Source organism: Athene noctua, chromosome 8, assembly GCF_965140245.1.
Source record: "Athene noctua chromosome 8, bAthNoc1.hap1.1, whole genome shotgun sequence".
NCBI lineage: Eukaryota > Metazoa > Chordata > Aves > Strigiformes > Strigidae > Athene > Athene noctua.
This window is the reverse complement of record NC_134044.1, coordinates 142,506-213,332: the sequence shown is the minus strand read 5'-3', so window position 1 is coordinate 213,332 and position 70,827 is coordinate 142,506. Positions and strand designations below refer to the sequence as shown.

The following is a 70,827-nucleotide window of genomic DNA, read 5'->3' as shown; positions in this document are numbered from 1 at the left end:
TTACTCTGAGCTGGGATGACAGTTTGGGATGTTTTCATATTTTACCAAAACTTCCCTTAGAAATGTTTAGAATGATTTCATGTTACTGATTTTGGTAGTGGACTTGAGCTCTCCCAGATTCATGAGGTAGGATTTTCAGCGTGAGCAGTGTAAAAGTATGGTAGTGATGGATAACTGACTTTTTTATATATATATATATATATATATATATATATGTATAAAAGAAGAAAAAACCGAAAAGATCAGGTACAGAAAGCTAGTAGTAAACATCAGGAACAAAGCTGGTGCAGGATGTTTCTTGGATGAAGGCATGATTGCTTGTATTGCAAAATGCAGAGGTTTTGATTTTGAAGTGTGGTCCAGTGTTCAGTGATGGGGGGTCTGGCGGGAGGAAGCAACCTGCTGAGCTCTCTCCTCTCCTTCCCAACCTCCCTTCTCTCTGGAAACTCTCTTCCCAGGCTGTCCTTGCTCCTCCTGGCTCCTGCACTGTCTGCAGCCACCTGGGCTCCTTGTGCACCTTCCACTTCCCTCTGCGGAGACCTGGGAGCGAGTCGGGCCCGGCTCTGAAGGGCAGGAAGGGAGGGGTGGGCGCGGGGAGCAGCGGGGCCAGGGGGAGGGTTGTGGCAAGCCAGACACGAGCTCCACTCGGCTGGCAGAGACAGGCCGGGCAGATAGTGTCCTCCAGGCCTGGAATCTTCTCTGTCTGCCGTCCAGAGACGGGCTCTGCTTGCACAGGCGGTTGTGCCAGCAAGCAGCAGAAAGCAGTAACTGCAGAGTGCAGCAGTAGTGCAGAAGGGTAAAATCAAAAGGAGTGGGAGATGGTTTGGGGCAAGACAGACAGCCTTTGCGCAGTTTGGGAAAGGTAGCTTGGGAAAGACCTTGCTCTTGTTCCTTTTGGTGGCACAAAACTTCTCTGTTCTTAAAGAACCGGGACCTGCCATGTTTGTACAGAACTCTGGTGCAGCAGCACAGGCTGCCGGGGGGGGCCTGTCCCGGGACAGACCCCACAGCGCCGAATTCAGTGAGGGCATTCCCGTGAAATTGCCAGCGGGCAGGAATCGACCTTACGTTATCCCCCTGATGTAATGACGGAATCCATGGGAAGCCATTATACGAATAGACAAGTATTCTTTTTCCTGCGTGTGCATATTTTACATGAGCAATTCACCACCCGTTTCTGAACTTTTGAACATTACTGTCAAGCTTATAGCTACACCTGTGCTCCCTGCTGGGCAGGTGAGGGAAGGGGGCAGAGTCCGGAGGGCAGGCAGAGCTGTCAGAGTTGAATGATGGTCATGCGTTGGCATTTTGGCTTAAATTAGTTATGCCAGATGCCAGAACAGCAGCACTAGAAACACAGTCAGAGCAAAGGTGCATGATGAGAAACAGCACAGCAAGTTTTCTTTTTATCACCATGCTGATGTCCCCTCATTGCTTGGGAGAGATAGCATCTTTAATAATAACCCTGTAAAACAGCCGTAACACTAACACAATTCTCAATAAAACTGTTGTTTTGATTATTTTTTAATAGCACCAGATGGAACTTTCTTGGCAGAAGGAACAAGAACACTTGATGTGCAGGGAGCAGCAGAAAAAGTGGCACAAGAAGGACAGATGGTAGGGGAGACACAAGCACCTGAGGAGGCAGATTTTGTCAAAGAGGAAGAAGTTTGCACCAAAGATGCAGGAGAAGTGGAATGGGTGGAAGATTTGCTGCCCGAGGAAGAAGCAGTGGCTGTGCTGCAGGCAGAAGGCCAGCCCGTGGTGGAGGAATCTGTACCCGAGGAGAATGCCATGGCAGAGGGAGATCCAAAGGACAGGGGACAGGGAAAGAAAGTGAGTTTGGCACAGAGGTGTCACCCAGGGAACAGGGAGTTCTGGTGGAGGGGATGGAGAGCGAGGCAGGACTCGAAGAGCAGGGACCTGGGGAGGAGGAGCTGTCAGGGGCAGGGGAAGAGCTTGGCTGGGAGGAAGGCAGAATGGAGCCCGAGGGGCAGGGGGTGGCTGAGGACATTTCCGAGAGTGATGAGGAGGACTCTGAGGGAGAGGAGTCTGAGGGAGAGGAGAACATGAAGGAGGGAGGTTTTTCAGGGGAGGATGATGTGGCAAGTGCTCTGTCTGCAGGAGAAGAGGACCTGGAAGAGGAGAATGTGAATTGAAAGATGTGCCGAGTGCTCTGTCGGCGGGAGAGGGGGACCTGAAGCAAGGAGCATTTGCAGGGATAGACCTAGTACCGATTGAGCTTTCTGATGAAGAAGAGGACATGGAGGAGAGAGGATTCAGAAGGGAATACATGTTGGGAGGTGTGCCTGAGGGCGAGGAGGACCTGGACGAGGGAGGATTTGCAGGGAAGGATGTTGTGGCGATTCTGGTGTCTGGGGGAGATGACACTGAGGAGGGAGTGTTTGCAGGGAAGAACGTTGTGGCTGGTCCTGTGTCTGAGAGAGAGGAAGACCTGGAGGAGGGCTGGAGGAGAGAGGATCTGAAGGGAAAGAGGTTGTGGCAGGTGCTGTGTCTGAGGGAGAGGACATGGAAGAGGGAGGATTTGTGGGGGAGGAGGATGATGCGGGGTGGCCAGAGCAGAGTCAGGAGGTGGAGGCGAGGCCATGGGTAGAGCAGCGGGGTCAAGGAGCTTGGGAGGGAGGGATCACTGGGGAGTGGGGAGGAGAGGTGGCCTGGGGCGAGGACGGTTGCTGGGGTGAGAACGGGGGTGACAGGGCACAGGGAGGGGTGATGGGAGCAGGGGGTGGCAGAGAGAGCGGGGCAGGGGTGGCAGCTGAGGGAGGGGACTCTAGGGGGGCTGGGGGGGACGGGGAAAGGGCAGCTGATGGAGCTTGCGGGTGAGGGGTCAGCCAGGAGCGGTGTGAGGGAAGGGGCCGAGGACCAGGGCGAGGCAGGGGGAGGGGAGCGGGGCACACTTTAGTAGTCGACTTGGGGTTTCCCAAGTTTAACTACTGAAAATAAACCTGGCAAATTAAACCAAAGAGCTGAGATGTGCATTTTAGTTGCGGCTTAAGTGAAAAGCAATAAGCAAGTGTAACATGTTGTCTCATAAAATTATATTCCTGGATGATATACCTGAAACAATCAAGTTTGCAGAAGATATCTTTATCTCTGCTGTAACGGCTGGTACGTCTTCCTAGAGACGTTCTGCAAACACTGCACGAGAGACAGCACACACATGCCAGCACAGGGCATTTACCTGCAGAAACGTAAAAGAAAATACCCCTCAATGTTTGTATTTACAAAAGCTAATTTTTTTCCATCCATGCCCCAAAATTACTCATACCATGACTCACAGAAAATCTATCTTCAAGGCAAAACATTTTTCCTACAGCAGGCATATTAAGTGTTAACTAATTTGATGGAGGTTTTCAGAATAAGCTTTCATGGTTTTGTAATTAAAAGCACCGGAAGAGAAAGCAAGAGATTCAGGTTCCACATAGATATTTTGTGCCCGGTTCTGTTCTCACAGCATTAGAGTAACAGAGCAAGTTCTGGCCTCACGTGACCTTGGGGAGGCAGCTAACTGACTGTCCCGATCTGATATTGGGGAGGGTTCTTAAACGATCCCAAGAGTGAGATTAAGACACAAACGAGGTCAGAAGCCGTACAACCTTGTGAACTTTATTTTGCATACAACTGGTAATAGCGATAGGACAGAGAGAAAAAGGAAGGGTCAGGATGCCTAAGCAAGAAAACGGTAGAGATGCAGCAAGATTAATTACCACCACCACGAATCCAGCAGCGTACTGTTGGCTCAGGCCTGGTGCAGGTGATGGTGCTCCAAGCTCCAAAAGTAAAGACAAGGCTGTGAGGGAGAGAGAGAGATCCTGAGAGAGGAGTACGCAGTCCTTTTATTGTCCCCGATTTCTCCCAAAAGTCCGCCCATTTCCATGGGGCTCACTGTCTCGTGGCCCTCCGTGCGCGCACGCCCCAGCGTTGACCGTGGTTGTGCCGGCCTGCACGTCTTCTTCCCCCCAGTTTAACTGCGGGCGGAGGCTGTGGTTTTGTCTGGGACAGTTCCTCTTCTCCAGAGCGTACTCCTCCCTGTCCACGGGACACTGAGGCCAGGACGTGGTGGTGGTGCAACAGCAATGCCTGAGACGTACAGTCCAACACAGTCCCTTACGCTGACATACTGTTATTTCCGTCTGTAAAAAGTCCTGCCTAACAACGAACAAACTTTGCAAAGTGATATGAAATTTTAAAATGACAGTATTGAAGGAGAGTAAGAAAGTCTGTCAAATGGAAATAAACCATGAACCACATCTTGATTTACCAGGTTTTTGTTAAAGCAAAGGGAACAAAGTGTGAGTTTCAAAGTGCCAGCAGTTGTTCTGATAACAAATTCAACAGTTCTTTAGAATGTAACATCCATAGTGAAACCAGACAGAGTCATGGAAAGCAGCAGCAATCAGCAGCTTTCAAAATTCACATATAATTTTTCAGCAAATAAATTGAGTGCAGTCATTTGTTTTTCTTCATTCCTATAAAGAGAACTCTGTCGGGCAGACATCGTACAGCACACATCAGCTACATCACCTGAATCCCTTGAAAACCCAAGTGACTGTAAAGTTTAACAACCCTTTGGATAATGGCATGCTGCATAGGAGGAATGTTGTAAACCAAACAATGACTAAGTTTAGATTTAACTTTTTTTAAAAAATTTTAGGACCCCATTTCTCATCTCATAGATAACAGCTCATCTATTGCCTATGGCAGAGCAGCAGGTCTGAGGTAATTGGGGATGTGCCCTTCACCAGAACGCTGCCAGACCAATCACAGAGCAAGCGAGCTCTCCAGCCCTGCCCTGACGCTGGGATCACCCGTCTCAGCCATTCTCCAGGGTGTGACACCGCCGTTTGCAGTCGCCCAACCCTCTCCCGACTGTCCCCCTTGCTGCAGCCATCTTCTGCACGCTGACAGATTTACACCGCGGCGTAAGGCGAAGCTGTTGGTGACAGCTGTCGCCGAGCCCATCCTTCCAGCGTTTCTCCAGGGCTGCAGCGCCGGGGCCAGGCCCAGGCCCGGCCCACACGGGGTCTGCCCAGGCCCCCCCCGACCCCCGGCGCTCCGCAGAGCACAAGCCGAGGGCCCGGCCTCACCGCGCTCATCTCGCCCCGGCCTGCGGAAGCCAACGCTTGTCCGCGGAGCAGGGCACCGACACCTCTGACGGTTGCCCCCCCGATGTCTCCAGTCCACGCTCTTATTAACCGGCAGGGCTGGGTCGGCCGAGGCGCTGCTGATGGCCACAAGGAGCCAGCTGACCAGCACAGATTCCTTCCTGCCTGCGCGGGAAGCACTAACAGCTCATTTAGAGCTGAATCGTTTAGAGGTGTTTTGCTCCAAGCCATGTTATCCCAGTTGTTGAGACAGGAGACAGCAGCAATCAGTCAAAAACGAGCTACGGAAGCATCACAGGAGTTAATGGGACTGGAACCAAGTTCAAGTTAGCTCTGTGCCAGCCCTGTGCCCTGTCTCTGCGCCAGCCCAGCCCGCTGCAGAGGGTTCACTAGAACAAACGGTATCAAGCAGCTCCCCCACACCTGCCCGTTCCCTGTTTCCAACGAACGCCGACCCGGCACACACGCTCCTCTGACCTCCTCACCCAGCGCAGAGCCAAGCAATGACCCAGGAGCAGCACTGCGATGTTTCCAGCAGCGCTGCCCACCTCCCCTCTGCAGGGTGTGCAATGGCCTGATTTAAGGCTGCATCGAATGGAGTCAAGGGACTTCTGGCACGGTTCTCTATCTTGCTTTTGAAAGGATAGAGGGCAGAAGGCTGAGAAGGCTTTCTAGATCTGCGTTGGGAAGAGCAAAGTGTCCCTGCAGGCAAAGTGGACACCGAGCGTCGGGCAGAAGCTTTGCTGCATGCACCCCCCTCTCTGCTCGGTGTCCTCACAGGAGCTGGGGGAGATAGAGCGGTGGAGAGGGAAAGGGGAGAGGTACGTCAGCTCCCCCAACACGGTGACAGCGTGTCTGGGGCAGGAGGGGAGTTTCCGATGAGGCCAAGTCGCTGCCATGCCTCGGCCTGGCAGTAGAGCTGGTGTGGGTTTGGGTTATTCCTCCGCCCCTGGGGATGATACACAGCAAGGGAAATCGGCACGGTGGTGTCTCAAATGCACTCGGCAGGTGTTTGATCAGCCAAAGGCCCACAGAAAGTCAGAGAAGAGCAGTTGTCAACTTCAGGGGGGTTTGCTCAGGCCCTATTTTGTCAGAGCTTCCTCAGGGCTGTTTGTGGGTCAGCAGGGGGACTGTGTGAACTGTGGCTGATGCAAACCAGCCCCAGGCATCTCCTCGGGAAGAGCAAGAGTCCCTTACGACTCCAGGTCACCCCTTGCCACATGCCAACTGTGACATTTCTGGTTTAGGCACGGCCAGCTTTGCCTCCATCCACCCCCGAGAGCACGGCAGAGTCCCTGGGGCGCCCAGAACTACTGGCCAGGCTTTCTGAGGAACGAAGGTAAAATGAGCTGGCTTTGGTTAAAATCAGAACTGACTCCCGCGGGCTGTGGCTTTCTCTATCTAATCGCACTGTGGGGTGGAAAGATTTTCAGGCTCTGCCGAGGACCAGGAGAAGAAGAGGAGCCAGAAGAGAAGAGCGGCCTGGGGAGAGGAGAGCGACGGCTGCCCGGAAAAGAAGAGGAGGAAGAGGGAAGGTTCTTGTGGGGACGGACCAGCACAGAGCCGCCGGCAGGGGCAGAGGTCGGGCAGGCCAGGTGCGTGCCGGGCTCTGCTGCCCATCTTTCCCCCCTCTCCACACTGCTCTCCGTCAGCCCCAGGCGCTGGCGAGGGGCAGCGAGGGGCCCCGGTGCTGCGCGGGCTCTGGCCATAACTCCCTGGCGGGGCCCGGGGGCTCCCGGCCGAGCCCTGCGGGTGGCACAGGGGCCCTGCGCGTCTCTGCGCGCGCTCGGGGCTCGAGGGGCACTGCCCGGGGGACGAGGCGCCAGAGCCGCCCCGCAGGCAGCGCCGGCAGCAGCTCTGTCGGGGCGTCAGCAATCCCTCACACACGGTGTTCCCAGAGAGGCAGCACAGCCCTGCCCCTTCCTGCCGCCAGGGACTCACCAGAGCTTTCTGACTCTGCCCTTGCAGGTGCCGACTCGTGGTCACTGCCCGGACCGCTGTGCCTCCGGGGCCCCGCACTTGCCCTATAAAATAAAAAGATATTTTCTCTCTTGTGACTGAGTCTGCCACGGGATATTCTGAAGCGGGGAGCGGTTGTTCTGATGTGAATCCTCAGGGGGGAGTTTGGGATCGTCCCTTGTCCCAACACCCTTTCCAGGGGGTGTCAGGGCTGAGTCGAGGTGCTTGAGGAGGGAAACCCAAGCCCAGAGTCACGCGGGAGGGTGGAGGCTGGATGGAGCAAGTGACAAGAACAGTGACAAGTTGGTATCACTCAGAATCTAAACGTAGCCGCCCCCAGCCCCTCTGACACCTGAGGATAAACTGAGACGCAAGGGGGTTTATTTTCTGCCAAATTACCCTGTAAGGTGACAGGCGTCAACGCTGGGGACACTCCAGGGATGGAGACGTCACCACAGACACCCTGCGGCCACCCTGGTCCCCTCCCAGTTGTGGGGCATCAAAGTGGGGTGCAGCCCAGGGATGGGGACGTCCCCAAGAGCCAGCTTGGGGTCTCTTGTGTCCCTTCAAAGTCATGGGGTGTCAATGTGGGGGACACCCTGAGGATGGGGGCATCACTAAGAGCCACCTTGGGGTCCCTCAGGGTCTTGGGGCATCAACGTAGGGGACAGCTCATGGACGGGGATGTCCCCAAGAGCCACCTTGGTGTCCCCGTGTGCCCTCCCATGCCCAGGGTGACAATTTGGGGACTTAAGGAGACCCTGAGAGGTGTGTGGGGTGTCCCCATGGCCCCCCCGGGGTGTCCCTGTGTCCCCCATCCTGGACAATGCCGTTGATGTACCAGTGGAGGCCGTTGGTGACTTTCCTTGTCAGCCCGGTGTGGTTCCCTTCCTGGGGGGTGGGGGAGGGGACACGGGTGACCACAGGCTCCCCAAACCTGAGGGGAGTGGTTGCGGGGGGCTTGGGATGCACCTCTCCCTTCCCAGGTGTCCTCGAGAGTTTGAGGGGGATCCCACCAATGCCACACCCTTGTCCCTGCACCCCCACCACCACCGGCAGGGGGTGTGGGGACAGCAGGGACACAGTGTGGGGGGAAACTGGGGGGTGTGGGGGGGTGACAGTGCTGGGACCCCCCAAGCTCCTGCAGGGGACAGTAGGGAAGTGGAGGAGGGGTTTGGGTGTCCCAGTGGGGGAACCGGGGGTGCAGGAAAAGGGGTGACATCACCGGGACCTTCCCCAGAGCCCTGCAGGGGACAGTGGGGGAGTTCCAAGTGGGGAATTGAGGTTCTTGGGGCGGCTAAGGAGGGGTCCTCCCAATTTTGGGGGGTTGCTGGGGAGGTTTTGTTGGTCCCAGAGGGGCTTAGGGGTCCCAAGCGGTTGAGGGGTATCCTAGGGGAACTTGAGGTGTTCCCCACTATTTTGGATGGCCTCAAGGGGTTTTTGGGAATCTACTCGCTGCACCCCGAGTTTGTCAGCAACCTGCTGCTGTTTCCTGGACAAACACTCCTGCAACTAACCTGTGGCGTATTTTCTTAGGTGTATGTCTTTAGTAACCGTTGCCTCTTTGTACCTTTCCTGAGTTTTTCTTATCTTTAATTTCTTGAGCTTTCTGATTCACACAATACGAGACAGAAAACACGGAAGTGAGCTGTCTGCTCTATTGACCAACCCAGTTCATTTCCAGTGACCTGACACAGCTTGTAATATCCAACACACCTAATTAACCACACACCAAGCCAGGTTTCTTTCTGTCCTATGTTTTTTATTGTTTGAAAACCTGTCTTAATAATTTTTACATACAATAATCATGTTACTAAATTGTATTACTAAAAATAAAATAATGATAAGCTCAGCCGGGTTAGAATCCAACAGAAAGTCAGGAGCAGGGGCAGGAAGGACGTGATCTTCCCTCACACTAGGTGGGTGAACTTCTAGGTGCAGACTTGGACCTTAATAGAAAACACAACACACAACAAAATAAATTCTAAGCAGTCACTCTCCCCATTTATTTCCTCCCACTTTCTTTTGCTTTTTGACTCTCCATGTGCTTATTTATGTCAAAGCTGCTTTCAGCTGCTGACACACTACCACTGCAAACTGAAGAACTTGCCAACGTGTGAAAGTTTCTGCTGAGAAGGCAGAACAGCCGCTGCTTTGTTAGTGCAAACACACAGAGGAAGGGAACCTCTATTTCCACGGGCTTCTATCCCATGTGCCACCATGTCACTACTTGTTGGGCAATTTGCACAGGATGCCAAACACGGGTACTGCGATCTGACACACAGGAGCATTTAACCCACACTTCCAGCCCAGAGGTCCTAGCAAAATTTTCACATACCACTGGCTCTAGCCAAGGGTAGTGGCTGCACTGCAGGAAAAATAATTTCTAAAAGCTTCTGAAGTCAGCTTCTAGTGATAGGACTCAACGCCGTTACTCCACGAGAGATGCTGACGGCACTAGTAGGGGAGAGCTCTTCAGACTCCTGCCCAAGGGAATTCTGGGGACGGGAAACATCAGCTACCCCGAGTTTCTCCTTCACAAGTTTCTCTTTCACGATGTTTTAAAGAACCATTTCACATTATCCCGCATATGTTCGTTAGCATCATTCCTCCTCTCAAAGTCCTTCACCCATTTAAGATTTCCTCACAAACAAGTCTGATCTTTTAGTTCCTAAGAAAATCCATCAATGCCCAGGAATCCCTCGGAAAGCCACCGGTGTGCAGTCCAGGTTAACACCTCCCCGTGTACCCACAGGAGATAAACCAAAGAGGAGATGAAGGCAATTTCTCTCCCATCTCTCCTCCCAGGTGCTTTGAGGTAACGCTTACACCCAGAACAGGGAGACGCAGAAAATCCCGGCACTGGACCTCTTCAGGTTCTGGCCTCCTCAGGGCTGTCAGGAGCCGAAGGGTGTCGCTGCAGAGAAGCTTTAGTGAAAGAGACACCTGCTCCTCAGCCACTGCTGCCAAACTGTAACTCTCGGTCAACTGTCATCTCTGCCGTAGCTGAGCTAGTAACCTGCATACGGAACCCTCTCCCTGCTAATCCCTGGAATCACCCCATCCACCTGGAGAGGGGCAGCGGAGATCCCTCTAGCCAGCCTGCTCCTCCGTTACGGACAGGTAAAGCAGTTACCTGGAAATCGAACGCACCTTCGGACTCTTCTTTATATTCCATCCCTTCCTGAACCAGCTGTGAACTCATCAAGCCTGGACTTTTTCTTTTCCCTGTTAAAATAAATTTGACCGTTATCACAATTACAGCTTGACCTTTATTACACAAAGACAAAAGAAACAAAACATAGCCAGAATGAGAAGATGCATACTGCTTGCAGATGCAAAGGTGGACATGCTATTTAAGCAAAACCAGTGTAGAATTCTTCCTACAAGTCTTAGGGAAAGTTTTAGGATGACATTTGCCTTCTTTTAGTTTTGCATGTTTACCGCCTGCACCCAGAACGTCTGTGGGAGAAAACACTCTGTCATTTCTGCTGATGTCAGATGCACTCGAGTGTAACTGCCGTCCGACAGCCCATCGAAACACAGACGTGAAAACCAGCCCAACTTCACTGAGCCAAACCCCCACTCCTCTTTAAGTCTCGTCGTTCTCTGTCAAACTCCTCCCGAGATAAGGGAGGCCAAAGGCACCCTGCTTGTGTCAGAAATGGCAGCGGGACCAGGGGAGCGACGGTGCCCCTGTCTCGGCTCTGGTGAGGCCGCTCCTCGAATACCGTGTTCAGTTTTGGGCCCCTCGCCTCCAGACAGACCCTGAGGGGCTGCAGCGCGTCCAGAGCAGAGCAAGGAAGGTGGTGAAGGGTCTATAGAACAAGTCCTGTGTGGAGCGGCTGAGGGAACTGGGGGCGTTTAGCCTGGAGAGGAGGAGGCTGCGGGGAGGCCTCATCGCCCTCCACAGCTACCCAAAAGGAGGTTGTGGCAAGGTGGGCGTTGGTGTCTTTTCCCAAGTCACAAGCGACAGGAGAAGCAGCGGCCTCCAGTTGCACCGGGGGAGGTTTAGATCAGCTACTGGGGAACATTTCTCCACCGGAAGGGTTGTCAGGCATTGGAACAGGCTGCCCAAGCTACCATCCACGGGTAGATGTGGCGCTGAGGGACATGGTTTAGTGGTGGACTTGGCAGGGTTGGGTTATCGGTTGGACTCGATGGTCTTAATGTTTTTTTCCAAACTCAGTGACTCTACGATTGTCCAAAGGAGGAGCTTGTGCATTGGGATGGCATGTGAATGAGCCATTGGAACTGCTGCTGGTCCTCAAGCTGGTGACGTGTCTGCAGGAGCTGGGGGATATCCTGGAGGAGGGAGAGTGCACCCAGCAGACGGAGCCGCCCAGGTGGGAACTGAGGTTGTGGCGGTACCCCCGGGGGAAGAGGACGTGCTGGGGGGGGTGGAGGATACAAGGAGGTGGAGGCACCGGCACAGAGAGCGGTGTTGGTGCTGGTAGTGCTGGGCCCTGCGTCCTCTGGGTACGTTCACTGCGTGATCATCCTCGATTTGAGCTTCTAAAGAAACAACAATCTGTGCCTACTTATTCCCTTATAAACCAGCTGTTGTGTCCGTTCTGTGTTATGGCCTCCTTTAACAGGTTACAAGCAGCAGTATATTGAATTTCTGTAGCCTACTTACACTTCCCAGTCTGGCCTGCCACTTGCCGAGCGAATTTTGCCGGCTCTCACTGGATGACCTTCAGGCATGGGGAGAGAAAAAAAATCCCTTTCAGTTTACCTGAAGATAATTTTTTAAGAGCAATTTGTAAGTTACGGTTACTTACCAGTTGTGGGTACTGATCGTCCCTGGGGGCCCAGAAGACTTGGTGATGCTCTCTGTCCCAGTCCAGGATCCTGATAGCCCTTGTGAATTGGTGCAAACAGTTGGAAAATAAGCTCTACCCAAACACAAGAATCACTGCATATGGTGAGAGAAAACCTACCTTCTCTTCCCACAAACCACGGACCGACAGCGGGGAAGGTCGAGTACGTTCCATGGCAGCCACCAGCGCAGCAGGAGCCACGGGTGCTGGTGGAGGTGCTGGTGGCTGCTGCTGCTGCCTCTGGATAATCTGTGCATAACCAGTGCCATTTCTGAAGTTGTTCACAGCCTAGAGGCAGAAAAACATTTACAAAGAGGTAACATGAACCTTCAGCAGCTTGATGAACAGAAGTCTCCACAGAGTAAAATTACTGGTGTATTCCCATAGATACTGTCCTTCCTAAAACAAACCAACATACAGATATATTCCGATTAGATCTAAGGGAGAAATTCTTCCCTGTGAGGGGGGTGAGGCCCTGGCACAGGTTGCCCAGAGCAGCTGTGGCTGCCCCCTCCCTGGCAGGGTTCAAGGCCAGGTTGGACGGGGCTTTGGGCAGCCTGGGCTAGTGGACGGTGTCCCTGCCCGGGGCAGGGGCTGGGACTGGATGGGCTTTAAGGTCCCTTCCAAGCCAAACCCTTCTGTGATATATGCACACATCCCACTGCGCACTGGGGCTACGGATTGGTAACTCAGACTATCTGTACGTAAAGCTCTCCAGTGTTAACACTCAATTTGAAACCGAGTCAATCCTGTTAAACACAAGTGTGAGCTGAGTTTGCCAGGTTGTCTCTCAAGAGTTGTCAGCATCTGTAACAGCAGGTAATGTATTTGCAAAGTAAATTTAGCCTTATTCCATTTAGCCTTGTTTAAGGAGATGTAAATTAATATTTTCTTCCCTTTCAGCTAATTGACTGACCAGACTTTTCTTAGAGTTTTTCTAAAAGTCACCGCATTACCTGGCGTAGGAACTTGTTGGCAACTAAAGTATCAGGAGAAACATCTGCCTGATGACACGATGGGCACGTATGTTCCTCAGAGTCCAGCAATGCTGTTCTAACACCTGGGTATAATCAGAATCATCACAACAGGTTTTAGCTAAACTAAGGAAATTTTGGGGGTTCTATTCAGTTCTAAAAGCCTGTAGATGGTTAATGGGTGAATATGGTGCTGAATTGAGAGCACGAAGTTGAGAACTGAGAGCATGCAATGTTCAGCAGTGTAAAAAATTTCGAGGATGCAGGAAATAGCTGCCCAGCTTTGATATTTCACTACTGTAACATTTGAAGATGTAGAGTAGGCCGTGTCTTGATGTTTTGACTAGTCTGTTCTCCACTGTCCAGCAGAGTGAGAAGTCACCAACCTCAAGGTTAATGAATAAGACACATCTCCAAAACCCATGAGTAGGTTCAAGTTCTGATAGTTTTAACCAGCTCTCCCCTGGAGAAGAATGTGGATTAAATGCCTAACGAGCCATTTGCTGCAGCCACAGCAAGTCACCAGCGCTGGCTCTAGAGTTTTGTATGAGAGAAAGGACTGTGCACAAACTAAATGCATTTGATAGCGAATACCGCAATCAGCTGCACCATTACGCACTCTTCTCGTGCTCATCCTTCCGCATGTAAAGAGGGTTTAACTAGATGCATAGAAAGGGAAAAACGCCTTCTGCCTTAGTTTTTTCCTGACTACAAGAAGAGTCCTTTCCTATTTGGGGTATACTTAAGTAGTAAACAGAGCTGGTAAGAAAGGAATGTTACAATCTTTCTGCTTCCAGAAGATCAGGTGTGATGTTTTGAACTGACAAACATGGGAGTAACACTTACACTCATCACAGAAACTGTTTCCACAGCAGGGGATAATAACTGCATCCACCATGATTTCTTTACAAATGAAACATAACAGCTCTCCTGGAACATGATTGTCTAAGGAGGAGGAGAGGGAGGAAGAGGACGGCTCCTCAGGTAGAAAGGGATGCTTCTCCTTCTTTCCTCTGGCATACGCTTCCCTGGAGGGGGGTGGGGAAGGAAAAAGAAAAAAAGTTACAGATGGGTAAAGGAGAACTTTCCCAAGCTTTTCATTTTATCCAGTGAAGACAGTAGGTGGCATTCTCACTCCAAATTAGCCTTCAAAAATGCGGGCATTTAGTTTAAAATACTTTCCTATAGCCAGAGCACTAGAAAAGGGAGGGGAGAACAATTTTCCTTCTGCAGAGCTCTTCCCTTCATTGGATCAACTAAGAAATTAGCTCAGACTAGAGAAATCATTTTCTGACAGCTAGAGACCGGGTGAAATGAATCCCACGTCTCCTTTCACCAGAGGGTGAATGTGAATCGCAGGCTCAGGATAAAGTCAGTCTCCGCCTAATCATGTTTTATAAATGGCGGAAATCTATGTTACAGCTTCTGCAAAAGGAGATGCATGACAGAAAAACAGAGGTGCTCCCAAGTGCATTTTAAAACAGCCACCCTTGTCAGCACACACCAGTGTTTTCTTAGCTTACAGCAACAGGAAAACATCCCTCTGCTTCACACATGGGATTGGGCAAACGGCAGAGGGGGAGGGGATCTCAGTCCAACAGCTGTTTGTTAAATTCTGCAAGAAGCCTTACAAAGACAAAACAGGAGCAGAAGGAGCTTTCAAAAAGAATGATGCCACCGTAAACACGACGGAGATGTTTTGCAGAAATAGGGGTTCTTAGCATACCAAAAGCTTACCCAGCGTTCAGGGGCCTGAACAGCAGGACTGCCCCATTTTAATATTAGAAATCATCACAGATTTTAAGGTGAAGATACAACGACAGTGCTTCTTCCCCCATAATTACAGATGCTGGCCAGCTTGGTGGCGTTGCCACTCAGACATGGACACTTGGCTTCTCTCCTTCACTTTTTGGTCAGACCAGCTAATTCCATACTCACGCATTAATAATTGGGATGGCATATCTTCCAGTCGGTGTCAGCATCGCACCCTTCATATTGGGATCTTCCACCTCCACCATGAAACTCCTGGGAATTCCCGTGCTCTTTCTAAGTCTGCGAACAGACTGAAAATTACTGTCCTGTTAAGAAAAGAAATGCAGACATATCTCAAGACCCACACTTAAAATGGCATTTCAACCACTATTTTAAGCAGCAAAAGCTTTAATCCTCTCCTTTTAGCTAGCCCAAGGGCTGCTCGACTGAAATACTCTTTTTCCCAAATGAATACAGCCAGCATGCTCCAAAGGCCCGAGCAGTGTTCTGAGCTCAGTTGATATTCTTTGGCTTAACTTCAGGGTCCTGAAGGGTGAAATATCCCTCAGCTCACCGTCCCCTCAGAGGAGAGGCACAAACCCCCTCCTCCTCCAAAGGGCAGTTCAGAGGGAGAGCTGAATGCAGGGCTCTGGATCGGCCACTGGGGAAACTGATATTCCCCATCTACACACGAAGGTTGAATTCGGAGCTGATGCCCGTGCGTTCAGTGAGTAACCTTAAATGGCATGAATACTCAACCAGAGACTTGTGTAATTATAACACGCAAATATTCAATAGTTGGGGCCAAGAGAAATGTCATTTTTTCCTACAAAATACTAAAAAATGCAAACTGTCATTAAAAAGAGTTATGACAAAAAAACCCTTGCAGTAACATTGAAGTATATAAAAATATGCATTAAAGTTCACCGAGAAAGATCTATGGACATATGTAATGTCTGTGACCTCAAAGAAAGAAAATTTCCCATTGAAATCTCCAGCTTTCCCTGGAATTTTGAAGGGCTTTGCACCACTGCCATACAACCTCTGTATTTCAGCCCAAGAGAAACAATTCCTCATAGGGGGTCCATGTAATTGCTGTGTAACTGCCAAGGTAAAACTATTAAAAACCAAGTGTCACCAGAAGCCCCCCACAATCTTACCCCATTTGTTGGACAGTTCTTTATATAGTGGCCAGGTTTTCCGCAGCGAAAGCAAACATAGGATGGTGGAGGTGTAGCCAGGGGTTTCTTCACGTAACTAAAAGGGTTTGGGGAGAAAAAGAAAATGGTATGCATGCATCTCTCTTGTTCCAACAACCATCTCTGCAATGTCTCCACAGTCTTCACAGAACAGACAGGACTTTGCCAACACTTACTTGACTGGATCGTACTGACAGCAAGACTGGGTCATCATGGCTTGTATTTTATCTTCTTCGGAAGCGTTGGCTTCAGCCAGACTGCCGGTCTGTTTAACGGGTAATTATGGGACACGCACATTAGAAGCCCATTTAACTCCCCAGACAAAGACTCACCCAACCCTGTAAAAGGCAGCCCGGCAGGAGCGGGGGTTGCACAAAGGCAACTGCTTGTGTGAGCCAGAGCTGTCCCAGAGATGTTCTGGGGAGCCCTTACGCCATCACACGGTGTCTCTGGGCCTGTGAACCTGCTTGGAAGGAGCATTTTTGGGCACTCAAATCCTGAGGCTCTGTTTGTACCTTACAGAAAGACTTGTGTAACCAGCCCAAATGTCTTCCAAGTGGACTGAAGCTATGTGTAGGAAGAATTACATTATCTACTAGTTTTAAACGGATTCTTGAGCTCCAGAGTATTGGAAGGAGAAAATCTCCACTGTACATTCAATTGAGACAGATGTGTGCAAGTATCAGTGTCTATATTTTGCGGAGTTAAAAAGACATACAACTTATGAGTTGGGGAAGTTGCTTTTGCTTGCTGAAATTCAGCTTCAGACACAGAAGCATTGAGAGGAATCAAGATTTTTATAACTCCTCAGCAAGACAAAAGATTCTTTGCAGTAGAAATTTGTCCATCATGCGCTGTAGGCAGCCCAAACTGCATGTCCCCTGCACTTGGCCAGTTTCTCACATTGTAGAGTCAAACTTCACATGAGTTTACAGAACCAAGGACGTGTTTAGGGACAGCACTAACAGAGACCAGTTTCTTCTGGTGACTACTTTCCAAAGTAACCGTTGGGGTTTTTTCCCCAAATGTACACAATTTAATTCTGCAGTGGGAGAGGGAAGAAGAGAGTGGGAAGAGATCTCTCTCTCTTGGAAAGGAACGCCAGCCTTTATTTTCAGAAGAAAGAACTAGCTCCTCTGCATTAGGCCCCGCCTCCTCTATTCTTTAAGACGAGTAATTGAATTGGCTCGCACTTCGCCTTTTCACAAAGTGCAGCCACTAGTGCTTTCCCAGACAAAGTCACACATTGTTGAGAAGAAAACACAAGCAGTTCCATAGCAAACCCTGGCATTACAACACCTTCAGAAGGTCACCTCTGCTAACACACTGCACTCACACATTGGTATATTCCCGCAAACAATGAGGCACATTTACACAATTTACACAGTCTGCGTTCAAACAAATTAGGTTGTGTTGTCCGCTCTCCACAGACTACAAGTTATGAAACTGTGCAGCTTTCCGAGAGTGGATCTATAACTGCAGTGACTAGAAACCAACAGTAGCCACGCAATTGCCCGTGCTACAGAAACGTTTCTATTTTGGCTGGTGCAAGCCCCCCCTGAAATGTCCATGACTTGCAGCCAGTTAAATTCTTCTGCGAAAATTATGTCAGTCTCCAACACAAAATTAACAAGAGGTCTGAGAAACAGTAAACAGCTCCTGAAGTGCTGCTGCTTTGTGTCTTGAAGGTGAGCTATAGCGCAACATTACGTTGAGGGACTCCCCTGCTATCTTCCCAAACTGGGAACTACTCTTTACGGGACACTATGGAAATATATACACATCTTAAAGTTAAAACCAATACTGTAAATGATTAAAAAGTAAGTTTTATTCCCATTATAACAGTTACCCAGTTATACATCACCGTACAAGATTTAAACATATGAAGCAAGTGGGATTTTTTGTTGGGGGTGGGTGGGTGGTGTGTTTAAGCCTTTGACAAGAATAGACACATACCTTAATGAGCTGGGCCAGAGGAATGGCTGCAGAAGAGTCCTCAATCTGTTCACAAAAAATTAAACACATATTCAAGTTGTACAATCAAAACATAGCAGAAGTTAACCTCTACTGCAGTCTGAAAGTCTGCACTATAACCTCCGTGTGTCATGGAAAGAGTCATTTCCAACGGAATGTAATTGTACTGGTTCAAAACAAAGTCCAAAGCTATGACCGCTTCAGAGGGCCTACGTGGTTCATGAGAAGCAGCTAAACTCAGTCTGCTGGGGTTTAGATATTTGCATTTGCAGACAAACTGTGAAACTAAACCATTTCATCGGATAAAGGGGAAAGATCAAATGCACAACTTTGGAATACCACTTTGGGTACCAACAACATTTAAACTCACAGCAATCTGATAGAGACCTTCATGTACTCAGAGGGGGCCAAACAACATCACTTCAGTCATACAGCTTTAGGAACAAATACTCAAGTATTTCAGGACACGGGAAGGATTCTTAGCTGCACAGAACTGTCCTCAAAACCTAGGGGATATGTTGATTTTGGGATTTCTAGGAACCACCAAGTCAAAAGTAAGAAAAAGTACCAAGTGGCACAACAACGGTTTCTCAGTGCGTTTTGACAACATCTTCCAAAACTGTTAGGCAAAGAAAGTACCTATAAACAAAAGCTAAGTGATACAATGCGAAAATGGCAAAAAATACGCTCCAAACAATTTTAATTGCAAGAAACCAAGAGCACACGACAGCCTATACAAACACACCAGCTCTAGACAGAGAGGTGTAGAACACAGCACCAATTGAATTGTGCAAACCTTGAACCTACATGACCTAGAAACTATCCTACATTATCTGTACAACACAAAGTCATCCAGGAAATATTCCAGCATATTCAGTATGAAACACAATGCCTCACTAGGCACAAATACCAATATTCACATTAGAACTGTGCAAATGATGGCATTACTCAGTGTTCACTGTGCTGTGAATCAAACACAGGGTCTCTACAACATACACTATGTCTCACTGCAAAACAGATTAACTTCATGTTTGGGAGATTAATAGGAGGCTACATTGTTTAGAATGACGTGCAATGTGTAGGAAAAAAGTGTGAGATTGTGTTTGTACATACTGCTCTGGATGTTCCACTCGCTGGCTCGGTTGGAGTTCTAGAAGAAGAAATAAAGGGGATGAGAACTTAGAACAAAGCACTTGCACCCAGCCAAAAGCAGTGAAAGCAGATTCTGAAACCTAAACTTCAAGACATTCTGTTCTGATAGTCTGCTGCATGTGGAAATGTATTTGTACGCATAAATCAAATCCCAGATCCCATTTGTAGTTTGTCAGCAATTACTGTAAGACTTACAGCTCTAGAACACAACAGTGCCAGAGGAAGTCCTCAGACAGTTTGTCTCTGCTGTGTAAGTATCAAAACGATGAAGTCTGTGCTACAGCTTTGTGCTCTTAAACAATCAACCATCACATTAGCGACTGTTGCCCTTTCCTCTAGAGCCAGTATGCAAAAAAGCCAGATTGGAGGCATAAGAATACCTGCCATACCCCACCCCGCCTCCCCCAAATGCAAGACACAGTCAAACACTGACAAACAGACTCTTCTGAGATGGGAACATGCGTATCTGTCTTTCCTATAAAAGCACGAGAAAGAAGATCGATGCAAGCCGAGTGCCTCTCTAAACTAATCTCCACAGAAAAGGCTAAGAGACTGCAACCCCTGACAGAGACTGCAGTGCTTTACGGGTACTTACATAACTGGTGTTTTGCTGGTAGTTTTAACTCCTCTAACAGGGACTCTTCTAACAATTACCGAGGAGTTCTTAGGAATGAGAGCATTGGCATCTGTGTATTCTGAAAACAACACCAATACAGAAGAAAACATGAGTCAGTTTGTAAGAATATTAAGATGTAATTACATAGCACTTGAGAGAATCCCTTCACAGACAGGAAAGCAAAATTTTATATCAAGCACCAGCAGCAAAACCTTTTCCACTCTTTTCAAACAGTTTGGATGCCAGCAGCAAAATGGTCTCAGAGGTCCCTAAAGGAGAGTGTGCTCATGCATGAGGTTCTTTCCTGACCTGCCCTAAGTTGCTTTTGCTTCTGCTGGGCTACAAACCCAAGAGATCTGTGGAGAGAAACAAACCACAGCAAAGTCTCACCCGCATAAACCAGATTCGAAAGTCTGACCAGCTTGCCCTGCAACTAAGCAGGCACTTGGCTAAAGCACGAAAACTCTGCCCCGTTGCTTTCCGAGCTGTTCACTAAAAACCATTCCCCCGTGCCGCGAGTGCTGGGGACTGACAGAACACAGAAGGAGCCGCCATCTCTCTGCTCCTCGGAGCTTCATCCATCGACAGCCACACTGACAGCTGCTCAGCGCTGTACCCTCACATGGAAATGGGACTGGCAGGGCTAGAGTTTGGATCACAGAAACCGGAGGGGGTTTTGAGCTTGCTTTCACAGGCAGGGCAGAACGGGCTCCAACTAAAGGGGTCTCTCCTCTCTTAAGCTAGTCATCCAGTTTGAATAAGGCAAAGGGACGTGAATTCTTTCAATTCACTTTTTGCAGAGCAGAGAGACTCAAATCAATTACAAAGACAAGCCTTCTGAAAAGCCTTTTGAAACCAGTGTGTGCCTGAGGGTCTCCATGCTTTGCCATGGCTTACACCGTGTCCCTCTTTTGAAGAGGAGGAGCTACCTGAGACACTCGGACTGAGTAGGCCTCAAATGTGAAGATCTCTCCATGAGTAAGCTTCAAACTTAAAGACGTCTCCATGAGAAGGGTTTATATATTGTACTTACACAAGCTGGATAGGACTAAATGTTTTAAAGCGCCATCAGCAGCCATTCCCTGTCATCTGCCTCCAGTCCTAACTACTAAAAGCCCTCGCCTCTGGAGGCCAAATCAGAACGATGGCCCGAAAGCCAAAGTTGCTGTGAAAGTACTACTAATGACAGAACCCGAAGCTTTTACAGAAGTCATGCCCTGAAACCAACGCCTAGAGCTCTGCTCAGATGGGGAATCTCACCATCACGCAGCCACCTGTCAAGACAGGCCTGCGCCGGGACTTTCTGATGTCGGAGGAGCTCAAACACCACTGAGGCTGACAAGCAACGGGGACGTGATGCCAGCGGCAGCTCTGGAAGCCCAAAGCAGCTGTTTCCACCTGCTGAGCGGAGTCATACAGAGTGCTCTTTCTGGTCCAGATCACAAACCACTGGACTGAGATTTCAGAGGCACAGGATAAGCAACAGTGGCCTCACAAAAAGGCAGGAGTTTGCTAGGCCTGTGCCCCGCTGAGGGTTGTGCTGGGTCTGCAGAAGATTGCAGGTGGCAGCACCTCTCCGCGAGGGAGGCTGTGTGTATGAGGACAGCAACCAGTGCGCTTATTCGCCAGTTCTGCAAGCCTGCAGAGGTCAGCTGGGACATGCACAACAGGTGTATGAGGCAAAAAGGGGAGGGGGTCCTCTTTTTGTATTTTGTGGCAATTCTTTGACCATTAGAAGAGAACCATTGACATCTGCCTTCTGAACACACTGTCCTTGCATGCAGAGATATATATAGAGAGAGATGCATGCTTGTTTTCCATCCACTGGTGAAGTGCACAGGGAGGAGACCTCCAGCCATCTAACAGCAGACTGATAGAAAAATGAATTCCCCTTACAGGTCAATCAGTACACATTTAAATGGATCAGCTGAAAACTGAAGAGTGACAATAACCTGGTGAGGTAAAGGCTTTATTTGCACAGGGCACGTATCACGGCACATATCTGTGGGGGGGACTTGAAGTATCCTCCCACTAGCTTGGTCACCGAGGCAGAGAATTTGTGGAAGAGGGTTTACAAACAGCGGAGTACGCTGCCGAGGTAGTTCTGTGCAGGGACCTGGCACCTGTTGGCTTTGATACATTTGATTTTCCTTCACCTCAACTCATTGAGTTCATTTTGGTGATGAAATTGGTGTCAATGATGAAATCTGGTGAAGTCAAACAATGTCGACTTAAAAGTTAACTTTTTTGTTTTTATATAGGAAAGGACTAAAACCAGAGCATTATTCCTGAAGTCCTTGGAAATTTCTGTTTGCTCTCTTTAACAGCTGCCAGCTTAGCCTAACAGCTCTCAGACAAAACTGGCATCTGCCAGCAGGAACCTGTTCCCCGCAGGCAGCAGCATCCCCTAGCAGAGCCTTGGCAGGTACCAGGAGCTGCGAAGCAGTGTCACTCTGCCTGGCCACGACTCCACATCTGCAGGCTGAGCAGTGACATCACACTCAAGAGGGCTACTTTTGACAGTTCTCCAAGCAGAGCTCCAACAGAAATGTTCAACAAAGCTGGAGCCAACACCATCGTTGATTCCTACTCCCTTCTAGCACAAAGCTTGTTTTACTGCCAGTGATGGCCAGTAAGTGGCTACAGGGGGTCTTTGGCAAGCACTACCCATTGCACATCGAGCAGGAAGTCTTCTACGCCCAGCTCCCTGTCTCACAAACAGATCGGAACGGCTCTGTGAGGTCCCCACAAACGCCACAGCCACCGACGGTGACCGAATCGCACGGTCCCTTCCCAACCCAACAAACTGCTGGCGCCGGTTCCGCGTACGCCGGCGGGTCAGGCCCCGGGCTGACTCACGGCACGTGGGGACAAGCCCCAGAGAGCAGCGTGTGGTCCCGCAGGCCGTGGGCGCCGCCAGCCGGGCAGTGCCCGAGGCCCCGCGCCCGCCGCCCCCACGCACCTTCTCCGGTCTCAGCGTTGGTGACCCGCAGATCACAGTTGGCCGCCTTCAGCTTCTGGCGGCCCATGATCTCGCGCTTCAGGTTGCCGACGGAGATGTGGAGGCCGCTGAAGGTGACCGTGTCGCGGCGCAGCTGGGAGAAGAACTGATAATGGACGCACGGCATGGCTGGTCCTGGCGACGCCTGCTCCCGACAGCGTCTGCCGTGCGCGGCAGGTGGTATCTGCCAGCCCCTGGCCCCCGGCCCTGCAGCGCCTCCGGCCCGGGACCCTCAGCGATGGAGCTGGGCTGCGGTGGCAGCACCCACCCGGCTCCTCCTGGCAGCCCGGGCCAGCAGATGGGCGATGGGAGAGGCCCCGCGGCCCCGGCTCAGCCTCCGCTCCCTCTCTCACGGGCAGCGCTCCCAGGCTCGCTGTGGCAACTCGGGTGCTGCTGCCCCAGCGCTCCACCGAGGGGCTTCCTGGCCACCAGCAGCACAGACTTCGACCTGCCACCACCACTGCCACGGCAACGAGTCGCCACAGACGGCCACGGCACTGCCACGCCCACCCCGCGGCATTATGACCCGGCCCATGGTGACACAAGGCCGGTGTTCTGTCACCGCCCGGGGCTGTGCCTGCCCGGTGTCCCTCCTGCCACCCCCGGGGCTGTCCCTGCCTGGAGTTCTGCCACCCCCATGGCCTGTGGTGTCCCCCCTGTCACTGTCCAGGCCTTCACCACGCAGCATCAGCTCCCTCCCGCCAGCCCCTGGGCCTGTGGGGTCCCTCCCAACAGCCCCGCGCCCGTCAGGGCCCGACCTCCTGTCCCCCCCAGGCTGTCACCACCCGCTGTCCCCTCCTGCCAGCAGCCCCCAGGGCAAGGCAGCCTGGGGCAGAGGCAGCGGGCTTTGCCCTGTGGCCTCGGCTGCCGGAGCTGCCGGGCGGGGACGGGAGGGGACGTCTCAGGGTGCCGAGCCAGGCCCCACGTCCCCTCTGCCGCCGCCCCGCTCCCCGCTGACGGGGCAGCCCCTTGTTCCCCGCCGGGGCCGGGGCCGGTCGGGGCCGGTCGCTCTAAAGGGGCCGCCGCGGCGCCTTTCTCCGGGTCTGTCACCGCCGATGCGAAGCCGGGGCCGGTCCAGCGGCGCGGGCCGGGCCCGGGAGCGGCGGCGGCGCTGCCCGTGGCCGTGGCGCCGGCGGCCCGGGGCGGCCGGAGCCGCGGGGCCGGTGAGTCGGGGCCGGGGGCGCGGCCGAGGCGGGCGGCGGGGCCCGGGCGGCGGCGGCCCCGCGGCGGGAGGGGCCGGGGCGGGCGGCGCGGGGCGGCCCCGCCGCGCTTCGGGCCTTTGTGGCCGGGGGGGGGCGGCCGCGGTGGGAGCTGGCGCGGTACCGGCACGGGCGGCAGCTCCCCCCGGGTCGCCTGAGGAGGGACCCGCCGGCGCCTCCTGACCCGCCGGGACTCTGCTTCTGCCTTGGAGTAAGGAGGAGAGCGGGAGGGAACAGCGAACCCGGCTGCCGAGGCCGGGCTGGGGGGTTCCAGGGGCCTTCGGCACGAAAGGCAGCGGCCCCGGGAGAGGTTTGCCCGCAGCGCGGCAGCGCGGCCTGGAGCGCTGAGAGAGGGGAGGCAGCGGAGTGAGGTGTGACCGCAGGGGCTGGAGGTTTATCGACAGGCTCACTTGGGGGTCCATGTCTCCCTGTGCCTCACTGCTCAGACCTAAACGGCTGAGGTGGAAAACCGGAGTTTAAAAGTTGATATGTCACCATTAGATTGTTGAGTGCTCATTAAACTCTCGCTCCAGTGGCTAGAAGCTGTCCTACAGCTTCTACTAACCTGCCACTTGACAGGATGTTTTCCTCTCTCAGCACTTATCCCCAGACACACCCCAAAGCCCTGTTTCCAGTTCCCCAACACCACTTCTGAAAGTGAGCCTAACACAGAATTGCAAAGCTTTTGACTTGACCGAAGTGAGTGTAATTGTTCTTAAGTAATTTGCTTATTCAAGTAGGCAGTGAACGCTATAAAAATGCGGGATTGACGAACAGCTTAAATGGTTTGTGATCTTTCTGTGCAGTGCTGCCTTATTCTGGTCTTCCGTGATGGCCAGAGCTCTGAAGCAGGGAGTCGTTAAGGTTTGGTACCCACATGCTTTACTGGAAACAGGGCTTAAGTTCCCCTGGTTAGACTCTGTCTTGAAAACCAACCTTTGACATCCGATCCAGTTTCTTCATTCAGTACTTTAAGGTTGGTACCAAACGAGTTTGTTCAAGAGGCTTTGGCATCTTGGGATTTTTTTGTTGGTTTGTTTATAAAAAGCAAGCCTTGCAACTTTTTTTCTTGGGGCTCTGATGAAACGTGTCTGTAATGGTGGGTTTTTTTAAGTTACTTTGAGTCACTTGGTAACTAGGGATGGAGGAGTGTTTCCTCTCTGGCAGAACAATGCTGTGCTGCTGGACATGGGGCCTGTTTCTGCTGAAATTGGGGCATTTATGTTTAGTAACGATTTTGCCAGTCGTTTGACCAGCAATAGGTTTGGGCCTCCTACTGGAGAATCGATTTGAGATTTGGGTTTTCCTGAAAGCTGATTTATGTATTTTTTGTGACCAGGTTGTCTGCATTCTAATTGACTGCTCAACTTTGGTCTCCCTCTTCTGGGATCACACCTGCATAGCCTTCATACTGAATTGTTGATTAATTCCCCTGCCCCTGCAGAAGCAATACTATCAAGAGAAGTTGTGGAAAACTGCTGCGGGCGGAGGAAGCAAGCAGCCGATTCAATGTGAATGATAGAGCAAGCTTCAACTTTATTGAAAGAAGTCACCCCTTATATAAGCACTCTACAATAACCATGCATACTACTCACAAATCTATTGGATACATGTAAAAGGCTACATTATAATATCCCAGCCCCCTGTGGCATTTCAGGTATGTCACAACATCTTCCCTCTTCTGGCCTGCCTCCTTTCCCAAGGTTGTTTTTACCGTCAAGGCCATTGTGTACCTCAGTTTCTCTCTTTGTTAACATAACAGTCTGTTGTTAGCATAACTGTACCCTGGTTATTTCCTCTGTTTACCTCAGGTGGCTGTGACCAGCTCCTGCAGAGACCCATGGCCTTGCTCTCTGCAAGCCGTTCTCCAACAGAAAACCACTTATTGCTTTGCTTAGAACTGCTTCTTGCTGTCTTGGTAACAATAACTTGATGGGGTGGCTTAAGCAGCTTCTGCATGAACAGAAGTTACAAACTGCTGAGTGGAACTCAGCATGAGAACGCATGAGGACGCTGCAACAAAAGCAGATTTTCTTTCAAATGTTCTTAACTCTTTACTCTTCTCCTTGATCCTTGAGGTGGTTAAAAAAAGCTCCGATACCATGGTGGTATTCATCACTTAAAAGCCAAACTAAAGTCAAACATGAAAAGTAATTCTCAAGTGCAATTTTCTCTCACTGTGGAAAAATCTGTATAAACCCTTTTAATCTTTGTACATTTAGAATTCTATTAGCCTTTTGTTCTATTGTTTATTTCAGAAAAAAAAAAAAACAACCAAAAAACCAACCCAAAAAAACAAACCAACACCACAAACACAAAACCCACCCTAATTTGCTTTAAATTTCTCCTCAGTTTCTGTTCCAGGCTGAGGCTGGCCTCTGCCATTGCCTTCCATGAAGAGGCCTTGTGCAGGAGCCCCCAGTGCTGGAACCCCTGAAGCCCAGCAGACAAGGTGCCAGTTTATTACGTTGCTGTTGCTCAGCTTTGAAAGCAGCAGAGTTTGAACAACTCGGGTCACATCCCGATTTGCCAGGACGCGTAGAACCTCCTGTTTGGTCTGCGCTGGCAGCACTAATGACAAATAATGCATTCTGTTTGAGAGCTGGTGAAAAATACAGAAATATTTCTAAGATGCAGACAGCTGATGGATTGTGGCTGTGTGCTTCCAGCTCTGGTAGATTTATATGATGATTTAACCCTTCAGGATGCTTTGCTGTTTACTCCCAAGCTTCACTTGCCTCCTTTTAGCTGCGTCTTGGAGCAGGGGAGCTCTGTGGATTAAGGGGTTGTCTGGGGGCCAGCTTGTGGCCAGTTTCTAGTGATTTACCTAATTCTAGTGAAAATGATGAAAGACTCGGGTAATTATGCTTAGTGTATAGATGCATTTTGTGGCCTTAAGCCACAATAAAAGCCTAGAGCTTTTACTCTCGGAAGTAATTCTTAGTCTGTAGAGCTGAGCTGTATTTTTTGACCTTTCCTTCAGGTCAGCTGTGCACAGTCCGATTACTCCAGGTAGTAGTTTATCCTGGGACACGGCCGTTGGGCCGTGGGACCACCTTAGCTTGCTGTATGTGGCCTGTGTGCTCAGCAAGCAGTAAATAAGAAGCAAGATGTTGGATTTTGCATTTATCAGGTAGCTTTAGCTGTACCGGTGTCCTGTACATCGAATTTCAGTGATTGAGTTTTATTTGCCCTTCTGTTGTTTCTCCTTTCATGAAGAAACCACTGGCCTGCCCTGTCACACACTTGCTTCCTTGGAAATACCTGTCTTAATTATTGACAATTAGCTATTTAGAGTACTTAAACTGAATCTGTTGCTTCCCAGTTCTTTTAGCCCACGGTTGGGATGTGCATCAAGACAGCTTTCTGGCTTACTTCCAGTCTGGCTGCAGCTTTTCATGGGGCAAAGAGGTTGCTGGTAATTGGTCATCAGATTTCCTTTCCCACTTTGAAAAAGTTGCTCTTCGAGGCCCTGTGTGCATTAGCTTCTTCTTCCAGAAAGCAATTTATGAAATGACTTGGGTCTAGTGACAGAAAATCCCACTGGGCAATAAGATTGCTTCAGATCCTGTATTAGTGTTGCCAGATTTATTTTTTTTAATTGCAGGGGAGCAGAGTTTTGAATAATCATGAAGGCATTTGCATAGAACTTATTTTTATCCCAGACAGCAGTGGTCTGTGTAAAACCATGAGGAGCCAGACAATTGTCACTATTAAACATCTGTGTCCACATCAATTTTGTACGGCCTGATTATTGCTGGGTGATTTCTTGGAGCTGTGGCATGATAATTTTATAGTTGGTGAGCTTTACATACGGTGACAAACAGAGCAACGATCCTGTGCTTTAAATTCTTAGGGGGGAGAGGGGCAGGGCTGGGCTGTCTCAGCTGTAGCCAAAAGAGAATCCCTAAAGTGGATGCAGTCTTAAAAAAATAATTAATAAAGCATTCCCCTGAACAGGACAGGTTGTTTTGCAGTGTTGTGTTGCCAAGCAGGTTTGCCTTTCCACAGGCTTCTCCCTTGAACTTCAAGGTCCAGCCGTATATTTCTGTGAAGTTTGGGTTGAAAAGGGTTATCCCCGGGGCTTTGGTTGTGCTGTACAGGCATGGCCCCCTGAATTTCTTTCTTGGTTTCTTACCTGTGCTGAGAGATTAGAAAAATATTTCCCTATTCAAAGCTTTTGCTTTCTGTCTTTTCCTTTTGCTGGGGCCTGGATTCATGTTATTCAGTTTACCTTCTAATTTATGTTTCATGTAATTGTTCACTTTGCCGGTCTTGGTGTTTCTGGTTCTACTAAATAAGCTGTCTGGATAGTCAAGGCAGGGAGATTCGCAACCTTGAGAAAATAATATCAAAAAAGCCCAAACACCTAATCTGAAAAGAATGCTTAGGGCATTCTTTTACTACCAGTGTAGTAAATGACTGCTGTCAGCAAAGTCTGGGCGAGAGTGTGGGCTGTACTCGTGCAGGTGTGTACGTCCAGGTTTTTCCGCTCTCTGCCGCAGCACTACCATTTCCTAGCCATTGTTCTTGTCCTTTCTGCCCCTCCCTGCAGCCATTCTAGACTACTTCCTCTAATCCACTGGCATTAATGGCACAATCTGAGATGAGTAGAAGTGCCACTGGCAATATCTAAAGAAAGCAGACTCTGTTGCATAGACATCTCTTACTTCTGTAAACAGCAAACGATGCCTAAGAACTGGTGTTACAACGGCTGTTGTGATAGAGGTGACATCCCGAAACCCAAGATGGCAGAAAAAAATTAGGAAATACCCCTTCAGTCTTCTTTTGTAATCCTCCACCAGGGAATGTTCCCCACAGGATATTTCTTAGCACTTGAAGCACGCTTTACTGAAAGGGTCCTGGTCGTGAGTTCTGAGTGTAGCTATGTGTTATGGTGCGGTTGGACAGAAATGTGTATTTAGAAAACTAAACGAATTACATTTTATTAAATAAATGAATAACATTGTTCTTTGCCTTCCAGTCTGCAGAAGCACGGACAGTCACAACAGTCTGACCCGGCTGAACACGCTGGAGAACTGCACTTGCAAATCTTGCTGATGTTTAAAACCAAGCCTGAAGATTTCCGTGAGCTCAGCTTTCCTAAACTGACTATGGTTATAAACTAGTTGCTTCTTTTTTGTGTGCGTGGCCTGACGAGTTTAAAGGGACTTTTCCCAACCTCACTGCGAGTGGAGGAACTCCTCTGTTTTTTAACTCGGCGCTGGTCATTCTTGAGATGGTTCACCTGCAGGAGATCGGCCTCTGTAACCTGATGGACGTTACTCGAGGCTCTGTGCGGATTGAGAAGAACAATGAATCATGTGACTTGTCCACGATGGGCTGGTCAAGGATTTTAGATTCTGTAGAAGATAATTACATTGTGGCCAACAAGGATGACAAAGAAGAGTGTGGAGATGTGTGTCCAGGAGCCGTGAGAGGGAAGAGCAACCGTGCACCTACTGTGATAAATGGCATTTTCAGTGAACGCTGCTGGACCCACGATGGCTGTCAGAGAGGTGAGTCTGGGGCGTGGTGCATGTCAGCTGTGGTTTTGCTGTCAGTTTTTAACCTGTCAGACCTATTGGTGGGATAATAGGTGCCTATTAACCTGCTACCTTTAAGCACAGCTTCCTAAAAGCAAGGCTCAAAATTAACATGATTCAGGTGAAGAGAGGGCCTATGGGTTGGGGCTGTTTTATCAGTTTTCACCTATGTGAATAAAGTATGCAAGAATGTCGTCTTTGGTTTCTTTGCCACGTTAGGGACTGCCTAAAGCTCACAAGTGTAACTGACTCTGGGTGTATCTGGTACCTTGTGTCATATTTAAGGTGGTATTAGTATCTCTGCTGAGGTTTTGGTAAGGGATTAAAAGTCCAGACTGACTGAAAGGCTGCTGCAGGCAGCAACAGAACAGGAGAGAAAAGTCTGATGGAAGAAGCCCAACTCTGTACAGGTGCAATTCCATTTTGACCGAAGCATTACTGGTGTAGGAAGGTGTAAGGCCTGTGGGTGAGTGAGCAATGCTTGCACAGAGCAAGAAGCTGGAAGCCAAGTCAGAGCTGAAGGGAAAAGGAGAAGGAGGAGAGAGGACCTGGGTGGGGATTGCCCGCAGCAGGAGTCCCGGGGAGGGTGAAATACCTGGGCTTTGACCTGGGGTTTTGTTCAGGGGAGAAGGTATGGTCAGAAATTTAGCTGCTGCTGCTGCAACCCCTGAACTCCAGTTCTTCAACTGTATTAGCATGCCTCTTTTTAGCTGTGCTTTTGGAGCAGGGGGAGTAGCTCTGTGGATTAAGGGGTTGTCTGGGGGCCAGCTTGTGGCCAATTTCTAGTGAAAAGCAAATTTGTTCAGTTAAGGCCAACTCATGTTACATTTTGGGTCGGAAGGGAGAGAATATGTAGTCTTTTTGGGTCTAGCCTGATGCTGTTATGGCAGCCAAGTGTGTTCCGAAGGTTTTGTACTTTTGCAGCTGACATTTTTATAACATTTTGTACATACATACTTAGTTTTATTGCCGTAAAAATGTAGTTCTTGGTTCAGTGCAATGTGTTCATGCAGAGAGTGTCTTTGCTGAAGAATGCAGACAACAAAGACGCTGGAAATGCCGTGTCCTAGACCTCAGTCTAGATCTGCCAAAGATGATTTTCATATTTTGCATTTTTTTCCACGTTTATTTTTAATGTAATAAGAATGCTATATGTCTCTCAGTCCACTTGTGGAAGGAACAATTCCCTCTGAAACAGGATTTCCTGCCAATTGTCCTTGCATTCTTCTCTGTTTATACCCCATTTGAAGCAGTCTGATGTTTTTGACAATCTAATTGTAAAGGTGGGCTCAGCCTTTTACTTGCATATTGCGTCATCTGGAGGTGGAGTAAGGTAATAGGAAAAAAAAAGTGGAACAGGCAAATAGAAGTGACCAGGAAAATGATCTGCAGTATCGGACAGGCCCTTAGTGAATCCCGAAGGGCTGCATTCCTGGAATATGAAGATGGATATCTGAAATATAGGCTTTGTTCCCTAGAGGATATGATGAAATTCAAGTTCTCCTGTTCCCCCTGAATGAAACCTTTGTAGGAGTCTGTAAACTTCTTGATCTTGGGAGTTGACTACCAGAAAATTTGAGTTATTAAGACTGTGAGCCATTTCGGGTTGGTAGGTGGACTTTTTCTTTAATCTATTATCTTGCTTTATGCGATAAAAGCAGAAGCTGTGTCTCTCAATTAGTGCAATCTAGAATTTGTTGCACAATATTAACCTCATGAAAAGGAAGTGGGAAGTATAGGAAAGCATTTGGGCCACTTGAAGAGGATGCCCATCTATAAGAAGGATGGAAGGATGATCCGGGAAATTACAGGCCTGTCAGCTTGATGTCGGTACCCAGGAAGCTGATGGAGCAGCTCAACCTGAATACCATCACACACCACATGCGGGACACCCAGATGCTCAGGCCCAGTCAGCATGGGTTTAGGAAAGGCAGGTCCTGCCTGACAAACCTGATCTCCTTCTACGAAGGGCGACCTGTTTACTGGATGAGGGAAAGGCTGTGGATGGAGTTTACCTTGACTGTAGAAAGGCCTTTGACACCGTTTCCCACAGCATTCTCCTGGCGAAACCGGCTGCTCGAGGCTTGGATGGGCACACGCTTTGCTGAGTCAAAAACTGGCTGGCTGGCCGGGCCCAAAGAGTGGTGGTGAAGGGAGTTAAATCCAGTTGGCAGCCAGTCACGAGTGGTGTCCCCCAGGGCTGAACACAGTAGCCCTTGGTAAGCTTTCACAGAGCAGTCAGGGCAAGCAGGATTATTAAGCAATATTCAGGAGTCGATATAAGTTGCTATAAGTAAAGAAGTTGCAAAGCAGGTGATCATTTCCTTGTATCACCTCCTTGCTTTATTTCCCTTAGAAGGCTGTTGCAGTGTTGTGGTAAGGCATTAGCTGTCTTTTTCTACCTGCCAATCCACAGACATGTGGCGCTCAGATCAGAGCTAACCCTTGCAGGAGGTTAAAACCTTCGCGGGAACAAAAGCACAAACGCCAATATGGTGGTTGCTATTTGCTCAATTTTATTAACCGTGCAATCGCTTTATATACGCCTTTCTGCACATCGCGAGGTCTTTAGTTCCCTGTTCTTCCCGTACATCGCGAGATCTCTCATGCGCCTCTATTGTTCCCGTACATCGCGAGATCTTCCGAGCACATAATACAAAAAATCGCAGCGAGCCTTTCTGAGGCTGAAGCAGATGAAGAGGAAAAGGCAAACCCAGATCTCACAGCGAGGGAAGACGCTGGAATTGTTGATGAAGATACAACAGCAGTACAGCGTCAGAGTCCTGAAGTTCCTGGGGAGCTCAAATGGGCGGAGTCAGGAGAAAGTCTCCTTGAGGAAGACAAGGAGCGGGATGCAAGCAGCAGGGGAACAATGGGGAGGATCTCAGGCCATCGGAAAGCAGCGTGTTGGAAGTGAGGACAGTGATGAGGAGGGTCCTGAGAGTGACGAGGGGAGCGGGGAGTACAGCCCCTCTGCACGGCTGTGGGATGCAGAATGCATTTCCTTTATTTTAACAGAAGGTTTTGGTTCTGTTTCTATTGCTTTCAGTTCACTGCAGTGCATCTAAGATAGTCTTGTGTGGCATAAACAATTGGAATGCTGCTGCTTGATGCTCTGCTGGGTTACTCTGACCATCTTGTGTGTTGCTTTTGTTTTGGTTTGCGTTCAGAATTAATGTGCTGTTGGTTTGCATTCAGTAATGTGCTGTTCATTGAATAATGCTGAGGCCTTCAAAGACGTTTGCTTCTGGAACCCCTCTCTTGTGTGAAAGAAACTTCAGTTTAGGCACTTTCACCACTAGACTCAGATGAGTGGAGCAAGGACTACTGAAGAAGAACGAACCTTAAAAACCTAGAGGACAGAATCTTATGCTCTATTGATGGAGTGTGTCAAGCTAGTAATCTGGTCCTGAGCTGGCCTAAGACAATAGTGTGGTTCTTTATTAGCACAGTTCCTGTGTGCTTCCATCCAGCACACACGGTTTCATGGCTCTGGGCTTGCACAGAGATCCTCCATCCAGTACAGACAGATAGTCCGAATGGTAAGTAGGTAACAGCGTTTGCTTCTTAGTCCAGTCCTGCATCATCTCTGCTGCCAGGAGACTACCTGAGATTCAGGGATGGTGCAGGTCAAGGAAGGACAGGAAAAATCATTGAATCCTAAAAATTACAGCTAGGAACGACTTCCTAAATTGCATAGAGATTTGTCCCCATCTACCTGGGGGTTATTGAGGTAAATTTTATAGCAAATAAAGAATTGTCAAGAAACCAAGTGTAGAGCAATGAAAGAATTGGTTTTCAGTCCTTTCTTGTGCCTCCAAGGGTCCTTCTCAGGGCGGTGTTGAGAGGAGACCGACAGGCACTGTTCTGGTTTTGTCCCGAGGAGACCCATCTGAGAGGATTTCTCCTAACCGGTGCTGTCATTAGCAGTGCAGAACTAATTTATCGGAGAAAATTGCATATGCAGAAGAAAGCAAAAGGTGCAGAGTGCTCCTCCGGGGTTGTTCGGTTGCAGGATGGGTCTGGGCAGATCACAACGGGTGTTCTGTCAGAAGCGTGGGATTACCTGGGGTGGGCTCCTGCTGTGTGTTTTCTGATCTCGCTGTGCTCTTTGGGACAAGGAGATACTGCCAGTCCCAAGAGAGAGAATTGTTGTCAGCGGTGTTTGTCACCCTGCCCTGGGCTCTGTGTTTCGAAAGATTGTCAGGTCTGTTTTGTCAGATGTATGACCTGACTGTGAAACATCATAATCACTGCATTTACAGAGCAGAAAATACTTCTCCACTTATTTTTAGATAAGCATAGGTCTTCAGCCACTTAAGTTGAGGAACTGAGGAATCATCAGAACTGTAGCTGAGAGCTTAACATAGACATTTTTTTTAAAAAACAAAGTGTTCATAGAACAATAACAATTTTATGTCTATAAAACAATATTGTTGCTCCTGTGGTGAAACCCCCTGAGACTGCCTGACAAAAGCAATCTCACCGCTTGTGAAAATGTGGAAGATTGCTGCTCTGTGGTTCAGTAGATGCCCCTGCATGAATTTTCCGTTGGATTTTTAATGGTTGTCTCCATTTGGTTTTAATCTACCTAAAATAAAATTATTGCTGGTGAAGATTGACGTGGCTCCAATCGGGTCTGCCCTAACATTTCAAATTTTAAACCAAGCTGAGGCAGCTGGATGACTTCTGCTCCCCTTTCGCCTTTTAATGGCTTCTCTTTCTGGCTTCATCTTCTGTAACTTTGTGATAGTTCTTGAAGATTGCAGTCAGTCCAGGCGGAAACAGCAACGGCAGCTGGACGTGGTGATCACGTGAATTCCGAACCTGATGATTCCTGTACAGGTGTGGAAGAAGAGGTTGTAGCAAGCGGGGAGTATGATGCCAGTGAAGGTGAGTTGGCTGTTGAGTAGGGATGAAATCTGATTCATCGGAAGTGTTTTTATAGAAGTGCTTGCCCTTTCCCTTTCCTTTTTACTCTATCAAATCCTGCATGTGCTCTTTTCTGTCCTAACTTGTATAAAATCGGGTGGTGACTAGCTGGCTTCTGTAGTCCTGTGTAGTTAACCTGTATTACAGTAAATAACTGCTTTGTTGACAGTTATAATGGTCCTAGGTAAAGAATGAAGGCCATGAAAAAACTGGCTGCCAGTCAAGAAAACAGCTGTGGGAGGCAGGAGTCTAATGAGTTTCCCTTTGCTTCCAGGTAGCGCGGGGGCTCGTGGGGAGGTGCATTGCCGGGGCAGGCAGGGTGGGACTGGCAGATGAGGAGGGAAGCTGAGCTGCAGCCTCCATCTCCGTGCTGTGCCCCGTTTGTCTCTCATCTCCCGGTGAGCAGTTGGCCTGACTGGCAGTGAGGAACCTTCAGCTTGTCTTGGTTCCCTCCAAGAACGTTTCTGATCCCTGCAGCCCAAGCTGTTCATTGCTGGGAGCCGTACTGGAAGGTCACCTTAAGCTTCCACTCCCCAGCAGCAGCGAGTCTGAAAAGTGAAGAAACCCACAGGTTAAAGCTGACTTCAGTCTGCACTGCTGCTCTTCCATTTCCTTCTGCCATCCTCTAAGGGTCTAACAGCTGGCAGGAACAGGCCCTCTCTATTGTTTTTACACTGCTAGTTATGCCCGGTCTTGTACTTTGTCACATTAATCCAGGGTATTCTAAGGTTTTTTTTCTGGTCAGCTGGGAGCCTTTTGACCTCCTTCCTCTATGTAGCCTAAGAGCAGAGTCTTGTAAGGTGTGTTGTCTTCCGTCTGGAGTGTGTATACAGGAGGCTGGAGGTTCCTCTCGTCTCTGGTCTGTCAGGTCTTGTCTTTTTCCTCAGTAATTCTTCCTCAGATGAAACTGCTTCTGTCTTAGTCTTATCAGCTGACTGCAGACAGCTGTCGATACCGTTTAGTTTCAAAGCCTGGTGGTTTTCATGTGCTGGTCTTCACAAGGATCTGTGTTTCTGATTCAGAGCCCAAGGTAGAGACCATGTAGTTCCTGGGCAGCCCGACTTCCGTGGCAATTGTCCCTCCGGATCTGGGTTGAAACGTGGTTGCTTCGTAGGCAGGTGGTCTTTGGAAAGACCCAAATCTCCTAGTTGTTACCTTCTCAGGTTCCACGGTGCCTCATTTGGAATACTTTAATGCTGAAACAACCTCACGGTTGCCGTTATCATTCTGCCCAAGGCAAGACCTCACTTTACAGAAGGGAATACTTTGCAAGCAGCAGCCAGAGTAAATTAACTGCTCTTTCTGCTAATGAAGCAGGTAAACAGGTAGACTATGCCATGCACCACACAGCGTTTGGTTTCTTTCAGGCAAAGTGAACCAAGCGTCTGTTTTAAAGGGACCAGCAGAATCCATTACACTGGACTCGGCCCAATATAAGCAGCTGGACAGTTTGGACACTGTACTTTTGTGGAGATGGGAATATTTACTCTGAGCTGGGATGACAGTTTGGGATGTTTTCATATTTTACCAAAACTTCCCTTAGAAATGTTTAGAATGATTTCATGTTACTGATTTTGGTAGTGGACTTGAGCTCTCCCAGATTCACGAGGTAGGATTTTCAGCATGAGCAGTGTAAAAGTATGGTAGTGATTGGTAACTGACTCTTTAATATATATATATATATATATATATATGTATAAAAGAAGAAAAAACCGAAAAGATCAGGTACAGAAAGCTAGTAGTAAACATCAGGAACAAAGCTGGTGCAGGATGTTTCTTGGATGAAGGCATGATTGCTTGTATTGCAAAATGCAGAGGTTTTGATTTTGAAGTGTGGTCCAGTGTTCAGTGATGGGGGGTCTGGTGGGAGGAAGCAACCTGCTGAGCTCTCTCCTCTCCTTCCCCAACCTCCCTTCTCTCTGGAAACTCTCTTCCCAGGCTGTCCTTGCTCCTCCTGGCTCCTGCACTGTCTGCAGCCACCTGGGCTCCTTGTGCACCTTCCACTTCCCTCTGCGGAGACCTGGGAGCGAGTCGGGCCCGGCTCTGAAGGGCAGGAAGGGAGGGGTGGGCGCGGGGAGCAGCGGGGCCAGGGGGAGGGTTGTGGCAAGCCAGACACGAGCTCCACTCGGCTGGCAGAGACAGGCCGGGCAGATAGTGTCCTCCAGGCCTGGAATCTTCTCTGTCTGCTGTCCAGAGACGGGCTCTGCTTGCACAGGTGGTTGCGCCAGCAAGCAGCAGAAAGCAGTAACTGCAGAGTGCAGCAGTAGTGCAGAAGGGTAAAATCAAAAGGAGTGGGAGATGGTTTGGGGCAAGACAGACAGCCTTTGCGCAGTTTGGGAAAGGTAGCTTGGGAAAGACCTTGCTCTTGTTCCTTTTGGTGGCACAAAACTTCTCTGTTCTTAAAGAACCGGGACCTGCCATGTTTGTACAGAACTCTGGTGCAGCAGCACAGGCTGCCGGGGGGGGCCTGTCCCGGGACAGACCCCACAGCGCCGAATTCAGTGAGGGCATTCCCGTGAAATTGCCAGCGGGCAGGAATCGACCTTACGTTATCCCCCTGATGTAATGACGGAATCCATGGGAAGCCATTATACGAATAGCCAAGTATTCTTTTTCCTGCGTGTGCATATTTTACATGAGCAATTCACCACCCGTTTCTGAACTTTTGAACATTACTGTCAAGCTTATAGCTACACCTGTGCTCCCTGCTGGGCAGGTGAGGGAAGGGGGCAGAGTCCGGAGGGCAGGCAGAGCTGTCAGAGTTGAATGATGGTCATGCGTTGGCATTTTGGCTTAAATTAGTTATGCCAGATGCCAGAACAGCAGCACTAGAAACACAGTCAGAGCAAAGGTGCATGATGAGAAACAGCACAGCAAGTTTTCTTCTTGTCACCATGCTGATGTCCCCTCATTGCTTGGGAGAGATAGCATCTTTAATAATAACCCTGTAAAACAGCCGTAACACTAACACAATTCTCAATAAAACTGTTGTTTTGATTATTTTTTAATAGCACCAGATGGAACTTTCTTGGCAGAAGGAACAAGAACACTTGATGTGCAGGGAGCAGCAGAAAAAGTGGCACAAGAAGGACAGATGGTAGGGGAGACACAAGCACCTGAGGAGGCAGATTTTGTCAAAGAGGAAGAAGTTTGCACCAAAGATGCAGGAGAAGTGGAATGGGTGGAAGATTTGCTGCCCGAGGAAGAAGCAGTGGCTGTGCTGCAGGCAGAAGGCCAGCCCGTGGTGGAGGAATCTGCACCCGAGGAGAATGCCATGGCAGAGGGAGATCCAAAGGACAGGGGACAGGGAAAGAAAGTGAGTTTGGCACAGAGGTGTCACCCAGGGAACAGGGAGTTCTGGTGGAGGGGATGGAGAGCGAGGCAGGACTCGAAGAGCAGGGACCTGGGGAGGAGGAGCTGTCAGGGGCAGGGGAAGAGCTTGGCTGGGAGGAAGGCAGAATGGAGCCCGAGGGGCAGGGGGTGGCTGAGGACATTTCCGAGAGTGATGAGGAGGACTCTGAGGGAGAGGAGTCTGAGGGAGAGGAGAACATGAAGGAGGGAGGTTTTTCAGGGGAGGATGATGTGGCAAGTGCTCTGTCTGCAGGAGAAGAGGACCTGGAGGAGGAGAATGTGAATTGAAAGATGTGCCGAGTGCTCTGTCAGCGGGAGAGGGGGACCTGAAGCAAGGAGCATTTGCAGGGATAGACCTAGTACCGATTGAGCTTTCTGATGAAGAGGAGGACATGGAGGAGAGAGGATTCAGAAGGGAATACATGTTGGGAGGTGTGCCTGAGGGTGAGGAGGACCTGGACGAGGGAGGATTTGCAGGGAAGGATGTTGTGGCGATTCTGGTGTCTGGGGGAGATGACACTGAGGAGGGAGTGTTTGCAGGGAAGGACGTTGTGGCTGGTCCTGTGTCTGAGAGAGAGGAAGACCTGGAGGAGGGCTGGAGGAGAGAGGATCTGAAGGGAAAGAGGTTGTGGCAGGTGCTGTGTCTGAGGGAGAGGACATGGAAGAGGGAGGATTTGTGGGGGAGGAGGATGATGCGGGGTGGCCAGAGCAGAGTCAGGAGGTGGAGGCGAGGCCATGGGTAGAGCAGCGGGGTCAAGGAGCTTGGGAGGGAGGGATCACTGGGGAGTGGGGAGGAGAGGTGGCCTGGGGCGAGGACGGTTGCTGGGGTGAGAACGGGGGTGACAGGGCACAGGGAGGGGTGATGGGAGCAGGGGGTGGCAGAGAGAGCGGGGCAGGGGTGGCAGCTGAGGGAGGGGACTCTAGGGGGGCTGGGGGGGACGGGGAAGGGGCAGCTGATGGAGCTTGCGGGTGAGGGGTCAGCCAGGAGCGGTGTGAGAGAAGGGGCCGAGGACCAGGGCGAGGCAGGGGGAGGGGAGCGGGGCACACTTTAGTAGTCGACTTGGGGTTTCCCAAGTTTAACTACTGAAAATAAACCTGGCAAATTAAACCAAAGAGCTGAGATGTGCATTTTAGTTGCGGCTTAAGTGAAAAGCAATAAGCAAGTGTAACATGTTGTCTCATAAAATTATATTCCTGGATGATATACCTGAAACAATCAAGTTTGCAGAAGATATCTTTATCTCTGCTGTAACGGCTGGTACGTCTTCCTAGAGACGTTCTGCAAACACTGCACGAGAGACAGCACACACATGCCAGCACAGGGCATTTACCTGCAGAAACGTAAAAGAAAATACCCCTCAATGTTTGTATTTACAAAAGCTAATTTTTTTCCATCCATGCCCAAAAATTACTCATACCATGACTCACAGAAAATCTATCTTCAAGGCAAAACATTTTTCCTACAGCAGGCATATTAAGTGTTAACTAATTTGATGGAGGTTTTCAGAATGAGCTTTCATGGTTTTGTAATTAAAAGCACCAGAAGAGAAAGCAAGAGATTCAGGTTCCACATAGATATTTTGTGCCCGGTTCTGTTCTCACAGCATTAGAGTAACAGAGCAAGTTCTGGCCTCACGTGACCTTGGGGAGGCAGCTAACTGACTGTCCCGATCTGATATTGGGGAGGGTTCTTAAACGATCCCAAGAGTGAGATTAAGACACAAACGAGGTCAGAAGCCGTACAACCTTGTGAACTTTATTTTGCATACAACTGGTAATAGCGATAGGACAGAGAGAAAAAGGAAGGGTCAGGATCCCTAAGCAAGAAAACGGTAGAGATGCAGCAAGATTAATTACCACCACCACGAATCCAGCAGCGTACTGTTGGCTCAGGCCTGGTGCAGGTGATGGTGCTCCAAGCTCCAAAAGTGAAGACAAGGCTGTGAGGGAGAGAGAGAGATCCCGAGAGAGGAGTACGCAGTCCTTTTATTGTCCCCGATTTCTCCCAAAAGTCCGCCCATTTCCATGGGGCTCACTGTCTCGTGGCCCTCCGTGCGCGCACGCCCCAGCGTTGACCGTGGTTGTGCCGGCCTGCACGTCTTCTTCCCCCCGGTTTAACTGCGGGCGGAGGCTGTGGTTTTGTCTGGGACAGTTCCTCTTCTCCAGAGCGTACTCCTCCCTGTCCACGGGACACTGAGGCCAGGACGTGGTGGTGGTGCAACAGCAATGCCTGAGACGTACAGTCCAACACAGTCCCTTACGCTGACATACTGTTATTTCCGTCTGTAAAAAGTCCTGCCTAACAACGAACAAACTTTGCAAAGTGATATGAAATTTTAAAATGACAGTATTGAAGGAGAGTAAGAAAGTCTGTCAAATGGAAATAAACCATGAACCACATCTTGATTTACCAGGTTTTTGTTAAAGCAAAGGGAACAAAGTGTGAGTTTCAAAGTGCCAGCAGTAGTTCTGATAACAAATTCAACAGTTCTTTAGAATGTAACATCCATAGTGAAACCAGACAGAGTCATGGAAAGCAGCAGCAATCAGCAGCTTTCAAAATTCACATATAATTTTTCAGCAAATAAATTGAGTGCAATCATTTGTTTTTCTTCATTCCTATAAAGAGAACTCTGTCGGGCAGACATTGTACAGCACACATCAGCTACATCACCTGAATCCCTTGAAAACCCAAGTGACTGTAAAGGTTAACAACCCTTTGGATAATGGCATGCTGCATAGGAGGAATGTTGTAAACCAAACAATGACTAAGTTTAGATTTAACTTTTTAAAAAAAATTTTAGGACCCAATTTCCAATCTCATAGCAAACAGCTCATCTGTTGCCTATGGCAGAGCAGCAGGTCTGAGGTAATTGGGGATGTGCCCTTCACCAGAACGCTGCCAGACCGATCACAGAGCAAGCGAGCTCTCCAGCCCTGCCCTGACGCTGGGATCACCCGTCTCAGCCATTCTCCAGGGTGTGACACCGCCGTTTGCAGTCGCCCAACCCTCTCCCGACTGTCCCCCTTGCTGCAGCCATCTTCTGCACGCTGACAGATTTACACCGCGGCGTAAGGCGAAGCTGTTGGTGACAGCTGTCGCCGAGCCCATCCTTCCAGCGTTTCTCCAGGGCTGCAGCGCCGGGGCCAGGCCCAGGCCCGGCCCACACGGGGTCTGCCCAGGCCCCCCCGACCCCCGGCGCTCCGCAGAGCACGAGCCGAGGGCCCGGCCTCACCGCGCTCATCTCGCCCCGGCCTGCGGAAGCCAACGCTTGTCCGCGGAGCAGGGCACCGACACCTCTGACGGTTGCCCCCCCGATGTCTCCAGTCCACGCTCTTATTAACCGGCAGGGCTGGGTCGGCCGAGGCGCTGCTGATGGCCACAAGGAGCCAGCTGACCAGCACGGATTCCTTCCTGCCTGCGCGGGAAGCACTAACAGCTCATTTAGAGCTGAATCGTTTAGAGGTGTTTTGCTCCAAGCCATGTTATCCCAGTTGTTGAGACAGGAGACAGCAGCAATCAGTCAAAAACGAGCTACAGAAGCATCACAGGAGTTAATGGGACTGGAACCAAGTTCAAGTTAGCTCTGTGCCAGCCCTGTGCCCTGTCTCTGCGCCAGCCCAGCCCGCTGCAGAGGGTTCACTAGAACAAACGGTATCAAGCAGCTCCCCCACACCTGCCCGTTCCCTGTTTCCAACGAACGCCGACCCGGCACACACGCTCCTCTGACCTCCTCACCCAGCGCAGAGCCAAGCAATGACCCAGGAGCAGCACTGCGATGTTTCCAGCAGCGCTGCCCACCTCCCCTCTGCAGGGTGTGCAATGGCCTGATTTAAGGCTGCATCGAATGGAGTCAAGGGACTTCTGGCACGGTTCTCTATCTTGCTTTTGAAAGGATAGAGGGCAGAAGGCTGAGAAGGCTTTCTAGATCTGCGTTGGGAAGAGCAAGGTGTCCCTGCAGGCAAAGTGGACACCGAGCGTCGGGCAGAAGCTTTGCTGCATGCACCCCCCTCTCTGCTCGGTGTCCTCACAGGAGCTGGGGGAGATAGAGCGGTGGAGAGGGAAAGGGGAGAGGTACGTCAGCTCCCCCAACACGGTGACAGCGTGTCTGGGGCAGGAGGGGAGTTTCCGATGAGGCCAAGTCGCTGCCGTGCCTCGGCCTGGCAGTAGAGCTGGTGTGGGTTTGGGTTATTCCTCCGCCCCTGGGGATGATACACAGCAAGGGAAATCGGCACGGTGGTGTCTCAAATGCACTCGGCAGGTGTTTGATCAGCCAAAGGCCCACAGAAAGACAGAGGGGAGTAGTTGTCAACTTCAGGGGGGTTTGCTCAGGCCCTATTTTGTCAGAGCTTCCTCAGGGCTGTTTGTGGGTCAGCAGGGGGACTGTGTGAACTGTGGCTGATGCAAACCAGCCCCAGGCATCTCCTCGGGAAGAGCAAGAGTCCCTTACGACTCCAGGTCACCCCTTGCCACATGCCAACTGTGACATTTCTGGTTTAGGCACGGCCAGCTTTGCCTCCATCCACCCCCGAGAGCACGGCAGAGTCCCTGGGGCGCCCAGAACTACTGGCCAGGCTTTCCGAGGAACGAAGGTAAAATGAGCTGGCTTTGGTTAAAATCAGAACTGACTCCCGCAGGCTGTGGCTTTCTCTATCTAATTGCACTGTGGGGTGGAAAGATTTTCAGGCTCTGCCCAGGACCAGGAGAAGAAGAGGAGCCAGAAGAGAAGAGCGGCCTGGGGAGAGGAGAGCGACGGCTGCCCAGAAAAGAAGAGGAGGAAGAGGGAAGGTTCTTGTGGGGACGGACCAGCACAGAGCCGCCGGCAGGGGCAGAGGTCGGGCAGGCCAGGTGCGTGCCGGGCTCTGCTGCCCATCTTTCCCCCCTCTCCACACTGCTCTCCGTCAGCCCCAGGCGCTGGCGAGGGGCAGCGAGGGGCCCCGGTGCTGCGCGGGCTCTGGCCATAACTCCCTGGCGGGGCCCGGGGGCTCCCGGCCGAGCCCTGCGGGTGGCACAGGGGCCCTGCGCGTCTCTGCGCGCGCTCGGGGCTCGAGGGGCACTGCCCGGGGGACGAGGCGCCAGAGCCGCCCCGCAGGCAGCGCCAGCAGCAGCTCTGTCGGGGCGTCAGCAATCCCTCACACACGGTGTTCCCAGAGAGGCAGCACAGCCCTGCCCCTTCCTGCCGCCAGGGACTCACCAGAGCTTTCTGACTCTGCCCTTGCAGGTGCCGACTCGTGGTCACTGCCCGGACCGCTGTGCCTCCGGGGCCCCGCACTTGCCCTATAAAATAAAAAGATATTTTCTCTCTTGTGACTGAGTCTGCCACGGGATATTCTGAAGCGGGGAGCGGTTGTTCTGAGGTGAATCCTCAGGGGGGAGTTTGGGATCGTCCCTTGTCCCAACACCCTTTCCAGGGGGTGTCAGGGCTGAGTCGAGGTGCTTGAGGAGGGAAACCCAAGCCCAGAGTCACGCGGGAGGGTGGAGGCTGGATGGAGCAAGTGACAAGAACAGTGACAAGTTGGTATCACTCAGAATCTAAACGTAGCCGCCCCCAGCCCCTCTGACACCTGAGGATAAACTGAGACGCAAGGGGGTTTATTTTCTGCCAAATTACCCTGTAAGGTGACAGGCGTCAACGCTGGGGACACTCCAGGGATGGAGACGTCACCACAGACACCCTGCGGCCACCCTGGTCCCCTCCCAGTTGTGGGGCATCAAAGTGGGGTGCAGCCCAGGGATGGGGACGTCCCCAAGAGCCAGCTTGGGGTCTCTTGTGTCCCTTCAAAGTCATGGGGTGTCAATGTGGGGGACACCCTGAGGATGGGGGCATCACTAAGAGCCACCTTGGGGTCCCTCAGGGTCTTGGGGCATCAACGTAGGGGACAGCTCATGGACGGGGATGTCCCCAAGAGCCACCTTGGTGTCCCCGTGTGCCCTCCCATGCCCAGGGTGACAATTTGGGGACTTAAGGAGACCCTGAGAGGTGTGTGGGGTGTCCCCATGGCCCCCCCGGGGTGTCCCTGTGTCCCCCATCCTGGACAATGCCGTTGATGTACCAGTGGAGGCCGTTGGTGACTTTCCTTGTCAGCCCGGTGTGGTTCCCTTCCTGGGGGGTGGGGGAGGGGACACGGGTGACCACAGGCTCCCCAAACCTGAGGGGAGTGGTTGCGGGGGGCTTGGGATGCACCTCTCCCTTCCCAGGTGTCCTCGAGAGTTTGAGGGGGATCCCACCAATGCCACACCCTTGTCCCTGCACCCCCACCACCACCGGCAGGGGGTGTGGGGACAGCAGGGACACAGTGTGGGGGGAAACTGGGGGGTGTGGGGGGGTGACAGTGCTGGGACCCCCCAAGCTCCTGCAGGGGACAGTAGGGAAGTGGAGGAGGGGTTTGGGTGTCCCAGTGGGGGAACCGGGGGTGCAGGAAAAGGGGTGACATCACCGGGACCTTCCCCAGAGCCCTGCAGGGGACAGTGGGGGAGTTCCAAGTGGGGAATTGAGGTTCTTGGGGGGGCTAAGGAGGGGTCCTCCCAATTTTGGGGGGTTGCTGGGGAGGTTTTGTTGGTCCCAGAGGGGCTTAGGGGTCCCAAGCGGTTGAGGGGTATCCTAGGGGAACTTGAGGTGTTCCCCACTATTTTGGGTGGCCTCAAGGGGTTTTTGGGCATCCCCACGGATTTTGGGGGGGTCTGGGGGGGTTGGTGGTTCCAAAGGGGCAAGACTGCTAGAGAAAAGCAGCTCTTCTCCTCAGCACCAACCCTCTGCCTGACACCCCCCCACACGCCCCTCCCTCCCCAAAAAATCACCTTCATTCACTGTCCCCCCCCAATCCTTCCTTCTTCAAAGCTGTGTGGCAGCGACGTTACGATGACGGGATGAAGAGCCCACTTTGGGTGGTAAAGAGCTCGCTTTGGAGCTGGAGGAGGAGAAAACCCACAGAGCCCTCTCAGGTCTCATTCCAAGGACTGAGAAGCCTTAAACCATGGAGAGGGAATCTACTCGCTGCACCCCGAGTTTGTCAGCAACCTGCTGCTGTTTCCTGGACAAACACTCCTGCAACTAACCTGTGGCGTATTTTCTTAGGTGTATGTCTTTAGTAACCGTTGCCTCTTTGTACCTTTCCTGAGTTTTTCTTATCTTTAATTTCTTGAGCTTTCTGATTCACACAATACGAGACAGAAAACACAGAAGTGAGCTGTCTGCTCTATTGACCAACCCAGTTCATTTCCAGGGACCTGACACAGCTTGTAATATCCAACACACCTAATTAACCACACACCAAGCCAGGTTTCTTTCTGTCCTGTGTTGTTTATTGTTTGAAAACCTGTCTTAATAATTTTTACATACAATAATCATGTTACTAAATTGTATTACTAAAAATAAAATAATGATAAGCTCAGCCGGGTTAGAATCCAACAGAAAGTCAGGAGCAGGGGCAGGAAGGACGTGATCTTCCCTCACACTAGGTGGGTGAACTTCTAGGTGCAGACTTGGACCTTAACAGAAAACACAACACACAACAAAATAAAGTTAATTCTAAGCAGTCACTCTCCCCATTTATTTCCTCCCACTTTCTTTTGCTTTTTGACTCTCCATGTGCTTATTTATGTCAAAGCTTCTTTCAGCTGCTGACACACTACCACTGCAAACTGAAGAACTTGCCAACATGTGAAAGTTTCTGCTGAGAAGGCAGAACAGCCGCTGCTTTGTTAGTGCAAACACACAGAGGAAGGGAACCTCTATTTCCACGGGCTTCTATCCCATGTGCCACCATGTCACTACTTGTTGGGCAATTTGTACAGGATGCCAAACACGGGTACTGCGATCTGACACACAGGAGCATTTAACCCACACTTCCAGCCCAGAGGTCCTAGCAAAATTTTCACATACCTCTGGCTCTAGCCAAGGGTAGTGGCTGCACTGCAGGAAAAATAATTTCTAAAAGCTTCTGAAGTCAGCTTCTAGTGATAGGACTCAACGCCGTTACTCCACGAGAGATGCTGACGGCACTAGTAGGGGAGAGCTCTTCAGAGTCCTGCCCAAGGGAATTCTGGGGACGGGAAACATCAGCTACCCCGAGTTTTTCCTTCACAAGTTTCTCTTTCACGATGTTTTAAAGAACCATTTCACATTATCCCGCATATGTTCGTTAGCATTATTCCTCCTCTCAAAGTCCTTCACCCATTTAAGATTTCCTCACAAACAAGTCTGATCTTTTAGTTCCTCAGAAAATCCATCAATGCCCAGGAATCCCTCGGAAAGCCACCGGTGTGCAGTCCAGGTTAACACCTCCCCGTGTACCCACAGGAGATAAACCAAAGAGGAGATGAAGGCAATTTCTCTCCCATCTCTCCTCCCAGGTGCTTTGAGGTAACGCTTACACCCAGAACAGGGAGACGCAGAAAATCCCGGCACTGGACCTCTTCAGGTTCTGGCCTCCTCAGGGCTGTCAGGAGCCGAAGGGTGTTGCTGCAGAGAAGCTTTAGTGAAAGAGACACCTGCTCCTCAGCCACTGCTGCCAAACTGTAACTCTCGGTCAACTGTCATCTCTGCCGTAGCTGAGCTCGTAACCTGCATACGGAACCCTCTCCCTGCTAATCCCTGGAATCACCCCATCCACCTGGAGAGGGGCAGCGGAGATCCCTCTAGCCAGCCTGCTCCTCCGTTACGGACAGGTAAAGCAGTTACCTGGAAAACGAACGCTCCTTCGGACTCTTCTTTATATTCCATCCCTTCCCGAACCAGCTGTGAACTCATCAAGCCTGGACTTTTTCTTTTCCCTGTTAAAATAAATTTGACCGTTATCACAATTACAGCTTGACCTTTATTACACAAAGACAAAAGAAACAAAACATAGCCAGAATGAGAAGATGCATACTGCTTGCAGATGCAAAGGTGGACATGCTATTTAAGCAAAACCAGTGTAGAATTCTTCCTACAAGTCTTAGGGAAAGTTTTAGGATGACATTTGCCTTCTTTTAGTTTTGCATGTTTACCACCTGCACCCAGAACGTCTGTGGGAGAAAACACTCTGTCATTTCTGCTGATGTCAGATGCACTCGAGTGTAACTGCCGTCCGACAGCCCATCGAAACACAGACGTGAAAACCAGCCCAACTTCACTGAGCCAAACCCCCACTCCTCTTTAAGTCTCGTCGTTCTCTGTCAAACTCCTCCCGAGATAAGGGAGGCCAAAGGCACCCTGCTTGTGTCAGAAATGGCAGCGGGACCAAGGGAGCGACGGTGCCCCTGTCTCGGCTCTGGTGAGGCCGCTCCTCGAATACCGTGTTCAGTTTTGGGCCCCTCGCCTCCAGACAGACCCTGAGGGGCTGGAGCGCGTCCAGAGCAGAGCAAGGAAGGTGGTGAAGGGTCTATAGAACAAGTCCTGTGCGGAGCGGCTGAGGGAACTGGGGACGTTTAGCCTGGAGAGGAGGAGGCTGCGGGGAGGCCTCATCGCCCTCCACAGCTACCCGAAAGGAGGTTGTGGCAAGGTGGGCGTTGGTGTCTTTTCCCAAGTCACAAGCGACAGGAGAAGCAGCGGCCTCCAGTTGCACCGGGGGAGGTTTAGATCAGCTACTGGGGAACATTTCTCCACCGGAAGGGTTGTCAGGCATTGGAACAGGCTGCCCAAGCTACCATCCACGGGTAGATGTGGCGCTGAGGGACATGGTTTAGTGGTGGACTTGGCAGGGTTGGGTTATCGGTTGGACTCGATGGTCTTAATGTTTTTTTCCAAACTCAGTGACTCTACGATTGTCCAAAGGAGGAGCTTGTGCCATTGGGATGGCATGTGAATGAGCCATTGGAACTGCTGCTGGTCCTCAAGCTGGTGACGTGTCTGCAGGAGCTGGGGGATATCCGGGAGGAGGGAGAGTGCACCCAGCAGACGGAGCCGCCCAGGTGGGAACTGAGGTTGTGGCGGTACCCCCGGGGGAAGAGGACGTGCTGGGGGGGGTGGAGGATACAAGGGAGTTGGAGGCACCGGCACAGAGAGCGGTGTTGGTGCTGGTAGTGCTGGGCCCTGCGTCCTCTGGGTACGTTCACTGCGTGATCATCCTCGATTTGAGCTTCTAAAGAAACCCCAGAACACGAGTCACTGTTTGTTACACCCTGCCCTGATCATAAAGAGGAAGGCGAGTGGAGGAGGAGCGTGGTGGCGAGCACTTGATCTCAACTTCAGCATTTTTCTCCTGCTTTTTGTTCATTTGAGACTACGCTCATTTCTGGGTCCTCATACTTGCCTTCCACATCCTCACCCCCAACAAATCCCTCAGTCTCCCCTTCTCATAGTCAGTTTGGCAACTGCAGCTGGAGGCTGCCCGTGCTAAAAGCGACATGTGCCACTCTGACACACCTTGACACACACAATACTCCACACTTCTGATCTCAAAGCACTGCACAGACATTAACTCATCTTCTCTCAAACTTCTTTTAACATCTTCCGCACACGCTTCCTAGGTTGTTGCCTCATGATGATGTCTTTGACCCGTTCCTGGCCCTGAATTGTGATTTTTTGCTTACTGAACTTTTGGTTTTAGACTATCTGTGGGATGGACCCTGGTTTTTGTTTTGACTTATCTTTAAGATTTTATACACACAGTGCACCCTTACAATCTCTCTATAACAAATAGATACCAAAAGGAAGGACCAACGATGCAGCAATAAACCAAAAGAGACTCCTCTCTCTCCAACTGAGAGAAAGCAGCTTGGCTATTTGAGATGACTAAATAGTCAGATAATGGCCTTGCTTTTTCCAATGGTTTGCTCAACCAGTATTAGCTATGTTGTTAAAAAAAGAATTCTGGAGGCGATTTCGATTGGGAAATCAATTTCTTCAGCCCTCTTCAGCCAGTAATCAAGAGGGTGCCTTTCCATCTGATCCTTTCATTATGTTTCATTTTTACATGTGATTATGATTTCCTCAGAGAGACTTCATTCTTCAGAGCCCTCTTTTCAATCATGTACTGGAGTTTTATTTTAAATAATCTTCCTGAAAGCACAGATCCCCTTTGTGAAGGCCAATTCAAATAAAGCCATTTAATAATTAATTACCACATGTATTCTCCACAACAATCTGTGCCTACTTATTCCCTTATAAACCAGCTGTTGTGTCCGTTCTGTGTTATGGCCTCGTTTAACAGGTTACAAGCAGCAGTATATTGAATTTCTGTAGCCTACTTACACTTCCCAGTCTGGCCTGCCACTTGCCGAGCGAATTTTGCCGGCTCTCACTGGATGACCTTCAGGCATGGGGAGAGAAAAAACATCCCTTTCAGTTTACCTGAAGATAATTTTTTAAGAGCAATTTGTAAGTTACGGTTACTTACCAGTTGTGGGTACTGATCGTCCCTGGGGGCCCAGAAGACTTGGTGATGCTCTCTGTCCCAGTCCAGGATCCTGATAGCCCTTGTGAATTGGTGCAAACAGTTGGAAAATAAGCTCTACCCAAACACAAGAATCACTGCATATGGTGAGAGAAAACCTACCTTCTCTTCCCACAAACCACGGACCGACAGCGGGGAAGGTCGAGTACGTTCCATGGCAGCCACCAGCGCAGCAGGAGCCACGGGTGCTGGTGGAGGTGCTGGTGGCTGCTGCTGCTGCCTCTGGATAATCTGTGCATAACCAGTGCCATTTCTGAAGTTGTTCACAGCCTAGAGGCAGAAAAACATTTACAAAGAGGTAACATGAACCTTCAGCAGCTTGATGAACAGAAGTCTCCACAGAGTAAAATTACTGGTGTATTCCCATATATACTGTCCTTCCTAAAACAAACCAACATGCAGATATATTCCGATTAGATCTAAGGGAGAAATTCTTCCCTGTGAGGGGGGTGAGGCCCTGGCACAGGTTGCCCAGAGCAGCTGTGGCTGCCCCCTCCCTGGCAGGGTTCAAGGCCAGGTTGGACGGGGCTTTGGGCAGCCTGGGCTAGTGGACGGTGTCCCTGCCCGGGGCAGGGGGCTGGGACTGGATGGGCTTTAAGGTCCCTTCCAAGCCAAACCCTTCTGTGATATATGCACACATCCCACTGCGCACTGGGGCTACGGATTGGTAACTCAGACTATCTGTACGTAAAGCTCTCCAGTGTTAACACTCAATTTGAAACCGAGTCAATCCTGTTAAACACAAGTGTGAGCTGAGTTTGCCAGGTTGTCTCTCAAGAGTTGTCAGCATCTGTAACAGCAGGTAATGTATTTGCAAAGTAAATTTAGCCTTATTCCATTTAGCCTTGTTTAAGGAGATGTAAATTAATATTTTCTTCCCTTTCAGCTAATTGACTGACCAGACTTTTCTTAGAGTTTTTCTAAAAGTCACCGCATTACCTGGCGTAGGAACTTGTTGGCAACTAAAGTATCAGGAGAAACATCTGCCTGATGACACGATGGGCACGTATGTTCCTCAGAGTCCAGCAATGCTGTTCTAACACCTGGGTATAATCAGAATCATCACAACAGGTTTTAGCTAAACTAAGGAAATTTTGGGGGTTCTATTCAGTTCTAAAAGCCTGTAGATGGTTAATGGGTGAATATGGTGCTGAATTGAGAGCACGAAGTTGAGAACTGAGAGCATGCAATGTTCAGCAGTGTAAAAAATTTCGAGGATGCAGGAAATAGCTGCCCAGCTTTGATATTTCACTACTGTAACATTTGAAGATGTAGAGTAGGCCGTGTCTTGATGTTTTGACTAGTCTGTTCTCCACTGTCCAGCAGAGTGAGAAGTCACCAACCTCAAGGTTAATGAATAAGACACATCTCCAAAACCCATGAGTAGGTTCAAGTTCTGATAGATTTAACCTGCTCTCCCCTGGAGAAGAATGTGGATTAAATGCCTAACGAGCCATTTGCTGCAGACCACAGCAAGTCACCAGCGCTGGCTCTAGAGTTTTGTATGAGAGAAAGGACTGTGCACAAACTAAATGCATTTGATAGCGAATACTGCAATCAGCTGCACCATTACGCACTCTTCTCGTGCTCATCCTTCCGCATGTAAAGAGGGTTTAACTAGATGATGCATAGAAAGGGAAAAACGCCTTCTGCCTTAGTTTTTTCCTGACTACAAGAAGAGTCCTTTCCTATTTGGGGTATACTTAAGTAGTAAACAGAGCTGGTAAGAAAGGAATGTTACAATCTTTCTGCTGCCAGAAGATCAGGTGTGATGTTTTGAACTGACAAACATGGGAGTAACACTTACACTCATCACAGAAACTGATTCCACAGCAGGGGATAATAACTGCATCCACCATGATTTCTTTACAAATGAAACATAACAGCTCTTCTGGAACACGACTGTCTAAGGAGGAGGAGAGGGAGGAAGAGGACGGCTCCTCAGGTAGAAAGGGATGCTTCTCCTTCTTTCCTCTGGCATACGCTTCCCTGGAGGGGGGTGGGGAAGGAAAAAGAAAAAAAGTTACAGATGGGTAAAGGAGAACTTTCCCAAGCTTTTCGTTTTATCCAGTGAAGACAGTAGGTGGCATTCTCACTCCAAATTAGCCTTCAAAAATGCAGGCATTTAGTTTAAAATACTTTCCTATAGCCAGAGCACTAGAAAAGGGAGGGGAGAACAATTTTCCTTCTGCAGAACTCTTCCCTTCATTGGATCAACTAAGAAATTAGCTCAGACTAGAGAAATCATTTTCTGACAGCTAGAGACCGGGTGAAATGAATCCCACGTCTCCTTTCACCAGAGGGTGAATGTGAATCGCAGGCTCAGGATAAAGTCAGTCTCCGCCTAATCATGTTTTATAAATGGCGGAAATCTATGTTACAGCTTCTGCAAAAGGAGATGCATGACAGAAAAACAGAGGTGCTCCCAAGTGCATTTTAAAACAGCCACCCTTGTCAGCACACACCAGTGTTTTCTTAGCTTACAGCAACAGGAAAACATCCCTCTGCTTCACACATGGGATTGGGCAAACGGCAGAGGGGGAGGGGATCTCAGTCCAACAGCTGTTTGTTAAATTCTGCAAGAAGCCTTACAAAGACAAAACAGGAGCAGAAGGAGCTTTCAAAAAGAATGATGCCACCGTAAACACGACGGAGATGTTTTGCAGAAATAGGGGTTCTTAGCATACCAAAAGCTTACCCAGCGTTCAGGGGCCTGAACAGCAGGACTGCCCCATTTTAATATTAGAAATCATCACAGATTTTAAGGTGAAGATACAACGACAGTGCTTCTTCCCCCATAATTACAGATGCTGGCCAGCTTGGTGGCGTTGCCACTCAGACATGGACACTTGGCTTCTCTCCTTCACTTTTTGGTCAGACCAGCTAATTCCATACTCACGCATTAATAATTGGGATGGCATATCTTCCAGTCGGTGTCAGCATCGCACCCTTCATATTGGGATCTTCCACCTCCACCATGAAACTCCTGGGAATTCCCGTGCTCTTTCGAAGTCTGCGAACAGACTGAAAATTACTGTCCTGTTAAGAAAAGAAATGCAGACATATCTCAAGACCCACACTTAAAATGGCATTTCAACCACTATTTTAAGCAGCAAAAGCTTTAATCCTCTCCTTTTAGCTAGCCCAAGGGCTGCTCGACTGAAATACTCTTTTTCCCAAATGAATACAGCCAGCATGCTCCAAAGGCCCGAGCAGTGTTCTGAACTCAGTTGATATTCTTTGGCTTAACTTCAGGGTCCTGAAGGGTGAAATATCCCTCAGCTCACCGTCCCCTCAGAGGAGAGGCACAAACCCCCTCCTCCTCCAAAGGGCAGTTCAGAGGGAGAGCTGAATGCAGGGCTCTGGATCGGCCACTGGGGAAACTGATATTCCCCATCTACACACGAAGGTTGAATTCGGAGCTGATGCCCGTGCGTTCAGTGAGTAACCTTAAATGGCATGAATACTCAACCAGAGACTTGTGTAATTATAACACGCAAATATTCAATAGTTGGGGCCAAGAGAAATGTCATTTTTTCCTACACAATACTAAAAAATGCAAACTGTCATTAAAAAGAGTTAAGACCAAAAAAACCCTTGCAGTAACAATGAAGTATATAAAATATGCATTAAAGTTCACCGAGAAAGATCTATGGACATATGTAATGTCTGTGACCTCAAAGAAAGAAAATTTCCCATTGAAATCTCCAGCTTTCCCTGGAATTTTGAAGGGCTTTGCACCACTGCCATACAACCTCTGTATTTCAGCCCAAGAGAAACAATTCCTCATAGGGGGTCCATGTAATTGCTGTGTAACTGCCAAGGTAAAACTATTAAAACCCAAGTGTCACCAGAAGCCCCCCACAATCTTACCCCATTTGTTGGACAGTTCTTTATATAGTGGCCAGGTTTTCCGCAGCGAAAGCAAACATAGGATGGTGGAGGTGTAGCCAGGGGTTTCTTCACGTAACTAAAAGGGTTTGGGGAGAAAAAGAAAATGGTATGCATGCATCCCTCTTGTTCCAACAACCATCTCTGCAATGTCTCCACAGTCTTCACAGAACAGACAGGACTTTGCCAACACTTACTTGACTGGATCGTACTGACAGCAAGACTGGGTCATCATGGCTTGTATTTTATCTTCTTCGGAAGCGTTGGCTTCAGCCAGACTGCCGGTCTGTTTAACGGGTAATTATGGGACACGCACATTAGAAGCCCATTTAACTCCCCAGACAAAGACTCACCCAACCCTGTAAAAGGCAGCCCGGCAGGAGCTGGGGTTGCACAAAAGCAACTGCTTGTGTGAGCCAGAGCTGTCCCAGAGATGTTCTGGGGAGCCCTTACGCCATCACACGGTGTCTCTGGGCCTGTGAACCTGCTTGGAAGGAGCATTTTTGGGCACTCAAATCCTGAGGCTCTGTTTGTACCTTACAGAAAGACTTGTGTAACCAGCCCAAATGTCTTCCAAGTGGACTGAAGCTATGTGTAGAAAGAATTACATTATCTACTAGTTTTAAACGGATTCTTGAGCTCCAGAGTATTGGAAGGAGAAAATCTCCACTGTACATTCAATTGAGACAGATGTGTGCAAGTATCAGTGTCTATATTTCGCAGCATTAAAAAGACATACAACTTCAGAGTTGGGGAAGTTGCTTTTGCTTGCTGAAATTCAGCTTCAGACACAGAAGCATTGAGAGGAATCAAGATTTTTATAACTCCTCAGCAAGACATAAGATTTTTTCAGTAGAAATTTGCCCATCATACGCTGTAGGCAGCCCAAACTGCATGTCCCCTGCCTACTCTCTTCTTCACGTTAAGTGATTTAACTACGGTCAGCACAGCCTGCAGGCTTTTCCCTGTTTGCTCTGTTCTTCTAACACACAAATTGTCAGAACCCTACGCAGAACTAGATCTTCAAATTATCGAAGCCAGCTGATTTTTTGTAAGTAGCATTTGTTCCAATGTTCTCATTGCACACTAGTCCAGATACCAGCAGGCTCTAAGGGAGGGATGTGAAGGATACGGACCTGCAAGCACCCGTCATTCAGACCAACCCCCCATGGCTCTGATTTTATATGCATTCATTCGCAAAAGCAACCCACTAGTTTCAACAGTTTATTAAATGGTCGTGTCATAGACACAACAGCAACATAATCCTGATCGACATCTATGAAACCCCTGCCATCAACATTTACAGAAATCTGTACAGATACTTGATTAATTGGTTTAACCCCAGACAGTTTACAAGACACGTCCAAACCCCACCAAGCATCACTAGGCACGGACCATAATTCAGATACGGAATTTTGTACAAGGATAATAATTAAGCAGAAAACTTTTCAACATGCTGCCTCCACGCCAAGCCCGTCTGCACTAAGGAGGTTGGAGTATAACACTTTGGAGCTGCTTTACGTTACATTCCTGCCTTTCTCTGAAACATGTACATTTTCTCAAAAGCTTAAACGTGTCCAGCACTTGGCCAGTTTCTCACATTGTAGAGTCAAACTTCACATGAGTTTACAGAACCAAGGACGTGTTTAGGGACAGCACCAACGGAGACCAGTTTCTTCTGGTGACTACTTTCCAAAGTAACCGTTGGGGTTTTTTCCCCAAATGTACACAATTTAATTCTGCAGTGGGAGAGGGAAGAAGAGAGTGGGAAGAGATCTCTCTCTCTTGGAAAGGAACGCCAGCCTTTATTTTCAGAAGAAAGAACTAGCTCCTCTGCATTAGGCCCCGCCTCCTCTATTCTTTAAGACGAGTAATTGAATTGGCTCGCACTTCGCCTTTTCACAAAGTGCAGCCACTAGTGCTTTCCCAGACAAAGTCACACATTGTTGAGAAGAAAACACAAGCAGTTCCATAGCAAACCCTGGCATTACAACAGCTTCAGAAGGTCACCTCTGCTAACACACTGCACTCACACATTGGTATATTCCCGCAAACAATGAGGCACATTTACACAATTTACACAGTCTGCGTTCAAACAAATTAGGTTGTGTTGTCCGCTCTCCACAGACTACAAGTTATGAAACTGTGCAGCTTTCCGAGAGTGGATCTATAACTGCAGTGACTAGAAACCAACAGTAGCCACGCAATTGCCCGTGCTACAGAAACGTTTCTATTTTGGCTGGTGCAAGCCCCCCCTGAAATGTCCATGACTTGCAGTCGGTTAAACTCTTCTTGAAAATTATGTCAGTCTCCAACACAAAATTAACAAGAGGTCTGAGAAACAGTAAACAGCTCCTGAAGTGCTGCTGCTTTGTGTCTTGAAGATGAGCAATAGTGCAACATTACGTTGAGGGACTCCCCTGCTATCTTCCCAAACTGGGAACTACTCTTTACGGGACACTATGGAAATATATACACACATCTTAAAGTTAAAACCAATACTGTAAATGATTAAAAAGTAAGTTTTATTCCCATTATAACAGTTACCCAGTTATACATCACCGTACAAGATTTAAACATATGAAGCAAGTGGGATTTTTTGTTGGGGGTGGGTGGGTGGTGTGTTTAAGCCTTTGACAAGAATACACACATACCTTAATGAGCTGGGCCAGAGGAATGGCTGCAGAAGAGTCCTCAATCTGTTCACAAAAAATTAAACACATATTCAAGTTGTACAATCAAAACATAGCAGAAGTTAACCTCTACTGCAGTCTGAAAGTCTGCACTATAACCTCCGTGTGTCATGGAAAGAGTCATTTCCAACGGAATGTAATTGTACTGGTTCAAAACAAAGTCCAAAGCTATGACCGCTTCAGAGGGCCTACGTGGTTCATGAGAAGCAGCTAAACTCAGTCTGCTGGGGTTTAGATATTTGCATTTGCAGACAAACTGTGAAACTAAACCATTTCATCGGATAAAGGGGAAAGATCAAATGCACAACTTTGGAATACCACTTTGGGTACCAACAACATTTAAACTCACAGCAATCTGATAGAGACCTTCATGTACTCAGAGGGGGCCAAACAACATCACTTCAGTCATACAGCTTTAGGAACAAATACTCAAGTATTTCAGGACACGGGAAGGATTCTTAGCTGCACAGAACTGTCCTCAAAACCTAGGGGATATGTTGATTTTGGGATTTCTAGGAACCACCAAGTCAAAAGTAAGAAAAAGTACCAAGTGGCACAACAACGGTTTCTCAGTGCGTTTTGACAACATCTTCCAAAACTGTTAGGCAAAGAAAGTACCTATAAACAAAAGCTAAGTGATACAATGCGAAAATGGCAAAAAATACGCTCCAAACAATTTTAATTGCAAGAAACCAAGAGCACACGACAGCCTATACAAACACACTAGCTCTAGACAGAGAGGTGTAGAACACAGCACCAATTGAATTGTGCAAACCTTGAACCTACATGACCTAGAAACTATCCTACATTATCTGTACAACACAAAGTCATCCAGGAAATATTCCAGCATATTCAGTATGAAACACAATGCCTCACTAGGCACAAATACCAATATTCACATTAGAACTGTGCAAATGATGGCATTACTCAGTGTTCACTGTGCTGTGAATCAAACACAGGGTCTCTACAACATACACTATGTCTCACTGCAAAACAGATTAACTTCATGTTTGGGAGATTAATAGGAGGCTACATTGTTTAGAATGACGTGCAATGTGTAGGAAAAAAGTGTGAGATTGTGTTTGTACATACTGCTCTGGATGTTCCATTCGCTGGCTCGGTTCGAGTTCTAGAAGAAGAAATAAAGGGGATGAGAACTTAGAACAAAGCACTTGCACCCAGCCAAAAGCAGTGAAAGCAGATTCTGAAACCTAAACTTCAAGACATTCTGTTCTGATAGTGTGCTGCATGTGGAAATGTATTTGTACGCATAAATCAAATCCCAGATCCCATTTCTAGTTTGTCAGCAATTACTGTAAGACTTACAGCTCTAGAACACAACAGTGCCAGAGGAAGTCCTCAGACATTTTGTCTCTGCTGTGTAAGTATCAAAACGATGAAGTCTGTGCTACAGCTTTGTGCTCTTAAACAATCAACCATCACATTAGCGACTGTTGCCCTTTCCTCTAGAGCCAGTATGCAAAAAAGCCAGATTGGAGGCATAAGAATACCTGCCATACCCCACCCCGCCTCCCCCAAATGCAAGACACAGTCAAACACTGACAAACAGACTCTTCTGAGATGGGAACATGCGTATCTGTCTTTCCTATAAAAGCACGAGAAAGAAGATCGATGCAAGCCGAGTGCCTCTCTAAACTAATCTCCACAGAAAAGGCTAAGAGACTGCAACCCCTGACAGAGACTGCAGTGCTTTACGGGTACTTACATAACTGGTGTTTTGCTGGTAGTTTTAACTCCTCTAACAGGGACTCTTCTAACAATTACCGAGGAGTTCTTAGGAATGAGAGCATTGGCATCTGTGTATTCTGAAAACAACACCAATACAGAAGAAAACATGAGTCAGTTTGTAAGAATATTAAGATGTAATTACATAGCACTTGAGAGAATCCCTTCACAGACAGGAAAGCAACATTTTATATCAAACATCAGCAGCAAAACCTTTTCCACTCTTTTCAAACAGTTTGGATGCCAGCAGCAAAATGGTCTCAGAGGTCCCTAAAGGAGAGTGTGCTCATGCATGAGGTTCTTTCCTGACCTGCCCTAAGTTGCTTTTGCTTCTGCTGGGCTACAAACCCAAGAGATCTGTGGAGAGAAACAAACCACAGCAAAGTCTCACCCGCATAAACCAGATTCGAAAGTCTGACCAGCTTGCCCTGCAACTAAGCAGGCACTTGGCTAAAGCACGAAAACTCTGCCCCGTTGCTTTCCGAGCTGTTCACTAAAAACCATTCCCCCGTGCCGCGAGTGCTGGGGACTGACAGAACACAGAAGGAGCCGCCATCTCTCTGCTCCTCGGAGCTTCATCCATCGACAGCCACACTGACAGCTGCTCAGCGCTGTACCCTCACATGGAAATGGGACTGGCAGGGCTAGAGTTTGGATCACAGAAACCGGAGGGGGTTTTGAGCTTGCTTTCACAGGCAGGGCAGAACGGGCTCCAACTAAAGGGGTCTCTCCTCTCTTAAGCTAGTCATCCAGTTTGAATAAGCCAAAGGGACGTGAATTCTTTCAATTCACTTTTTGCAGAGCAGAGAGACTCAAATCAATTACAAAGGCAAGACTTCTGAAAAGCCTTTTGAAACCAGTGTGTGCCTGAGGGTCTCCATGCTTTGCCATGGCTTACACCGTGTCCCTCTTTTGAAGAGGAGGAGCTACCTGAGACACTCGGACTGAGTAGGCCTCAAATGTGAAGATCTCTCCATGAGTAAGCTTCAAACTTAAAGACGTCTCCATGAGAAGGGTTTATATATTGTACTTACACAAGCTGGATAGGACTAAATGTTTTAAAGTGCCATCAGCAGCCATTCCCTGTCATCTGCCTCCAGTCCTAACTACTAAAAGCCCTCACCTCTGGAGGCCAAATCAGAACGATGGCCCGAAAGCCAAAGTTGCTGTGAAAGTACTACTAATGACAGAACCCGAAGCTTTTACAGAAGTCATGCCCTGAAACCAACGCCTAGAGCTCTGCTCAAATGGGGAATCTCACCATCACGCAGCCACCTGTCAAGACAGGCCTGCGCCGGGACTTTCTGATGTCGGAGGAGCTCAAACACCACTGAGGCTGACAAGCAACGGGGATGTGGTGCCAGCGGCAGCTCTGGAAGCCCAAAGCAGCTGTTTCCACCTGCTGAGCGGAGTCATACAGAGTGCTCTTTCTGGTCCAGATCACAAACCACTGGACTGAGATTTCAGAGGCACAGGATAAGCAACAGTGGCCTCACAAAAAGGCAGGAGTTTGCTAGGCCTGTGCCCCGCTGAGGGTTGTGCTGGGTCTGCAGAAGATTGCAGGTGGCAGCACCTCTCCGTGAGGGAGGCTGTGTGTATGAGGACAGCAACCAGTGCGCTTATTCGCCAGTTCTGCAAGCCTGCAGAGGTCAGCTGGGACATGCACAACAGGTGTATGAGGCAAAAAGGGGAGGGGGTCCTCTTTTTGTATTTTGTGGCAATTCTTTGACCATTGGAAGAGAACCATTGACATCTGCCTTCTGAACACACTGTCCTTGCATGCAGAGATATATATAGAGAGAGATGCATGCTTGTTTTCCATCCACTGGTGAAGTGCACAGGGAGGAGACCTCCAGCCATCTAACAGCAGACTGATAGAAAAATGAATTCCCCTTACAGGTCAATCAGTACACATTTAAATGGATCAGCTGAAAACTGAAGAGTGACAATAACCTGGTGAGGTAAAGGCTTTATTTGCACAGGGCACGTATCACGGCACATATCTGTGGGGGGGACTTGAAGTATCCTCCCACTAGCTTGGTCACCGAGGCAGAGAATTTGTGGAAGAGGGTTTACAAACAGCGGAGTACGCTGCCGAGGTAGTTCTGTGCAGGGACCTGGCACCTGTTGGCTTTGATACATTTGATTTTCCTTCACCTCAACTCATTGAGTTCATTTTGGTGATGAAATTGGTGTCAATGATGAAATCTGGTGAAGTCAAACAATGTCGACTTAAAAGTTAACTTTTTTGTTTTTAAATAGGAAAGGACTAAAACCGGAGCATTATTCCTGAAGTCCTTGGAAATTTCTGTTTGCTCTTTAACAGCTGCCAGCTTAGCCTAACAGCTCTCAGACAAAACTGGCATCTGCCAGCAGGAACCTGTTCCCCGCAGGCAGCAGCATCCCCTAGCAGAGCCTTGGCAGGTACCAGGAGCTGCGAAGCAGTGTCACTCTGCCTGGCCACGACTCCACATCTGCAGGCTGAGCAGTGACATCACACTCAAGAGGGCTACTTTTGACAGTTCTCCAAGCAGAGCTCCAACAGAAATGTTCAACAAAGCTGGAGCCAACACCATCGTTGATTCCTACTCCCTTCTAGCACAAAGCTTGTTTTGCTGCCAGTGATGGCCAGTAAGTGGCTACAGGGGGGGCTTCGGCAAGCACTACCCATTGCACATCGAGCAGGAAGTCTTCTACGCCCAGCTCCCTGTCTCACAAACAGATCGGAACGGCTCTGTGAGGTCCCCACACACGCCACAGCCACCGACGGTGGCCGAATCGCACGGTCCCTTCCCAACCCACCAAATTGCTGGCGCCGGTTCCGCGTACGCCAGTGGGACGGGCCCCGGGCTGACTCACGGCATGTGGGGATAAGCCCCAGAGAGCAACGTGTGGTCCTGCAGGCCATGGGCGCCTCCAGCCGGGCAGTGCCCGAGGCCCCGCACCCACCGCCCCCACGCACCTTCTCCGGTCTCGGCGTTGGTGACCCGCAGATCACAGTTGGCCGCCTTCAGCTTCTGGCGGCCCATGATCTCACGCTTGAGGTTGCCGACGGAGATGTGGAGGCCGCTGAAGGTGACTGTGTCGCGGCGCAGCTGGGAGAAGAACTGATAATGGACGCACGGCATGGCTGGTCCTGGCGACGCCTGCTCCCGACAGCGTCTGCCGTGCACGGCAGGTGGTATCTGCCAGTCCCTGGCCCCCGGCCCTGCAAAGCCTCCGGCCCGGGACCCTCAGCGATGGAGCTGGGCTGCGGCGGCAGCGCCCACCCGGCTCCTCCTGGCAGCCCGGGCCAGCAGATGGGCGATGGGAGAGGCCCCGCGGCCCCGGCTCAGCCTCCGCTCCCTCTCTCGCGGGCAGCGCTCCCAGGCTCGCTGTGGCGACTCGGGTGCTGCTGCCCCAGCGCTCCACCGAGGGGCTTCCTGGCCACCAGCAGCACAGACTGTGACCTGCCACCACCACTGCCACGGCAACGAGTCGCCACAGACGGCCACGGCACTGCCACGCCCACCCCGCGGCATTATGACCCGGCCCATGGTGACACAAGGCCCGTGTTCTGTCACCGCCCGGGGCTGTGCCTGCCCGGTGTCCCTCCTGCCACCCCCGGGGCTGTCCCTGCCTGGAGTTCTGCCACCCCCATGGCCTGTGGTGTCCCCCCTGTCACTGTCCAGGCCTTCACCACGCAGCATCAGCTCCCTTCCGCCAGCCCCTGGGCCTGTGGGGTCCCTCCCAACAGCCCCGCGCCCGTCAGGGCCTGACCTCCTGTTCCCCCCAGGCTGTCACCACCCGCTGTCCCCTCCTGCCAGCAGCCCCCAGGGCAAGGCAGCCTGGGGCAGAGGCAGCGGGCTTTGCCCTGTGGCCTCGGCTGCCGGAGCTGCCGGGCGGGGACGGGAGGGGACGTCTCAGGGTGCCGAGCCAGGACCCACGTCCCCTCTGCCGCCGCCCTGCTCCCCGCTGACGGGGCAGCCCCTTGTTTCCCGCCGGGGCCGGGGCCGGTCGGGGCCGGTCGCTCTAAAGGGGCCGCCGCGGCGCCTTTCTCCGGGTCTGTCACCGCCGATGCGAAGCCAGGGCCGGTCCTCCTCCCCACTCTGCAGACCCGCAGGCTGCCGCTTAGAGGGACAGGGGGTAGAAGCATCAGTGGCGGAGAGAAACCCTGCCCCGAGGTAACCTGTTCTCAGGGGGTGTTTCAGTGCATTCCGTGGGGCAGGAGTGCTTGAAACATCTGGGGCTTATGTTTGAGAGCACCGTTGGTTGGTTCTCGTGCTTGATTTGTCTTTGGTTGGGGTGACAGAGTTGTTCTGTGTTGTACAGACTTCTGTCAATCTTTGGTAGGTGACAAGTGCCAGAATTACCGGGAGGCGGTTCTCATTGCCTTAAATTGCATTCTTTAAGACAGGAAGCATGAGGACACTTCCCAAAAGCCGCTGAGTACAGAAATTATTAGGAACACACCCACGGAGGGTTGCGTGTGTGTGTCTGCGTAGTCTATGTCCTGGTTTCGGCCAGGATAGAGTTCACTTTCCTTGGGCTGGGAGGGAGCGCAGCTGGAGGGCCGGCCCGGATCCATCACGGGACTGTTCCATATCAGGGGACATCACGCTCAGTCTATAAAGGAGACTCGTGTCTCTCCTTTCCATTTTCCAGTGGGCGCAGCAGGATTTTTGGTGGGGTCAGGATCGCTGCTGGGGGCGGGCTGCGTACCGGTCGCCAGTCAGTGAGCAACTGCATTGTGTATTACCCGTTTGGACTTACTATTGTTGCTGTTGTTTTATCACTATTACTAAAGTTTGTTTTAACCACGCTACAAATTTCATTTTTTTGGTCCCTCCCCTATTTCACTGGGGAGGGCAGGGGGAAGCAGACGACTGGCCACATGGTGCTTGTCTACAGGCCGAGTTTGAACCACAACAGCTGTAAACTTCACTCACAGTAAAAGCTGTGGAGAAAGTCACGAATCATCTCCCATTCTGCAAGTCAAATTCTTCACTGTTTTCTCACTACTGCTGATTTAACTGGACACTGCTTCAAAATAACACCTAAAATTCTTAACTTTTCACACCAGTAAGCTCTTGGGGCCACAAGAGAAGCGCTGTCTCAGAAGGCACTATGAGCATACGGCAATATTTACATACTGACATTTTGTCTTCCCTTAGATAAAGTCACTTTGTAATTTGAAACCTTAGTGGAAGGGTGTTTGCTTTCATCCTAATCAGACATTTAAGTGCCAGCCCCTGCTACAGCTGCAGCAGAAGTAGTCAAGCTGTTTCAGCACCAAATTAAAATTTCACTTCCCACTTGGCTGTTATTTTTTCCCCTTCCTCTTAATTTTTATATTTAAACAAACAGTCAAAGTTTTTGCTTACTTGGGGAAAAACTGTGCTATCCTCCTCCTCTTATGATAAGCTACTGATCTGAAGGGCAGAAGGCCGAGACCCCCAGCAAAGATATTTAGAAGAGTGGGAATTATTTGAGAGTCATAAATTGGGTGTTCTCTGGCTGGTCAAAACTGAGGAGGGGGAAGACGAACTACAGGGAGCTCAAGGGAAGCACAAGAGGGCATCGGGGAGCCAACAGCGTGATGGGGGCATGAGACAGCGCTGCACTGCCGTGTGTCAGGCACAGCGTTTTCAGGAGCTGCAGAGGGGAGTTAATGCCCCTGACGAGAGCACAGCCCGTCTGACGTGGTGGCCCTGCTGGTCCTTCACGTCCCAGAAAGATGAACTGTCCCTGGGAGAACTGGCGAGGAGAGCTGCTGGGATCGCTGGGACGGGGCAGACGGACATGCGGGCTGACGTCAGGAGTGCGGGATTGGCTTGGTTCCAGTCCCATTAACTCCAGTGATGCTTCCGTAGCTCGTTTTTGACTGATTGCTGCTGTCTCCTGTCTCAACAACTGGGATAACATGGCTTGGAGCAAAACACCTCTAAACGATTCAGCTCTAAATGAGCTGTTAGTGCTTCCCGCGCAGGCAGGAAGGAATCCGTGCTGGTCAGCTGGCTCCTTGTGGCCATCAGCAGCGCCTCGGCCGACCCAGCCCTGCCGGTTAATAAGAGCGTGGACTGGAGACATCGGGGGGGCAACCGTCAGAGGTGTCGGTGCCCTGCTCCGCGGACAAGCGTTGGCTTCCGCAGGCCGGGGCGAGATGAGCGCGGTGAGGCCGGGCCCTCGGCTCGTGCTCTGCGGAGCGCCGGGGGTCGGGGGGGCCTGGGCAGACCCCGTGTGGGCCGGGCCTGGGCCTGGCCCCGGCGCTGCAGCCCTGGAGAAACGCTGGAAGGATGGGCTCGGCGACAGCTGTCACCAACAGCTTCGCCTTACGCCGCGGTGTAAATCTGTCAGCGTGCAGAAGATGGCTGCAGCAAGGGGGACAGTCGGGAGAGGGTTGGGCGACTGCAAACGGCGGTGTCACACCCTGGAGAATGGCTGAGACGGGTGATCCCAGCGTCAGGGCAGGGCTGGAGAGCTCGCTTGCTCTGTGATCGGTCTGGCAGCGTTCTGGTGAAGGGCACATCCCCAATTCCCTCAGACCTGCTGCTCTGCCATAGGCAACAGATGAGCTGTTTGCTATGAGATGAGAAATGGGGTCCTAAAATTTTTTAAAAAAAGTTAAATCTAAACTTAGTCATTGTTTGGTTTACAACATTCCTCCTATGCAGCATGCCATTATCCAAAGGGTTGTTAACCTTTACAGTCACTTGGGTTTTCAAGGGATTCAGGTGATGTAGCTGATGTGTGCTGTACAATGTCTGCCCGACAGAGTTCTCTTTAATAGGAATGAAGAAAAACAAATGACTGCACTCAATTTATTTGCTGAAAAATTATATGTGAATTTTGAAAGCTGCTGATTGCTGCTGCTTTCCATGACTCTGTCTGGTTTCACTATGGATGTTACATTCTAAAGAACTGTTGAATTTGTTATCAGAACAACTGCTGGCACTTTGAAACTCACACTTTGTTCCCTTTGCTTTAACAAAAACCTGGTAAATCAAGATGTGGTTCATGGTTTATTTCCATTTGACAGACTTTCTTACTCTCCTTCAATACTGTCATTTTAAAATTTCATATCACTTTGCAAAGTTTGTTCGTTGTTAGGCAGGACTTTTTACAGACGGAAATAACAGTATGTCAGCGTAAGGGACTGTGTTGGACTGTACGTCTCAGGCATTGCTGTTGCACCACCACCACGTCCTGGCCTCAGTGTCCCGTGGACAGGGAGGAGTACGCTCTGGAGAAGAGGAACTGTCCCAGACAAAACCACAGCCTCCGCCCGCAGTTAAACCGGGGGGAAGAAGATGTGCAGGCCGGCACAACCACGGTCAACGCTGGGGCGTGCACGCACGGAGGGCCACAAGACAATGAGCCCCATGGAAATGGGCGGACTTTTGGGAGAAATCGGGGACAATAAAAGGACTGCGTACTCCTCTCTCGGGATCTCTCTCTCTCCCTCACAGCCTTGTCTTCACTTTTGGAGCTTGGAGCACCATCACCTGCACCAGGCCTGAGCCAACAGTACGCTGCTGGATTCGTGGTGGTGGTAATTAATCTTGCTGCATCTCTACCGTTTTCTTGCTTAGGGATCCTGACCCTTCCTTTTTCTCTCTGTCCTATCGCTATTACCAGTTGTATGCAAAATAAAGTTCACAAGGTTGTACGGCTTCTGACCTCGTTTGTGTCTTAATCTCACTCTTGGGATCGTTTAAGAACCCTCCCCAATATCAGATCGGGACAGTCAGTTAGCTGCCTCCCCGAGGTCACGTGAGGCCAGAACTTGCTCTGTTACTCTAATGCTGTGAGAACAGAACCGGGCACAAAATATCTATGTGGAACCTGAATCTCTTGCTTTCTCTTCCGGTGCTTTTAATTACAAAACCATGAAAGCTTATTCTGAAAACCTCCACCAAATTACTTAACACTTAATATGCCTGCTGTAGGAAAAATGTTTTGCCTTGAAGATAGATTTTCTGTGAGTCATGGTATGAGTAATTTTTGGGCATGGATGGAAAAAAATTAGCTTTTGTAAATACAAACATTGAGGGGTATTTTCTTTTACGTTTTTGCAGGTAAATGCCCTGTGCTGGCATGTGTGTGCTGTCTCTCGTGCAGTGTTTGCAGAACGTCTCTAGGAAGACGTACCAGCTGTTACAGCAGAGATAAAGATATCTTCTGCAAACTTGATTGTTTCAGGTATATCATCCAGGAATATAATTTTATGAGACAACATGTTACACTTGCTTATTGCTTTTCACTTAAGCCGCAACTAAAATGCACATCTCAGCTCTTTGGTTTAATTTGCCAGGTTTATTTTCAGTAGTTAAACTTGGGAAACCCCAAGTCGACTACTAAAGTGTGCCCCGCTCCCCTCCCCCTGCCTCGCCCTGGTCCTCGGCCCCTTCCCTCACACCGCTCCTGGCTGACCCCTCACCCGCAAGCTCCATCAGCTGCCCTTTCCCCGTCCCCCCCAGCCCCCCTAGAGTCCCCTCCCTCAGCTGCCACCCCTGCCCCGCTCTCTCTGCCACCCCCTGCTCCCATCACCCCTCCCTGTGCCCTGTCACCCCCCGTTCTCACCCCAGCAACCGTCCTCGCCCAAGGCCGCCTCTCCTCCCCACTCCCCAGTGATCCCTCCCTCCCAAGCTCCTTGACCCCGCTGCTCTACCCATGGCCTCGCCTCCACCTCCTGACTCTGCTCTGGCCACCCCGCATCATCCTCCTCCCCCACAAATCCTCCCTCTTCCATGTCCTCTCCCTCAGACACAGCACCTGCCACAACCTCTTTCCCTTCAGATCCTCTCTCCTCCAGCCCTCCTCCAGGTCTTCCTCTCTCTCAGACACAGGACCAGCCACAACGTCCTTCCCTGCAAACACTCCCTCCTCAGTGTCATCTCCCCCAGACACCAGAATCGCCACAACATCCTTCCCTGCAAATCCTCCCTCGTCCAGGTCCTCCTCGCCCTCAGGCACACCTCCCAACATGTATTCCCTTCTGAATCCTCTCTCCTCCATGTCCTTCTCTTCATCAGAAAGCTCAATCGGTACTAGGTCTATCCCTGCAAATGCTCCTTGCTTCAGGTCCCCCTCTCCCGCTGACAGAGCACTCGGCACATCTTTCAATTCACATTCTCCTCCTCCAGGTCCTCTTCTCCTGCAGACAGAGCACTTGCCACATCATCCTCCCCTGAAAAACCTCCCTCCTTCATGTTCTCCTCTCCCTTAGACTCCTCTCCCTCAGAGTCCTCCTCATCACTCTCGGAAATGTCCTCAGCCACCCCCTGCCCCTCGGGCTCCATTCTGCCTTCCTCCCAGCCAAGCTCTTCCCCTGCCCCTGACAGCTCCTCCTCCCCAGGTCCCTGCTCTTCGAGTCCTGCCTCGCTCTCCATCCCCTCCACCAGAACTCCCTGTTCCCTGGGTGACACCTCTGTGCCAAACTCACTTTCTTTCCCTGTCCCCTGTCCTTTGGATCTCCCTCTGCCATGGCATTCTCCTCGGGTGCAGATTCCTCCACCACGGGCTGGCCTTCTGCCTGCAGCACAGCCACTGCTTCTTCCTCGGGCAGCAAATCTTCCACCCATTCCACTTCTCCTGCATCTTTGGTGCAAACTTCTTCCTCTTTGACAAAATCTGCCTCCTCAGGTGCTTGTGTCTCCCCTACCATCTGTCCTTCTTGTGCCACTTTTTCTGCTGCTCCCTGCACATCAAGTGTTCTTGTTCCTTCTGCCAAGAAAGTTCCATCTGGTGCTATTAAAAAATAATCAAAACAACAGTTTTATTGAGAATTGTGTTAGTGTTACGGCTGTTTTACAGGGTTATTATTAAAGATGCTATCTCTCCCAAGCAATGAGGGGACATCAGCATGGTGACAAGAAGAAAACTTGCTGTGCTGTTTCTCATCATGCACCTTTGCTCTGACTGTGTTTCTAGTGCTGCTGTTCTGGCATCTGGCATAACTAATTTAAGCCAAAATGCCAACGCATGACCATCATTCAACTCTGACAGCTCTGCCTGCCCTCCGGACTCTGCCCCCTTCCCTCACCTGCCCAGCAGGGAGCACAGGTGTAGCTATAAGCTTGACAGTAATGTTCAAAAGTTCAGAAACGGGTGGTGAATTGCTCATGTAAAATATGCACACGCAGGAAAAAGAATACTTGGCTATTCGTATAATGGCTTCCCATGGATTCCGTCATTACATCAGGGGGATAACGTAAGGTCGATTCCTGCCCGCTGGCAATTTCACGGGAATGCCCTCACTGAATTCGGCGCTGTGGGGTCTGTCCCGGGACAGGCCCCCCCCGGCAGCCTGTGCTGCTGCACCAGAGTTCTGTACAAACATGGCAGGTCCCGGTTCTTTAAGAACAGAGAAGTTTTGTGCCACCAAAAGGAACAAGAGCAAGGTCTTTCCCAAGCTACCTTTCCCAAACTGCGCAAAGGCTGTCTGTCTTGCCCCAAACCATCTCCCACTCCTTTTGATTTTACCCTTCTGCACTACTGCTGCACTCTGCAGTTACTGCTTTCTGCTGCTTGCTGGCGCAACCACCTGTGCAAGCAGAGCCCGTCTCTGGACAGCAGACAGAGAAGATTCCAGGCCTGGAGGACACTATCTGCCCGGCCTGTCTCTGCCAGCCGAGTGGAGCTCGTGTCTGGCTTGCCACAACCCTCCCCCTGGCCCCGCTGCTCCCCGCGCCCACCCCTCCCTTCCTGCCCTTCAGAGCCGGGCCCGACTCGCTCCCAGGTCTCCGCAGAGGGAAGTGGAAGGTGCACAAGGAGCCCAGGTGGCTGCAGACAGTGCAGGAGCCAGGAGGAGCAAGGACAGCCTGGGAAGAGAGTTTCCAGAGAGAAGGGAGGTTGGGGAAGGAGAGGAGAGAGCTCAGCAGGTTGCTTCCTCCCACCAGACCCCCCATCACTGAACACTGGACCACACTTCAAAATCAAAACCTCTGCATTTTGCAATACAAGCAATCATGCCTTCATCCAAGAAAAATCCTGCACCAGCTTTGTTCCTGATGTTTACTACTAGCTTTCTGTACCTGATCTTTTAGGTTTTTTCTTCTTTTATACATATATATATATATATATAAAAAAGTCAGTTATCCATCACTACCATACTTTTACACTGCTCACGCTGAAAATCCTACCTCATGAATCTGGGAGAGCTCAAGTCCACTACCAAAATCAGTAACATGAAATCATTCTAAACATTTCTAAGGGAAGTTTTGGTAAAATATGAAAACATCCCAAACTGTCATCCCAGCTCAGAGTAAATATTCCCATCTCCACAAAAGTACAGTGTCCAAACTGTCCAGCTGCTTATATTGGGCCGAGTCCAATGTAATGGATTCTGCTGGTCCCTTTAAAACAGACGTTTGGTTCACTTTGCCTGAAAGAAACCAAATGCTGTGTGGTGCATGGCATAGTCTACCTGTTTACCTGCTTCATTAGCAGAAAGAGCAGTTAATTTACTCTGGCTGCTGCTTGCAAAGTATTCCCTTCTGTAAAGTGAGGTCTTGCCTTGGGCAGAATGATAACGGCAACCGTGAGGTTGTTTCAGCATTAAAGTATTCCAAATGAGGCACCGTGGAACCTGAGAAGGTAACAACTAGGAGATTTGGGTCTTTCCAAAGACCACCTGCCTACGAAGCAACCACGTTTCAACCCAGATCCGGAGGGACAATTGCCACGGAAGTCGGGCTGCCCAGGAACTACATGGTCTCTACCTTGGGCTCTGCATCAGAAACACAGATCCCTGTGAAGACCAGCACATGAAAACCACCAGGCTTTGAAACTAAACGGTATCGACAGCTGTCTGCAGTCAGCTGATAAGACTAAGGCAGAAGCAGTTTCATCTGAGGAAGAATTACTGAGGAAAAAGACAAGACCTGACAGACCAGAGACGAGAGGAACCTCCAGCCTCCTGTATACACACTCCAGACGGAAGACAACACACCTTACAAGACTCTGCTCTTAGGCTACATAGAGGAAGGAGGTCAAAAGGCTCCCAGCTGACCAGAAAAAAAACCTTAGAATACCCTGGATTAATGTGACAAAGTACAAGACCGGGCATAACTAGCAGTGTAAAAACAATAGAGAGGGCCTGTTCCTGCCAGCTGTTAGACCCTTAGAGGATGGCAGAAGGAAATGGAAGAGCAGCAGTGCAGACTGAAGTCAGCTTTAACCTGTGGGTTTCTTCACTTTTCAGACTCGCTGCTGCTGGGGAGTGGAAGCTTAAGGTGACCTTCCAGTACGGCTCCCAGCAATGAACAGCTTGGGCTGCAGGGATCAGAAACGTTCTTGGAGGGAACCAAGACAAGCTGAAGGTTCCTCACTGCCAATCAGGCCAACTGCTCACCGGGAGATGAGCGACAAACGGGGCACAGCACGGAGATGGAGGCTGCAGCTCAGCTTCCCTCCTCATCTGCCAGTCCCACCCTGCCTGCCCCGGCAATGCACCTCCCCACGAGCCCCCGCGCTACCTGGAAGCAAAGGGAAACTCATTAGACTCCTGCCTCCCACAGCTGTTTTCTTGACTGGCAGCCAGTTTTTTCATGGCCTTCATTCTTTACCTAGGACCATTATAACTGTCAACAAAGCAGTTATTTACTGTAATACAGGTTAACTACACAGGACTACAGAAGCCAGCTAGTCACCACCCGATTTTATACAAGTTAGGACAGAAAAGAGCACATGCAGGATTTGATAGAGTAAAAAAGGAAAGGGAAAGGGCAAGCACTTCTATAAAAACACTTCCGATGAATCAGATTTCATCCCTACTCAACAGCCAACTCACCTTCACTGGCATCATACTCCCCGCTTGCTACAACCTCTTCTTCCACACCTGTACAGGAATCATCAGGTTCGGAATTCACGTGATCACCACGTCCAGCTGCCGTTGCTGTTTCCGCCTGGACTGACTGCAATCTTCAAGAACTATCACAAAGTTACAGAAGACGAAGCCAGAAAGAGAAGCCATTAAAAGGCGAAAGGGGAGCAGAAGTCATCCAGCTGCCTCAGCTTGGTTTAAAATTTGAAATGTTAGGGCAGACCCGATTGGAGCCACGTCAATCTTCACCAGCAATAATTTTATTTTAGGTAGATTAAAACCAAATGGAGAAAACCATTAAAAATCCAACGGAAAATTCATGCAGGGGCATCTACTGAACCACAGAGCAGCAATCTTCCACATTTTCACAAGCGGTGAGATTGCTTTTGTCAGGCAGTCTCAGGGGGTTTCACCACAGGAGCAACAATATTGTTTTATAGACATAAAATTGTTATTGTTCTATGAACACTTTGTTTTTTAAAAAAAATGTCTATGTTAAGCTCTCAGCTACAGTTCTGATGATTCCTCAGTTCCTCAACTTAAGTGGCTGAAGACCTATGCTTATCTAAAAATAAGTGGAGAAGTATTTTCTGCTCTGTAAATGCAGTGATTATGATGTTTCACAGTCAGGTCATACATCTGACAAAACAGACCTGACAATCTTTCGAAACACAGAGCCCAGGGCAGGGTGACAAACACCGCTGACAACAAT

General features: G+C 49.9%; 1 protein-coding gene and 2 pseudogenes across 1 annotated transcript; 1 reads left to right on the top strand and 2 right to left on the bottom strand.

Annotated features, from left to right (window-relative positions):
- Positions 1-13,493: 13,493 nt before the first annotated feature.
- Positions 13,494-22,703, bottom strand: LOC141963257 (E3 ubiquitin-protein ligase RBBP6-like). The gene is made up of 5 exons (XM_074912441.1): positions 22,538-22,703; positions 19,555-19,654; positions 18,921-18,957; positions 17,790-17,834; positions 13,494-13,541 (listed from the first exon to the last, which is right to left on the bottom strand). Exons 1-5 carry the CDS (start codon positions 22,701-22,703, stop codon positions 13,494-13,496), a joined length of 396 nt encoding a protein of 131 aa, XP_074768542.1.
- Positions 22,704-26,617: 3,914 nt separating this feature from the next.
- Positions 26,618-34,234, top strand: LOC141963256 (insulin receptor-like; annotated as a pseudogene).
- Positions 34,235-67,484: 33,250 nt separating this feature from the next.
- The window catches only part of LOC141963255 (insulin receptor-like), an 8,349-nt pseudogene continuing 5,006 nt past the window's right edge, over positions 67,485-70,827 (bottom strand).

What these genes read in the sequence shown, in the direction of transcription:
- LOC141963257 (XM_074912441.1), bottom strand. Translation starts at nt 22,703, where the DNA reads ATGCCGTGCGTCCATTATCAGTTCTTCTCCCAGCTGCGCCGCGACACG. An exon ending in CGAGTGGAACATCCAGAGCA is followed by an intron (nt 17,835 to 18,920) that starts GTATGTACAAAC and finishes TTTTGTGAACAG; the next exon opens with ATTGAGGACTCTTCTGCAGC. An exon ending in CTCTGGCCCAGCTCATTAAG is followed by an intron (nt 13,542 to 17,789) that starts GTATGTGTCTAT and finishes CTATGCATCTAG; the next exon opens with TTAAACCCTCTTTACATGCG.